This window comes from Dipodomys spectabilis, unplaced genomic scaffold (genome assembly GCF_019054845.1).
Source record: "Dipodomys spectabilis isolate Male_0828 unplaced genomic scaffold, ASM1905484v1 ptg000030l, whole genome shotgun sequence".
Taxonomy (NCBI): domain Eukaryota; kingdom Metazoa; phylum Chordata; class Mammalia; order Rodentia; family Heteromyidae; genus Dipodomys; species Dipodomys spectabilis.
The window spans coordinates 6,683,539-6,754,928 of record NW_024870707.1 but is presented as its reverse complement, the minus strand read 5'-3'; the positions used below and the strand labels follow the sequence as shown (position 1 = coordinate 6,754,928).

Here is a 71,390-nt window from a genome sequence, read left to right as displayed (position 1 = left end):
AATGAATGGGTTTTTAGTAAGTTAGAAGAGGCTAATATGCAGGTCATTTATAGTGTAGATTCTATGAATGTTGATGAACTAGAGTTTATGAACACACGAATGGTTGATTATCTTAAGGGATAGAAAAATACATAAATTTCATTTCAAAAGTTTAATAAAAAACTACAAGAATATTTTAATAATAAATAGAAAATAGAAAAATAAGTAATTGCGGGGGAGAGGGGTTTGAACTCTGGGCCTGAATGCTGTCCCTCAGCTCTTCAGCTCAAGGCTAGCAGCACCACTTCCAGTTTTCTGGTGGTTTATTGGAGGTAAGAGTTTCATAAGCTGGGCGCCAGTGGCTCATGCCTGTAATCCTAGCTACTGAGGAAGCTGAGATCTGAGGATCATGGTTCAAAGCCAGCCCGGGCAGGAAAGTCTGTGAAACTCTTATCTCCAATAAACCACCAGAAAACCAGAAGTGGCTCTGTGGCTCAAGCAGTAGAGCACTCGCCTTGAGCTGAAAAGCACAGGGACAGCACCCAAGCCCAGAGCTCAAGCCCCACCACCGACAAAAAAAAAAAGTTTCATGGCCTTTCTTGTCCAGGCTGGCTTTGAACCACAATATTCAGATTTCAGCCTCCAGAGTAGCTAGGATTACAGGTGTGAGCCACTGGCACCTGGAGTAAGTAAAACTTTAAATCATAATTTAATAGTAAAATAATAAGTAAATTTAAAAATAGTATATTAAAATTAAAATTAGAATTTTAAATGTCTAAAATTTAAAACAGTTAAACCTTTAACACATTATCCCAAGACAAACAAAAATAGGAAAGAGAAAACATAGGAGAGCTTTAGTTGGCAAATTCAGAATGTAAATTAAGTATAAAATATGAAGTTTTCGACAGAGGAAAATAAAATTTATAAACTGGACTATATTCAAACCAAGAACCTATTTAAGTATTGCATAGTTTCTATTGTTCTGTAAATCTGAAAGTGAGCAAGTTTAGAGATTTAGTAGCAGCCCAGAGTTTTAATTCTTCTCTCTTGTTACAGCAGAATTTTAAGAATGGGAGAAAAGGATATGATGATCAACTTCTGAAAGTTACAATGAATTTTCTATACCTAGTAATTGTAATTCTAGTGATAGCTTTACTAAACACACACTGCGGTTTCAGCATCCTTCCAAGGGCTTTCTATGTTCAATTCCCTCTCAAACAATCACCATGGCCTGTTGAACTGGATTTAATACCACCAGTATTGTGTGGGTCTTAGAAGGATCAAGTGACTTTCTTGAGATCTATTTGATTCATGAGATATCAATTACCAGAAATGCATTTAATTTAGCTCTCTAGTTTTATTGTTTTGAGTTGCTTTCTTTATGCATTTTGCTATGGCAAGGTTCTCTTATTCAATGTTGCCTTTAAATATATAAATACACACATTTATTATTTGTGCATTGGATATAATGATTTTTCTTATGCTGTATTGAAATTTTATGTTTGTAATAGTTTTTAATGATATTGTTGAATGTTTACAGTATGAATTATATTCATATTAAAATGAAAATTACTGGAGCCATTTTGCTGAAAAATTTTTCATGCAGAAATATTTTGTTTAAAGTACTGTGTTTAATATAATGTAATTGTCTACATCCTTACATCGATATTAATGAGGAGCCTAGTGTTTAATAACTTATTAATAACTAAATTAATAAACTAAATTAATAACTAAATGCTCCTAGACTAGTGATCTTCTACTATATAATGAAAAATACAGTTCTTCTTATTTCATCAGTCAAATTTAATTCAATAGTAACTTCAAGCTTATTAAATGTATTATCAATACTTTAGTACGATTAGCAATTATGTGATATTTTCTTCAATTTTATTCATTTCATAAGTTATACTATTTCAATATTTAAAGTATTTAGACTTTTTATTAATCAGGTTTCCATCACTGTCACAATCAAGATAATATACTTATATTAACAAAAAGGTTCTTTTGGCTGACAGTTTGGGAACTTTGCATTCCTAGTTCAATTGAGTCCACTGTTGTGGGCTATGACAAAGTATTAAGCAGCGTATAACTGCGTATCTCATGGCTGTGTACACTCAAAGAAAGGTAAGGGGAAAAAAGGTGCGGCCCCACTATCTTATTCTGGAAAGTTAAACCTGTCAATGTTTTCACCATCTCCCAATTGCACTACGCTGTGGATGAAGTCTTTAGTACATGAGCCTTCAAGAGCTCTCATGATCCCCAAATTAGCACATTTGAAGAACCACTCCACATGTTCACGACTTATTCCTGATCACATGACAGATGATTTCATCTGTTATCATTTTTTCCAAGGGTGGTTTAATTTACACAAATCATCTATCTTGAAATTTAGAAATGGATTGAAGCAATTTCATTAGCTCAGTCACTGCGATACTCAAATCAAATTTGGAAAGCAAAGTAAGAAACCTGGAGCATTCAATGGTATAAAGAAGTGGGTTGGTTCAAGTGACATGAGCCATTTTAGCTCAACAGAAAATCATGTTCAAGTTGATGGAATAAAACTTACTATATCCCAGTAATCAGTTAATAAAGACTTTAAATTTTCCTTTGGAATTATTTTCTTTACAACTTTTAAGAAGCCCATTTTAGTTTCTTTTCCCATGCAAATGCCATATTCAACTATGTACCAGATTAACAATATGTTGGCTCAAAAGTTTATCTTTCAGTGCTCTCAGACAATTTATTATATATCATTGTGATTAGGCATACTTTGAATAATTCAACTAATTATGCCATGGGTTCATATGGCACAATTGTGTTACTCTCAGAAAAGGAAAACTATTTTAGCTAACTTTTGTTTCCTTTAATATAACAGATCTAGCTAGGCCTGGTGGTTCGTGCCTGTAATCCTAGCTACTCAAGAGGCTGAGATCTGAGGATTGTGGTCCAAAGCCAGCCCAAGCAAGAAAGTCTGTGAGACTCTTATCTCCAATTAACCACCTGAAAACCAGAAGTGGTGCTGTAGTTCAAGTGGTAAAGCATTAGCCTGAACTGAAGAGCTCAGGGACAGGGCCCAGGCTGAGTTTAAGCCTCACAACAGACACCCACCCATACACACACACACACACAAAGATAACAGATCTGTTTCACATATCTAGCTCTTTGAAGTGAGTTTTAGTAAGTTATGCTTTCAAATAGTTATTTAAAGATTTTTTAACCTGATATTTTCCCATTATTATTAGTTTATGATTTCCGGATCTTTGTCACTTTCAGCAGGAATAAAAACCACAAATTGTCTGGTGAGTTCTATTTCATTTTATTTTCTATTTATATCAAGAAGAATGATGTATGAATTCTGCCATGATGTAAAATAGATTTTTTTTTAATTTTTAAGAGATCAAGGAGATTGTGTGCTTTACTTAGAAGGATCTCTGTTTCCAAAATTGTAGGAAAGCAATAAGTTGATGATAGGGTTCCTGTCCTGGGGCCAAATACTGTGCTTAGAGAAACTTTGTGCAGGTATGGAAAATTGTGTAGAAAAATACCAGGCAGAGTCAATGAAAAAAACCTTGATGCTTGAGACCCAGTCTGTGGCAATGACACTGAGCATTAGAATGCCATATGCTTACTGGTGAATTGATGACAAGGTGTATGAAATGAAAATAGGTGTTAATGAATGAGTTGTAATAAATTATCTATTACTTTGGAAGGAGCCAACTTATGATACATCGTGTGAGTATATCTGTCCCAAAGCTGATTAAACAAAATAAAAGCCAAGATGTCAATAAATATTGCACCAGCTAAAATAATATTTCTGTTTTTCTTGCATAAAAAGTGAACTTGGTTTCATAATCACAATGGCCATTCCAAATCCACCTTCCAATCCTCTTCTCTAATGTCTTCCCTAGTGACAGTTATTAAAAATATACCTATTGCTTCATCTCCACTAAATATCTCATGCTTCTTGAAATTTTATTTCTTATACAAAGCTTGCAAAACTTCACCATGAGAAGAGAATTTGCAGAAAGGCATTCAGGATAGAGACAAATTATGCAAAAAGAGTTGAAGCACGCATTCATTGCAAGTAGAATTTTAAAAAAAACACTGAGTGTTCACATATCTGCAGTAGAGTGTGGTAAGAGATAGGCACAGATGTCCAACTACAGTGTCAAGGACTTTGAAATCCCTGCTAGGAGATCATGAGTCTAACCCTTATTCCATAAAAACCATCTGAAGGATTTAATCTTGGGAATGACAAAAAATCACGTTTTTGTTTGAGCAGGAGATTAGACTTGAAACTGTAAGAGACAAACCAGGGGTCTATTTAAATAAGATAGAGAGGATGAAATCTGTTAATAAAGCCAAAACCCAATAAATAAGCATCAGGAAATGATAGGGTGGGGCTGAGGGGAGAGGGGTAAATGAATGTAGAGGAGAAGCGGGGGAGGAGGAAATGCAATCAAGAATTCAATGTCTAGCCTAGAAAATTAAGAAAAGTAAGGGGAAGGGTGGCGTGGGATGGGTAAGAAGGTTGAAAGGGGTGTCCCTGATCAAGATGCATTGTATTCATTCACTGCCTTGTTAAATGGTAGCTTCTTTGTACAACTACTTAAAGAGTAGTTGCAAGTTTAAAATAATCTTTAAAAGAAGATGAATAGAACGTCTTTAAAAGATCAATATATCTGAAGATGTTGCTGGGTTCATGGATTCTTTTACTCCTTTCTAGATCCAAAGCAGTCTGGTCATGAACATCATCAGCTCTGTGTTAGCTGCAGGAGGAATCTTTATCAACTTTTTCAGCCTCTTCATACAGTCAGCTTCTTACCATCAAAGGCATCCCCAAAATAAGTCCTTGACTAGATTCATTTTCATGGTGAGTCTTCCTTCTTTCCATGGGAGGCTATAGAGGAGGCAAGCGAGTCGAGCATTAGCTGTGGGGAGTAACAACCCTGTACATTTTTCTAACTGCTGGATCACTTGGAGAAGTTGGAAGAGATGGGGTAGAACCACCTTTTTTCAAGGAAGACAGCTTCTTAGCATACATTGATTGTAGAAGGCAGCGTTCCTTAGAACCCTTCCACATATGCCTACTGATCAGTCTCTCGCCCATCACTGTCCCTCACCCACCCCCTGACCTTTCCTAGAACAATCTTAATAGGTTTCATTGTTCTATTTTCACACATACATAATCAGTACATCAATTACGTTTGTCTTCATTTGTCCTTCCCATTTGCTCTTCCTCCTTATGCTGGCACATGCCCTTCCACACAAGAGTGTTTTACTTTCCCATCATCCATTGAGTTAATGTATAATAATCGTATCAGAGGGTTTCATCAAGGTATTTTGCAAATTATCTATCTGTCTACCATCTATCTATCTATCTATCTGTCTGTCTGTCTGTCTGTCTGTCTGTATCTATCTATCTATCTATCTATCTATCTATCTATCTATCTATCTATCTATCTATCTATCTATCTACCTACCTACCTACCTACCTAGCTAAGCTCTTTTGTAAAAGGCTAGCACGTTAACACTTGAACCACAGCTACACTTCCAGCTTTTTTGATAGTTTCTTCCAGATAAGAGTTTCAGACTTTCTAGCCTGTGCTGGCTTGAAACTGCAATCCTCAGATCTCACCCTCCTGAGTAGCCAGGATTATAGGGTGACTCACCAGTGTCTGGCTTTCAGTCAGATTCTTTATATTCTTTATATTTTCCCATGCCAACATAATATATTTTGATATTATGTACCATCCTTTAGCCTCTCTCCTTCTCTCCAAAACAATCCACAGTGGAAATCATATAGAAAACCACCATTTATGACTCAGGAGCACATTCCATTTCTCTTTGTTCTTCTATGATGAGAAGTTAATAGCCAGAGAACACTTACTCTTTAGTAGTTACTATATCATATTTTCTATTCTATTTTTAAACATTCATTGGCAAATTAATCATTCCCTTCAAGGTTTAAAATAATTTTTTGGGAAATCGATTTTAATTTTGCCAGTCATTTTGATAGTTAATTGGAAATGAGATGGATTGTCCTGCCTGGTTTGGGTTAGAATTGCAGTCCTCAGAATGCAAATAAATAATATTAGCATACTTCCAAGGTCACACGGAATTAGTGTGACCTTTCTTGCTTCTAACCCCTTTTCTACTTAGGATTTTTTTTCTATGCAGTTATCCTGAATAAGAGACTTGCTTTCTGTTTCTGAAAATCTGTTCACTTATGGAATTTAAGAGTGTGATGATATGGTTGAAACTTGAATTAGTCAGTGTCAAATAGCCTTCGTAGACCTGGGTTCTTTGATCTTTATAGTTATAAGGGCCCTGTCCTGCTATGTCAGTTGTGAAAATATCAGCAGTAACTTTAAATATGAAAGCTTATAAATGATCTATATGGATCTCCACTCAATCACCCTCTGCCCCAAACCCTCATAGATGAAGACCTTCCTTCAAGGACATCTTAAGCCTTTGTTTTTGTTTTTGTTTTTGTTGGTCTTGGGGTCTGAACTCTGGGCCTGGGCTCTGTCCCTCAGCTCTTCAGCTGAAGGCTAGCACTCTACCACTTGAGCCACAGCATTGCTTCGGGTTTTCTGGTAGTTAATTGGGCATAAGAGTCTCACAGACTTTCCTGCCTGGGCTGCCTTTGAACTGTGATTCTCAGATCTCAGCCTCCTGAGTAGCTAGGAAGACAGGTGTGAGCCGCCGGTGCCCAGCGACATCCTAAGTTTTAAAGTATCAGTCTCTTGAATCAGTACATACAGGAGCCCAATGTTATGTAAAAATCTTAGGGTTGGCATTCTAGGAGACATCAGAAAGGAGAACAACTCCCTGACCTCAAGAAGCTCCCGTCCTCTTTGGACACATATATATTACAAGATTACAATAATTAGAAGAGGTTGGAAAGGTGAGCGCTCTTTATAGCAAAGAGCAAGCAGCCAGTAGAGATCATAAAACTTGGAAATAATCAGATATAATTGATTCAGAAAGTTTTATGTGGCTTAAACTAATATGTTCTGTATGCTTCTACCTGTGAGATATTCTTATATAGATGTATGTTATTTTGTCAGAAGTAGAGTCTGTGCTCATTTTTATAAACATAGTTACATACTGGGTGAGGTTGTTTTCATATTATTGGGGCAGCAGAGTTGAATATTTGAATCAGAAGCTATATGACCTACAAACCTCTATGACCTACAAATACATACTATCTGGTCGTTTGCGGTAACTTTGCTAACTCCTGGTCTGTCCTTTTAAACAGTCAGCTTGTGGACTCTAGGGAAATTGTCTGTTCTGTTTGCTGAATTATGTCTGCACATCAAGGATACCTAAAATATAGATACTACTGAGCCTGTAGGACATATACGTATACAAAGAAATGATGAGCATATATTTCTCAGGGTCCACTGGCTCTGATTCACTTATGTGCTGGGCTTTTGATCTACTGACTTCCACAGAAGAGAGACTGTCTTTATCCAAGGAGAGAAAAAATATACACACTATTTAAATCAAGGAATCTCTGGCATCAATTCAGATAAGAATTTTAGGAATAGTTGTGCTGCTCCTATTTCTCAAATGTGATATACCTAAATTCAACTTTCCTTTGGGTTGAATTAAAGATCAACTAAGTTTATATTTGATGTTGCAGCACCTTTTTATGTTTGCTATTAAAAATGCCACTCATTTAGTAGAGAATTAAAATTTATTTTCTTTGAGCTTGGACAGCCAGCATTCAAAATGATTCTCACTTGGTTAAAATAAAAACAAATGTTGATATCATTTTCCTGTCTTAGTATTCCAGAAGGAATATAGAAATCAATTTCTTTTTGCTTTATCTATTTTCTAGTAGGTGCCTTAATTCTTTAATTTATCACACTCTTATCTTCAAATTGAATATTGTGGAATCATCCATTTGACCCTTCTGCATTCTGCTCTCACTTTTCTAGAAGGTCTCAATGACTTCAGAGCAACCTGATCACTCATACAACATTAATACACAACATTAACTCATCAGCAAGCTGGTCTCCCTTTACTAAGCAACTGGAGATATATGTGTTTGTATATGTGTGTATGTGTATATATGCACATACAGACATACACGCATGCATATACACATTATGCATACATGCATACACACATATATGGTACACATCTGTGTACAATAACTAAAATATAGGATTGCATTATTGGGTCAACCACTGAAATTTCTAGTGCTCAGAAGGCATACAGTAACCATTATCTAGCCAGCCCCCCATGGTTCCACTTCTACTTTTTTCATGCAAAATGCTATTTATTATGTATTACCTAAAATTAAATTAAAAATTAAAATTTATCTCTAAATTTTACCTAAAATTAAATTAATAAATTAAAACTTATCTTTCTCCTCCCCCTTATCCCACAGACAGTCTCTCAATTGGTCATATATATGTGTACATGTATGTTTATGTGTATGTATGTGCGCCTATCGATACTTATTCTATTTTATACACATATGACCCTGAACCTGCCTGTGAGAGGAAGTATGCATTCTTGGTCCTCTGATCATGACTTATTTCACCTACCATAATAATTCTTAGCTCTTTTCATTTCCCTGCAAATGCCATACTTTTAAAAGCACGTCCCAATTCTATTTCAGTAATAACAGTAAATACTAGAGGACTGGGTGCGGGAGACCTATGATGATTTTTACCAGTGACAAATGAAGCTCAAGAAGTGACATTTTGTAGGCCAAGAATTGGCCAAGATTAGGCTGTATTTGAAGCATGGTTTCCAGCCTCCTAGCCAGTGCGCTTGCTCTGTCAGCATGATACTCAGTAGTAAATGTTTGGAACTTGTGATTTTGGGTTTCTCACATTCCTGTGTTATAAATTTGTTTTTAGAGCATGGATGGTATTCTACTTCTTTTCAGCTTGCTGGAATTCTGCATTTCTGTGTCCAATTCAGCATTTGGATGTAAAGTCTCATGTTGTAGCTCTAGTGAGGTGAGTATTGACCTTCACTTGAACAGGTTTGGGGGTTTTTGGTGGCATGTAATCAAGTACAAGAATGTTGGAGTCTTTTTTTGTTGTTGTTGGGGGTCCGGTCGTGGGGCCCGAACTCTGGGCCTGGACACTGTCCCTCAGCTCTTCAGCTCAAGGCTAGTGCTCTACCACTTGAGCCACAGCGCCACTTCCCGCTTTTTTCTTATGTGGTGCTGAGGACTCGAACCCAGGGCCTCATGCATGCAAGGCAAGCGCTCTACCACGGAGGCACCTTCCCAGCCCGAATGTTGGAGTCTTAGCACAAGACTTATTTATTACCTCTGAGATTCCTCAGTCAGGATTATTCTCAGTGCAGCCTGTCTGTGCTCGAGACCTTACAGGGTTGTACTCTCAGAGCTGGTTGGGGTCTGTGCTCATCAGTAGCTGCTCTTTCTTCTCATTGCTCATGGTACTGAGTGGATTGACTCTCAGGTGCAGAACTCATGGCAGTGTACTTCCCTGAAAACAGAAGACCAATGGCGCTAAGTTTTTCAAAGCTCGTTGGAAGGACTCACATAATAGGTCCCATTCACCCAGAATAACATCCCCTTTGATTTATTCAGAATCAGCGGATCAATAACCTCACAGGAGCCCTACCCATGTGATCCTGCAGTCCCACAATACTGTGTTATCTTGGAATGGTAACTTGGAGTTATCCTCCCAATGCCTAAAGAGAATGTGCCTTTCCCATTCTTCTTTCAGAAGGTATCCCCTCTGAGAGCACTCTGCAGTGCAGTGGGCTCCAGAGAATGAGATTTTTTTTTCTCCACTATTCCATTACAGCAACCTACTTTGGTTGACAGAGAAATGTCATGGATTAAGCTTCTCTGTGAGTTCTTGTCCACCTGGCCCCAGCAGATCTTTCCAGTTGCTATTTATAAAAGTCACCAAAGAGGGGGAAGTGGGAAAGAATGAGAAAAGTGAGCAAATATGAGGTTCTGTGAAGAAGATGGCAGGTGTGAAGATGGCAGATGTGTTTTCCCTGTGTTGAGGGTTCCAGAAAGAAGTGGCCAGTGAATCCCCAAACAGCTGCACTTTAGCATCGTTGAAACAAACACCCTGAAGCACGTGTACACACACACACACACACACACACACACACACACACACACACACCTACACACCCTAGAGTCAAACAATAAAATGGAATCCCAGGGTGAGGTTGTTGTGTGGTCATTTATGCCCTGTGGTGCCTCTTTAATGTCTTCCACTTCTTCCAGAAAAAAAAAAAAAATCACAGCCCATGTTCCACAGGCCCAGCCCATCAAGTAGCATTGAATGAATCCTATTCACAGTTAGGAGGCCTTAGAGGTGGGAGTTTCTCTGAAATTGAAAGAAGCACAAAATTAGTGAAGCATTCTGGTTTGAGAGTACATATTCCTAATCTGAAACCTCACATCTCAGTCTCTGAGCATCTGCTCGAGAGTAGTTATGGACTGAGAATTTACTTCCGCTACTCTTCTATGCCACCCTAAGAGAGCAGAGGTTTGAGCTGTGGCACACAAGTCTCTTTGGTTCTACTTCTGTCCTCTTGATGACTCCATGTTACATGAGTTTGTGAAAGAAGGAGCAGAATGTTCCTTATTTTCTTGACAAATCTTGCTATTCTAGAGCAGTGTGGTTTTTACAGGGCTTTATGTGTAGATCGTACATGATGACTTGGAATCAGCTGCTGTCATCGGCGATGCAAAGGTTTGGAAGAACAAACCTATATTTTCTATGCCACCTTGATTGCCCACGGAACCACTGGGTGCCATCATCATCCACAAGGAAGACTGATTCACTCTAAGACTTGGCAACCACCAAGGGGCACCTCAGGACAAGATCTCTCACCAGATATGTAGCCTAGGCCTAGGCTGTTCTAAGGAATCAAAGCCCGATAAAACGACCTGACTGATCTTAAGATTCAACTCACAGATGAAAGTTTGCCCACGGATAGTGATGAAGTTCTGTGGGTAGGAGAAGGATGTGCTGAGGGTATTTGAGTAACTCAACGACTTTCTAATTGACTTCACAGGTTGTGCTAGTTATGCCACCAGAGTCTAAGATGGCAGGAACGGCTTCTCCTGCGCTTCTTGAACAAGGTGTGATGCCACCAGCAGGTCTATATAACAATGTGCCAGAAAATTATTACTGACGTCACCGCAGGAAATACACATCAGAAGCCCTGGAATCCAGCTCTAATTTGTACGTGTGTGTGTGTGTGTCTGCATAAATTTGGAATCATGCTCTCCTATTTTTTTTCTCCAGGAACTTGACAACTCTCTGCATTAGCTCCTTATTAGAATAACAACAGTTTTAGAAATTATGAGCCGTCATCCGTATGGATTTGCACTCATAATTTCTCTGTCTTTCTCACTTCCCCCCTTCCCGTCCAGTGTTTCTCGCTGCACCATATTATCCCTTAATCAAATTTGTGTGCTATTTATATTATGCAAAACATGGCATTAACTCAAAATTTATGTCTCATATGCTTGCTTTAGAACATTAATTGATACATTTTGGAGGCTTTCTGGGCAATTAACCTTGGATTTTCATGTTGTAAAACCCAATATCTCTCCTCTCAGACTATGAGAAATAAATTTCTGACAAATTATCCAGTCTCAGGTCATTTCTTATAGTAGCACAGACCGAGACAACAGACAACTGATATTTTAAAAAAAAATAAGTATGCTAGTAGGCTACCCTGAGGTGGAAGGACAATCTCTTCAATAAATGGCACAGGGAAAAATAAATTTATGCATGCAAAGTTGAGCACTTGCCTTACATCACACACGTAAAAAATAAACTTAACACGGATAAAAGACATAAACATAGATCTTGAGATAATAAAACTTGCAGCTGGGCGCTGGTGATGCATGTCTGTAATCCTCGATACTCAGCAGGCTGAGATCTGAGGATCAAAGTTTGGAGCCAGCCTGGGTAGAAAAAGTCCCCAAGAAACTCCTATCTCCAATTAACCACTCAAAAAACTGGAAGTGGCACTGTGGTTCAAGTGGGAGAACACTATAATTGAGCACAAAGAGGCTCAGGGACCAGTGTCCAGGCCCTGAGTTCAAACCCCACAACTGACATAAACACATTTTTAAAAATAAAAATAAATAAATAAAACTTGCAGAAGAAAACACAGGGGAAAAGGTCTTTATTTGGGTAATATTTTTCTCTTGAAAATCACATCTAAAAGGCTCAGGCTACAAAAACAAAATGAATTAGCTAACTAAACATGATTATATCAAACTAAAGGTGTTCTGTACATCAAAGGCAAATATATTGACATAAGGAAAAGCAAATGTGTGGGATGGGGAAAATGATTTGAAAAGGCATGCATATAGGATAAGGGTTAATATCCAAAATTTATAATTAAACACATATAGCTTAATCATAGAAAATATGAGCAAGGTTTTAAAAAATGAGCAAACAGCTTTCTGCATTCACTTAAATACCCAATTCTTAAGTCCATAGTAGTTGATCAAACAGAAAATCCAGTGCTCTGTATCTTGTATATGCATTTTTCTAATTTGGGGAGGGGAAAGGAACTGAAACAAGGACACAGGTTGACCCACTGTAACAATGAGACATACAAAACACCATGTTGAAAAGAACTTTACAACTTGGTAGGGGGAAGGAGGGGTGGGGGAAGTAGGAAGGGGAGGGATAGTAGGGGGGAAAAAGGAGGGAATAGGAAACATTTCCTATTGAGCATTGTTACCTTACTCATGTAACTGTAACCCCTCTGTACAGTATCTTTGCAATAAAAATATTTTTTTAATAAAGAAAAAAATGAGCAAAGAACATGAATAGACATTTCTCAAAATAAGATACACAAATTTCTGACAAGTGCGTGAAAAATGTCACAAGTTATCAGAGAAATTTCAAGTAAAAACATAGAATAAATACTATGGTGGTAAAGACACATATAACATCTGGCCATTGTGTGAACAAGAGTAAAAAACGTGACTATTATGTTCTCAAGCAAGTTTGCACGGAATAGTTTTGGCCTCTGCTCAATTTGCCAATATGTTTCCTATTCTCAGTCTACCTTTATTAAATATCCATCCAATCTTTCAAGTCAAAAGTGAATGGCAGAAACTTTCCTGTAGTAAATTCTTAATTGATCCTAATTATAGGTCAATATTTATTATTTGTATGGGAATTAGCCTGCACTTATGTCATGTTCATCTAACATGGTTTAAAGCATTTACACAATATCTCCAGAGAACTCAGATAATGAGTCAAGATATGATTTTTCAGAGAGTTATAACCTGTCAAACCTGCTGTTTCCTTATTAACTGACCTACATTATAATTTGAACAGAGGTGTTTCTAGGTAGTTCTCAGATATAGGTTATTAAAGGAAAAAATAGATGTGATTCATAAATAGAAAGCAATTGACCTGACACTATTACTTAGATATATAAAATAATTGTAATCCTTCTGTACATCACCTTAAAAATAACAAAGTAATTTTTTAATTCAGGTTTTCTTCATTGTAAGCAATTACTCTGCTACTAAGCTATGTCTCCAAGAATAAGTATTAAAATTTCATGCAAAGAGAAGTCTGGCACATTGTTTTTAACTTGATTCATAGAACAAATATATTCATTGGTAAACTTCATTATAAAGTGGAAAATTGCAACTTTCCAATGTTAACAGAGTAAATTCTAGTCTACTTTGCAAAATACAAGTGTTTGTCTAAGCAACATATATCACCTTCAGATATTATGCTTTCATTCATGAATTAATTTTGAAATACTAACCGTGACAAAATAAAATTATTGCTAGAGCATAAATATACTTCAAGGATATATCCAAATGAACTTGATAAATCAAGTTTCATTTTAAAAAATAAGGTGTTTTATCCTGGCTGGAATCACTCAAATAAAATCCTATAAATAATGCAATAAACACAGCTAGAAACTTGTTTCTAGCTGTTAGTGTTTCCTATTCACAGTGAGCTTGGGCATGTTTTCTTAATTCTCAGTACTAGCTTAATTCCTTTTCTTTCTTTCTGTCTCACTTCCCTCTTCCTCTCTGTTATGGGAAGAAACTACCCATTTATGCTCAAGAAGTTTCCATCTGTTTTATGAAATAGCTTATGCTGAACTCTAGCCCTCCCTTCTTGAAATCAGCTGAATGTTGAAGTTGGAGTTTTAACCACAAACTTCCTGTTGCCAAAGGGTAATGTAGCCACTAACATTTCGAGCAAGGATAAAATTATTGCCAAATAAAATGTGTTTTATCTTCTCTAGTGGTAGAGCGAGCGCTCTGCCACTTGAGCTACAGCGCCATTTCTAGTTTTCTCATGGTTTATCGGAGATCAGAGTTTCATGGACTTTCTTGCCCAGGCTGGCTTTGAACGGCGATCCTCAGATCTCAACCTCCTGAGTAGCTAGAATTACAGGTGTGAGCCACCAGGCCTGCCTACATAAATATTTATCTTTTTTTGGGGGGGGGGTCCAGTCATGGGGCCTGAACTCTGGGCCTGGGTGCTGTCCCTCAGCTCTTCAGCTCAAGGCTAGCGTTCTACCACTGAGCTACCTTCCCAGCCCTCAATATTTATCTTTACAGTTACTTTATAGTTTGTATTTCTTTCATATTTATAATTTTACATTTAACTATATATTTACTCTGCATTTGTTACTTATATGCTTATATTTATCATTCATACTTATACATATTTGTATTTATTATATTTATTATTATAGCTTACATTAATTATATTATGAAATGTTATTATTCACCAATGTTACTTCACTGACAATATTATTAGTAGAGTGCTTCTAAAAGACCTTTCTGAAACATGTCTCGCCTCTTCACAACAATTCTTGCTGTTGTTTTGTACTTAACTTATAGAAACATAAGTTTGGCTAATGGCAGGAAGCTAGCATGTGTTAGTGGGGTAATTCACTTGTGTAAAACTCCATGATTCCCTCACTCTCTGAGCACTAGTTATTGGTGGGGTTTTTTTTTTTCAGTGATTTTTTTTTCTGAAGTTACTAAAGGTTTAGAAAAAAAAGGAAGTGTGGGCATATTTCTCAAATCCACGGGTCTGTTAAGCCTCACATCCTGTGCCTCAGCAACCCAGAACAAGGGAAGGACTGGCCACATTCAGAAGACCGCAAGTAAAACCTGCTCATCAGACTTGGAGAAGACAGAGTTACAGCCTGCGGCGGGGGCTTCTGGGAACTCAGCAGGGACCGGCCGGAAGGTCTACAGGCCAGGTAGGCAATGTAGAGCACCTTTCTCTGCTCACCTCTCCTTCTGAGATGAGGAGGTAGGGGATTCTTCCCAAGTGCCTTCAATGCGATGAACACCCTAGCATTTCAGAATTAGAATGGGCAAAAGCAAGTAACATCTGATTATAACTATTCTGCTGTTTTTTCCTTTCTTATTTATTTTGGATTTGGCATACATGTGTTGCATGAGGAGGTTTTATTGTGATATTTCCATACATCATGCACACTGTGTACTTTGAACAACTTCATCCCTTCCACCATATTTGTATTCCCTCCTTCCCTCTTCCCATATATGATTTGATAGATGCCATGTGCCATCTTCATATATATACATATATTTACATACATCCATATATAGAGAGACAAATACATGTACCTACAAAGATACATATACATATATACATACATGTAATTTCCTCTTTTTATCCCACCATTTACAAAGTAGTACATAATGTTGGTGAATTCCTTTGCTATGGCTATGGGACAAATGGGAACACAGCTCTTATCTCTTTAAATTCTCTCTGGCCGTTTGGCAACTGGACAGACCATGAGCTGAGAAATGAGAACCACGCTGAGCTCAGCAACTGATTCCTTGGGCAACTTAGTTCTTATGGCTCAAAAGTAGAGTCCTCAAACCTAGGGTCATGACTCTTAGACTTCTCATGTTACCATATGCAGCTGTTTCTCCAGACTGGCTAGACCCAGGTTCAGACTGATACTGGCAGGCAAGAAAGCAATAAAAAACAAAATTAACTTTTCTAGAGAATTGTGCAAGGGCTCCAGATTCTACCTGGAGTTCGGAACCCAAGAGAGTGGTCATGGCTGACCAGGGATCACAACTTGAACTGTTTCTTCAGTCTTTTACAAAGTGGATGCCATTTCCATTTGCTTCCGAATTTCCTTAAAACGAAGATACGTTTTACTAGCTAATTTGTTAACGTTGAGGATTGACGCAAGGCTTAAAAGTACCAGAATGAAAGGTGAGAAAAGTCTCTGGGATTAATGAACATAAGTGTTACCATTAGACAAAAAAAAAAAAAAATCTTGTGCAGATCACGTGAGTAGTAGCGAAGTTGGAAAGGAGAAGAATGAACGTTGAATTTTCATCCTTTCTCCTTAGAGCAATGCACTGCTGTCAGGATAAATGGGAGAAAGAGAGATGGCTACACATTCCAAATTCTGCAGCGTCCTTTGCCAATAAACATTGGGGATCTCGTGAGATGCATGGCAGGGCCTTCCTTTGAGGGGTTCATTATCTATAGTCAGTAGACTATGTCAAACCTGGAGAAATCATCATAAAAGCGTATCTTTGTGGTTCTCACCTCTCAGTACTCAGAACTGAATTTCCTCTCTTTTGGCATGGGCAGCACCATCATGATACCACAAGAGGTGACCAGAGAGACTGTTACAGTGATCAGATCCAATGGAACCAATGTTGCTGAACTAGGGCAGCCTCAACCCACCTACCAGATGGACTATAGCCTGAAGAAACACCTCAGGGCAGAAATCAAAGTTGTTGCGGTAAATCCAATTCAGAACACGTTGGGATGGGATGAAGGGCAGGGGGGAGAATGTCTATGTCTTATGTGATCTCTTGTGGGTGTGGAGGCCCTTTGGTTTTGCTAGGACAAACAAACTGCTCTTCAGGCCAGTGGAATACACTCGGGAGGGCTGTTTAAATCTTCTGCAGGACTTTGTTCCACAAACGAAAAAATGTTTATGTCCCCCTTATTCTGAATTTGAGTGATTAAGTTTTGATTGTTTTATTATTTGGGGAGGAGGGACTTTTTTGTACAATATACTGCTTTATATTTTCTCTTATGAAATTAATGATAAAGAATTACATCCTGTTCACCTGTTGCATGGCAGTCATCTGTGTTGATTTTTCAAAGAAAAAGACTTCCTTTATTATAAATGATAGGAAAACGTAAACCTTTGTCTTCTTCTCTCCTTTTTGGGGGGAAAGTACTGGGGATATTTACCTTTGGTTGATCTCAGTCTTCTCAGACAGAGTTTATTAAAGTAGCTCTATTGGATCCAAGCCAAGATTGATTGGCTCAAGGTCTAGGAGGAAAACATTTCTCAAAACATTTCCTGGCTTTGAGAGCCATCACTTGTTAGGCTCTGGTGGCACAGGCTTGAAAAACATTGCTTGATATATGTCAAAAGAACCGTGCCCCTGAGCTGAAAGTGGGTGTGAAAACCTTCCCACTTGAGGGTCCTCAGGAAAGGGGTATGCATGGAAGAGCCCATGGATCCTGAACAGGAACCAAGGTGCCATGTTATATATAGGACAAGAGAGATATGGGAAATGGCTTCCATATCTCCTGTGCTGATGAGATCATGATAATTTTCGGATGTCCCTTGTTTCCATAAAAGGTAGAAATGAGGTTTTCAAGAGAGCCCAGCATTGGGATGAACTGAGGTACACTGGACATGAACAGCCCAGGGCTTGAGAGGCAGAAAGGTCTGAAGGTTTGTGAAGCACTCACCTGGCAGCCTCACGCAGTGGTTTTCTGTGGCAGAACAGCCTTGCCTTCAAACCAAAGGCTCACTTTTCTTACTTGGCAGTCTTTGTCGTGTCTGTGGTCTCACCAGAATCTTCTAGAAGGTGATAACCTATCAACTTCTGGGAGAGGTGGAGAGGCAATGTCTTCACACCTAAAGGTTTTAACTTTCACCCTCTTTCTCTCCCAACAGGCGATCCAGATCCTGTGTGGAGTGATGGTGTTTAGTTTGGGAGTCATTTTGGCATGTTCTCCCTTCTCCCCATATTTTACCCCAGTGTTTACTTCCCTGATAAAATCAGGCTACCCATTCATTGGATCCATGTGTGTAAGTAGAATTCTGCCAGACTGAGAGATGAGGATCCAGAGGGAGAAAGGATCGATACTATAGATTCTTCTGCTTCATGGCAGCATTTCTGCTTGGGGCTTTGGTAGGGCTTGCAGCCTATGAGTTCTCAGGGGAAGGAAGTACACAGGAGGATAGGGAGAATATGGTTTTAGGTATGTTCCTCAGCTGACTTAATAACCATTCCCTTTGAACATCATCTTATTTCTTTTCCCCTCTTATCTTGAGCTAGGATGATCTTAGAGGCTTCATTCTGGGCTCAGCCAAATACTCATGAAGTAGGACTCAGGGGAGGAAGGAATTTCTATATAGCAACTTTCTGATACCAAAGTCAGACAAGGATTCTACCAGAAAAGAAAACTACAAGCCAACATCCTAAGAACACAGATGTAACACTCTTTAGCAGAACACCAGCCTCAGAGGTCAACAACACACCAGACATATCATTCAATAAGATCAAGTGGAATTTATCTCAGGGATAAAGGCATATGTAAATATGCCTTAATGTATCAGTAGATACATTATATTAATTAAAGGAAGGATGCATATTATACCACCATCTCCCATTCTTTTCTCTTCCTAGATCTTTGGTTTACCTTCTTCCCTAAAGACTATCTGACTCCAAAATTTCTTCCCTCATTCACAGAAATCTACTTACCGGCTTCTTTTAAGATCTCCATTTTGTGTATTGAAGCCTATTTCTGCTCAGATATGACATTTCTCTTGCTTTCTGAATGCTACTTTGGAGAAAGGGGGCAAATGTATGAACTTAAATAAGACCTTACATCATGGATCATTTGTTCTGTTGGGGGGGGGGAGGTTGTTGTTGTTTTTATAAATACAATGATGGGAACATTGTAGCTATCTTGTACAAGAAATGGTCTTGACAATATTTCCTTTCTTTGCTGAGTAGTTCATCGCTTCTGGATGTCTATCAATCATCACAGATAAGATGTCAAGTAAACGTTTGGTAAGTATAAGAGCCATAGCCCTCTAGCTGGGAGTCAAAATGAAATAGGATTCATTAGGGTCAGGGTCTCCATTGAAAAGCTGGAATCTAAACTGCAGAGCAACTAGTTGGAGTACTTCAAAAATGACTTGGGACCCTTCACAACCCTGCCCAGATGGGGGAAATTGTGGGCTCCAAATCAAAGTCTGTGTTTAGGGTATTGTGACACACCATGGACCAGTGCAAAAAAAAAATCCTTCTTACTTATGGTGATATTTAGCAGGTAATAGACTTTCAAATTTAGCTCTGTACTGATGCACAGGCTCATAATATTTTTAAAAGGTGTATTTGTTGTGGGTACAATGTCAAAAACTCCTTCAGCAAACCAAGATGAGGTTCTTTCTGTGATTTTGAAAGTCTTACATAGTCTGTGGACCAGAGGTTCACTCCCGCTAAATGGCTGTTGAGTGTGCCCTGGGACATACTTTTCTATAGACATGGTTTTGAGCATCCTCGTAAGCGTAGCTCTCCTCTCCTGTGAGTTGGAGAAGAGAAACTGCTTTTTCTTTCTTTCATTATCTCTAAGTAGTTGTAAAATGGAGGTGTCGTTTAAGTTTATGGATATGATGAATCTGTGTCTCCCCCTACAACAATTTCAACCCCCTTCAACCTACTCCTTCCCTTACTTTTTTTAGTTTTGTGGTAGATGCAATGAATTCTTGACTGCATTCTTTCCCCCTTCCCCACATTATCTAAATCCATTCGTCCTTCGGGGCTGATTGCGTATTTTGTTTCTAGTGAATAGTGCTGCAGTTGTAACTGCAAACTACTGAGATCTATTTATGCCCCTCCCTTCCGAAATACGGAAATAAGACCTAAAGCTGGGAAATGAAACTGAAGAACTTAGCACTCAAGGAAACAGATTGCTGGCACAACTCTTAACTTCCTGATCTCACTTTCCCGAGATCATTCAAGTCCTGGCCTCTAATCATACCATCTTTGCATCTGTATCTCCCATACAGATGGCCCTGGACATAGCCAGTGATTTGCCGGTCTACATTGCAGGGCCTTCCTGAGACAGAGAACCATGCCCACTTTCATCTATGGGTGGATATGATTTTGTGAGAAGCAGCATATGAGGAAGAGTGAACTACTTTTCTTGCCTTGTCTGTAAATCTGAAACTCCCATAATGTGTGTGTATGGAGGGGGGGCTGTTGGTCATGTCTGTATTGTTCAGGGTTACGTTATTGTAACAAATACCTGGGCTACATCAACATAAATAGAGGAAATGCTTATTTTGATCCACGTTTTGTAATCTTTGGTACATGGTTGGGTGTGTCTGCTGCTTTGGGGCCTGTGGTGAAGCAGTGGTAACATGGTAGTAATCATGTGGGCCAACCCCTTGGCTGCATAGCAGCAGGGAAGCAAAGAGAGAGTAAGAAGTCTTTGTCCCAATCATCCCTATCAAGGGCATTCTGATACTTACGGCCTCCCATCAGGTCTCTTGTCCTAAAGGTTTGACTTGCCTGGCCCCAGCATTGACTTTAGGATTAAGACATGGGCTTGGTTCACTGGGGATATGTACCGTCTCAAACTACAGCACTGACTGAGGGAAATGGAGATAATTATGTTCTAGCCCAAAGGGGGATTTGTAGGCAAGACCTCATGGGACTCTGCTGTCAGTCTCCAGGGTGAAGAACTTAGAAGGAGAATCTTGTCTGCCACTTCTTTGAAGTTGTGTCTGTGGGGAGAGGCATTTCATGTAGGCATTTCTCCCACTCACAACCTGACCTAGGTTCTGATTTTTTTCTAGCTTATTAGAAATAAATCATGAATACGGAAGTAAATAATGAATCTAGACCTCTTAAGACAGACCAGCAAAAGTATTTTCCCAGCAAAGAGGTAGTTAGAGATGTTTGTAGCTCATGAGAAGGATCTGTACTCTGCATTTTTCTTTCAGGTTCACAGCAGCCTCGCCATAAACATTGGGAGCTCTCTGTTTGGTCTTATGGGTTTCATTCTCCTCTCTTACAACTTGAGTGACTTGGATTCTGCCTTACAGAAGTGTGAACTGAGCCCTCACCCAACTAGCTCTTATTCCTATTATCATATAAGCAGAAACAATGCATGCTACATGGCCAAGACCAGTCTGGCTGTAAGTATTTCTATCCATTCTGTGAATTTCTTGAAGGCCATGTTTTCTTCAGAGTCTTTCTTTCTTTTAAAAATACTTCTAATTTTGGGCTGGGATGTAGCTCAGTGGCAAAATGCTTGCGTAGCAAGTGCAACGTCCTGGGTTCGATCCCCAGAACCAAAAAAGAAAAGACAAAAAAAATACAGTTAAAAACAAACAAACAAAATATACTTCTAATCTTTCATGTTGGGCATCTTTGGAGAACCAGGACTATAGAACAGAAAGGGAGCCGCAAGCATGAAATTAAAAGGTTTACATACTGAAAGGAGAAAATTGAAGAGTCAATTGCAAATAAAGTTGGTTTAAAAAAACTAAAAGTTATTGCTAGTAGAGGGTCTTAGGAATCCAAAATATCCAGTTTTCAAGGCATAAATTATGAGTTTTTCAACCTAAGGATCTTGATACATGGACTGGTGAATTGAGGTAGGCAAACACAGGAGCTGAGAATGTAGACCAGAGGGAGAATTTATGCACACTGCATGCAAATCTCTGGGTTCTTTGGTGTCCAGAGCTGAAGAAAAAGGGAGGGGGTGAGAGGACGTGATTTGATATCTAGATGAGCACTGAAAAATGGAGAACATGAGCTATAGGTTATATATATGTGTGTATATATATATATATATATATATATATATCACATACACACATAACACACAGTATTCAGGAACCCCAATTATATACTTTGTTTTATCACAACCTAAAGAGATAGAATTTGTTAAGTTAGGAGATAAGGAATATAGGTATATGGAGAATGGTAATGGAAATGTTTATAAGAAAATTCTATCTTATTGGAAGAAGGAAAGCAATGAAAGTTGATGAAAAAAATACTACACCTTTTGACCATTAGTTTTTAGTTTTTATATATACGATCATAGGTAAGTAGTACCAGGAGGTTCCATTTGGACACATCTAGGACATATGTTCACTGTATCTTGATCATGACCCTTTACTCTGTCATTCTCCCTCTTCAGCTCACCCTGTAACCAAGCTCTGTAAGCTTCATTGATCCACTATCACACTTGACCACATTGTGTTTCTCCATCCCATTACATTAGTACCTGGAGGGGCTTGTGTATGTTGTGCTACATAAGAATAGAGAGGCCACAAATTATTTATCATTCTACCATCTTGAGAGTCAGAGAAATTAAAGACAGCGGGAAGGTGGCTGAAGAGGGAGGTTGCTGTTTTTTTTTCCCCCTCATCTCCATTACTTGTAGAGCTGGCCTTAGGCCATTATCCTTCAGTTCACAAAATCATAATGCGGAAAAAAATGTGTGAAACTAAGGCTGAGGGTTGCTGGTATAAATTAATATCTGACTCCACTACATCTGGTGTGGGGAAAGAGGAGGAAAAATTTGTGCAGTAGATCAACTAGGAATGCATAATGGAATGGTTGAATTTGTATGTCAGAGAACCAAGTTGGCTGTGATAATGTCTTAGTAATGTAGGGGAATTTTCTCTCCTCTTTAAGTGAACTAGAGATGGATGTAAGCACCATATCTCTGTTTTCTGTCAAGTGGCCTATTATCCAGGATAGAAATGGTATTGCCCAAGCTGTATGGAGACTTGCTTGAGTTGATTTGGAGTGTTAGAAACTACCATTTTGATATTTTTCTACCTACCTCTTACATCCACTTTAAAAAAGGCCAAAGAAACACCCTAAGTATTTAATTTCCATATGTCTACCATATACATTTTCATATATATATATATATATATATATATATATATATATATATATGTGTCAGCTCATTGATCCTCACAAATCTCTGAGAAGGAAATACTATTTTGCACAGTTTATAGATGGATAAGTCCATAGAAGCTAGAGACACAGAGACATGCTAGAGACACAGAGACACTAGTCTAGGCCCGCACTGAGCAGTACAGTTGAGGTTAGAATGGGAAACTGTTCACCCTCAATCCTGAAAGTGAGCCTAGCATTCAGCTCCTTTACTGACTGAATAATGCAACCAAGGTTGCCTCTCTCTGAGGAGTAAGAGGAAATGTCTTTGTTGATTTAGCTACTCCTCCTCCTCACTCTCCTCTCAATGGAATTAAGAAATAGATTGCTTTTGATCGGTCGCTAGACTTGTGCACATCTCAGTTTCCTTCCTTGTGAAGTCTTTACTCTCTGATGATGGAGGCGATCTTTGTCTCCTCAATCCCCTCCCAGCCAGGCATGAAGACTCAGATGACTCAGTAACTCCCAATGCCTCTTCTCCTTGACTTCAGGGTACCCTGGGTTTGATGCTAGTCTGTACGCTGGTGGAGGTGGGCCTGGCTGTCCTGTCTGCTGTGCTGTGGTGGAAGCAGTCTAAGGATAATTTCCCTGAGGTGAGTATACTTCTGGCCTCCCCGAATCTTTCCTGGTACTTCTTTGAGGATGTGTTGAGTTTGGACACCAAGAAAGAGGGACAGAAGGAACAATGTGTCGGCCTGGTATGTCCAAGGGAGGTGGCTTTGATGGTGAGGCAGGGAGGCAAGGACAGATGGCCAGCGAATGCTTGGGAGCATGTGTCGATTGTTGAGCTTGAGAAATCATCTGGTCCCTCCCATGTTGCAAATGAAGAAACAGGCACCAGGAGATTAAGCATCTATCCTAGCATTATGCTGTGAGCTTGTTCCTTTGTTTGGAACACAAGAACCTGCTGGCTTCCGCTTAAGTAGAAGGACTCCCTGGCATGGCAACTGGTGTCATGAGCAGTTCTTGACCCAGGAAAAGGGCTTTGCACGTGACTGTGTTCACTCATCTGCTTATGCCCTTCTTTCCCTTCCTTTTGACCTTAAATTTCCTTTGTGTCCCCCGAAGTTATTAAAGAACTCACCTCTGTGAGCTCGTGGCTTCATTGAATGGAATTAAAAAGCCTTGCTTTACTTGAAATTTTAATTGTAGAGAGCAGAAAAAAAGACCAGATGTTGAACATCAGTTATTCAGGGAGCTTAATGCTGCATTATACTCATCTTGGAGACAGCTAGGGAATCCATGTTAGATAAAAAAGGAAGGAAATTATCTATCTATACCTAAATATAGATATACATATATACTTATAAATGTATCTATATACATATATATGTGTATATATATATATATATATACTCAGTGGATCTAAGTGAAGTCTGAAACCAAATTTATTTTCTTTGTTTTAGAGTGTGCATTTTGTGTCCCAGAATGTATACGATAGACTCAACTTCAACCAGGAGTCATCTCAAACTGCATACCAGGAACTACTGAGGAATTAAGAACAAAAAAGGGGGGAAATATTGAGCAGAACATTCATGTAGACTGTCTAACCACCATGGAAGCAATTCTTGACTTCTGTAAAATGTAAGTCATTTGTATAGTGAATATTAAAAAAAATGGTTGAATGTATATATTCAGTGATATTCCCTCCAGCCCAGGCAGCTGAGCTGGCTTCTGTGGCTGGAAGCCAAGAGCCCAGCTGGATATGGCCTCCACCCACTGAACCACAGGCATGTGTGGCCTCTGCTAGGAAGAGGTGATCTTTAGGATGTGCTGGAGATGATCCTCAATTCCAGGATGGCTAGACTTAGGGGGTGAGGGTGTGGCTCAGGGACAGCTCTTGACTAGCATGCAGGAGGCCTCAGGGTGCATCTTCAGCAACAATAAACCACAGCACAGAGCAGAGCTCTCCTATCTTATCTCCCTACCCGCCTGCCAAGCCCCTCAGACAGGCCTGGGTACTGGGTGCTGGTTGGTGTTTTGTTACCAAATTCTTCCTACACCCTTTCTTACTTACCTTAATGGCAGGTTATATATTGGTATTTTGCAATTCAACAAAGCAGTTTATGTGTACAGTGCGTCTTGATCTGTGTCACCACTTCAATATCTTCATCCCCGCTTCGACCCACCCTTCCCTTATAGTTCTCAATTCTGTGGTCTATGAATTCTTGCTTGAATTCTCCTCACTTTCTCCTTCATTCTTCTACTCTTCTCCCCATGATCCTACCCTCCCCTCTTTCAAGTACTTATTTTGTTGGGCTTTGACCTTTTTAAAGAATTATACTATTTGCACTCTCCATAAAGTCTATTGCACTTTAGTTAATTCATTTGTAATTCCTTGCTTACCACTCTGTGCATTTATTGTAGATTTGTAGGCACATTCTAGCTCCCACAAATGAGGCACACCATGCAGCCTCTGTTTCTATGGGTCTGGGTCACTTTGCTTAATATCATTTTTTTCCAAGTCTTTCCAACAAATGGTACAATGTCATTCTTTCTGATGGATGACTAGAATTCCATTGGATATATATATATATATATATATATGCTATATTTTCATTCATCTGTTGAGAGGCATCTGGGCTGATTCTATATCTTGGCTATCGTAAACACTAAAGTTACCAGCACAACCATGTTCATTGCAGGATTATCTATTATAAATATATTCTTAAGTGAAATTTTAATTAGATAGTTTTATATTAAAAAATTATAAAACCTTTGGGACAGCAGTAGGATGGCATAAGAGAAAATCTTTGTTTCCAGAATAATATGTAAGCCATAAAAGGTAACATTTATGACCCAGTAATGAGTAAAGTGAGGTTGAGAGATGTAAACTATTTAAGGTAAGCTGTTATTAGCTTAAAATTTGTTGTTCTTATAACTATAAGGTGTTTATAATCTCCATGGTAACAGTGAAGAAAATCATCACAGAAAACACATGGAGGGCTGGGAAGGTGGCTCAGTGGTAGAGCACTCGCCTTGCATGCTTGAGGCCCTGTGTTCGATTCCTAAGCACCACATAAGCAGAAAAAAGCCAGAGAGGCACCGTGGCTCAAGTGGTAGAGTGCTAGCCTTGAGCTGAAGAACTGAGGGACAACACCCAGGCTCAGAGTTCAGGCTCCACGACCGGACCCAAAAAAAAACAAAAAACAAAAAACAAAAAAACACATGGAGGACAATGAAAAAGGATCATAGCATTGGCAACATACAGCTTAGTGAACTCGAGGACATCCCTAGTACAATCGGAGATACTAACTCAGATGCACAGAACCTCCTGGTATATAATCAGTAAAGATAGTGTTGAACTCAAAACATTGTTAGCCAACTAGATATGATCATATGTTGCTTCATCCAGGAAGAACAAAACATCTTTCTTTCAAGCTTCTCTTTGTTGAAATACTCATTAAGATAAGCCACATTCTGGATCATACAAGAAAGCCTAACAGAATTGAATGCACAGAAATCATGCAGTGTCTCCTCTCAGACCACAACAGAATTGGCCAGAAACCAAATCTAGAAACCTAATGACCCCAAACTGTGGAGTGTGGAGATTAAACAGTACACTTCTGTGTGTGTGTGTGTGTGTGTGTGTGTGTGTGCGCGCGCGCGCGTGTATGTGTGTGCTGGTCCTGGGGCTTGAACTCAGGGCCTGGTGCTGTCCTTGAGCTTTCTTTATCTTTTTCTCAAAGTCATACTCTCCCAATTGAGCCACATGTCCACTTCTGGCTTTTTTTTTAGTGGTTAAGTGAAATAGTCACATGGACTTTCCTGCCTAGGCTAGCTTCAAATCAAACTTCTCAGATCTCAGCCTCCTGAATAGTTAAATTAAAAGCTTGAGCCATCAGTACCCAGATGAACAATATACTTTTAAATTGCACATGTCAAAGAATTCATCTATAAGAAATATGTCTCAATTTGTCTTTATTGTTAGTTGTGACTTAATATATATTGATAATATAAAGGGGTTTCCTTGTGATATTCCTATATATGTACTCAGTGTACTTTGAACAAATTCACTTCCTCCATCATATTCCTATTCCTTCCTTCTTCCCATCCCTGTGTCAAACAGCATTTGGTGGGCTTCATTATGCTTTCTGCATGAGACTACACAGAAAAAGAGGAAATACTTTCATATAACATAGCAAATAATTTAGAGTCAGAAACAATTATGAAGATGTGATTCATGATCCAGCTTCCTCTCAGCTTTAACTTAAAGTTCATTAACAAAAGATGGGACCGTATTATTCCTCTAGACTGTTTTCTTCTGTCTCTGGCATCACTTAGAAGTTGTCTCACTTGAAAAAGGGTTAGTGGAATTCAGAAAACTAATCTGGTCCTTGGCATTATTTAATTGATGCTGGATTCCCAATTATCTTTAATCACTCCTTCAGCCTCATATGTAAACGCAAACACAAACAAAAAAATCAAGTTAGAGAATTCCAATTTATTACATAAATACTCATATAATAGTTGAGGACACAAACTACAAAGCCAGGAATAATTATAATATAATGTGTCACAGGATAAAGTGGTTGTGGACAAAATAGTAGATGAATAGATTTGCATTATATGGTTCTTATAGAGAAGACAACTTTTAAGTGGAAATTTAGAAAGATAACTCCAAGCAACAAAGAAGAATGCTGGTGTTATGTTCTGTGTATGCCTGAAAATGAGTATGGAAGAAGGGACTGAAACTTACAAATTAATTTTTTCAGTGTCTCATGGACCTTTTCTTCCTAGCCTAAAATATTAACTATATCTTGTTTTAAAAATATGAACAGCAGTGAAAGTAGTTTGCTTGGCTAACTTTTTTTTTTTTTTTTTTTTTGTCGGTGTGGGGCCTGAACTCTGGGCCTGGGCGCTGTCCCTCAGCTCTTCAGCTCAAGGCTAGCGCTCTACCACTTGAGCCACAGTGCCACTTCCAGCTTTTTCTGCTTATGTGGTGCTGAGAAATTGAACCCAGGGCCTCATGCATGCAAGGCAAGCGCTCTACCACTGAGCCACCTTCCCAGCGCCACTGGCTTACTTTTTGTTCACTTTCCTCTACTTAAAATATTCTGTATTAGCCAGGCACCGGTGAGTGGCTCATGCTTGTAATCCTAGCTACTCAGAAGGCTGAGATCTGAGAATCATGGTTCAAAGCCAGCCTGGGCAGGAACATCCATGAGACTCTTATATCCAATAAACCACTCAGAAAACCGGAAGTGGCTCTGTGGCTCTAGTGGTGGAGCACTAGCCTTGAGCTGAAGAACTCAAGGACAGTGCTCAGCTCCATGACCAACAAAAAAAAAAAAAAAAAACACAAAAAAACAAAAAACTGTATTATTGCTCACATTCCCCCAACTCTCTCTTTGAAATGTGCTTACTGTCTGCTCCGCCTAAATAATGTACAAGTAGGGGCTGGGAAGGTGGCTCAGTGGTAGAGCACTTGCCTTGCATGCCTGAGGCCCTGGGTTCGATTCCTCAGCACCACATAAGCAAAAAGAAAAAAGCCGGAAGTGGCGCTGTGGCTCAAGTGGTAGAGTGCTACCCTTGAGCTGAAGAGCTGAGGGACAGTGCCCAGGCCCAGAGTTCAGGCCCCATGACCAGACCCAAAAAATAAAAATAACAAAAAATAATGTACAAGTATTTTGTTCATGGATTCAAACCCCTATATGAAATCCCTCTCCATCTTTTGCATTCATTAATTGCTGCTATTGTCTCTTCTCCATGTCCACATATTATGTGGATTAGATTTATCACTGTAGATTTTTCTCCTATCCAAGCCAATGGTCATTCCTGGTTATTTTCTCTTTCTTTGATCTTTCTCTACTTTGATCTACTTACTGTCCAATATTTTTGCCATGTATTTCTCTAATTCTTAACATTGTGTGGGTTTTATAGTTACTTTGCCCTGCAATTATTGGCATGTGAAGCTTCCCTTGGCTTTACTTCTATTTCAAAATAGTTATCTTAGTAAGCTCCAGGTAGAGATAAGTATCATTTATTTGCAGTGCTCCCTTGTCTGCAGTTTCAATTCAACAGCTCCTGATCAACTAAATCTATTCTCCTGCATCCTTTCCATTATAGAAAGTTCAAAAACAAATCATATCCAATACAGAAATTGTTAGATACATCTAAAAAATTCGTTTAAAAATCACTCATTTGATAGAAACTCCTTAAACTTTTTCCTGAACAGACCTAATATTCAAAAAGTTCATGTGAAGAAGAGGAATTTGTTTTAGGAAATAAGCACCTTTTAAATTTCATGAGTTTAGAAAAGTAAACACTTGGGCTGGGAAGGTGGCTCAGTGGTAGAGCGCTTGCCTTGCATGCATGAGGCCCTGGGTTCGATTCCTCAGCACCACATAAGCAGAAAAAAAAAGCCGGAAGTGGCGCTGTGGCTCAAGTGGTAGAGTGCTAGCCTTGAGCTGAAGAGCTGAGGGACAGCGCCCAGGCCCGAGTTCAGGCCCTATGACCGGACCCAAAAAAAAAAGAAAAGAAAAGAAAAGTAAACACTCTACTGAGCCTCTCATGGACAGGATTTCCTGGTTAATGTTTTCAAAGGAATATTTTCCAAACTTACGAGAATCCTGAGAAGACAGTAAAATTTCTGGCATTTTATTTAGAACAAAATAGGAAATCTATTATGTACATCTATTTACCTTTGTATGAGCTAATAAAAAGTATATACCAAAAAAAGAATAACTACCTTTGAATTTTAACGTTCTTAATTTAATAATGACCTTTCTTAACCCTTGGCCATCAACTTGTTTCATTACTACAACTCTGGGCTTGATAGCATCAGGCCCTGTTCAACACTGTCTTCATCTCCTCAAAATCAAATCCTAAAATTGAGTCTAATGATGGTATATTCTCCACATTCACATTTCTGAAGGTCTACAGTTTTTTCAGTATTACTAGATATTTTCCTTTGATCTTAGATACAAACACATATTAGTAAAATAATCGCTTGTTTTTTTAGTTAGTTTTTTTTTTAAAAGAAACTACCAGTTTCCTGTGGTGAATATTTTTCTACATGTTTTATGCAATCAGTCTTCTTCATTCCTATTGAATTTATTCAACTCAAGTCTTCATAATTTATTCATTTTTCATCACATGTCTTAATAAATGGTATCTTCCATTTTTACCTATCCATCCCACCAGCTTCTGAGTTACTTAGTAGTAAAATTTCCCTCTACCAATCTGCAAGACTCTGCTGTCAGTGAATGTACTAATGCAGCAGAGATTTTTGTGAAGTGTTACTTCGTGAACCAGGTGCCAGTGGTTCATGCCTATCATCCTAGCTTCACAGAAGACTGAGGTCTGAGAATCAATGTTTGAAGCCAGCCTGGAAAGATAAATTATCAAGATTCTTATATTTAATTAAACAAAGGAAAGCTGGAACTGGAGACACAACGTAAGCTGTAAGACACTAGCCATGAAGAGAAAAAGCTGAGCAATGCCCAGGCTTCAAACCTTAATATAGGCATGTACACACACACACACACACACACACACACACACACACACACACACCATAAAAACTAACACACACACCATAAAAACTATTTTTAAAATATGCCTGTTTTGGGGAGGGAGTAGTTGGGGAGGTGGGAAGGAAGGGATGGTAGTGGAAAATAAAGGAGGAGGCAACAATGCTCAGTAGGATATGTACTCATTACCTTACTCATGTAACTATAACCCCTCTGTACAGTATTTTTACAATAAAAATGTATTTTAAGAAACTTTGTAATGGGCAGGAGTAACGTAAATTTCCTCCACAAGCCCAAAGTTTTACTCATGAACCTAGAACTTATCTATCCCTCCTACTCAGAATCAGTATTTTGAATTTCTGCAATGTTCTTTTACTTCCAATGATGGCATACTTCTCTTAAAAATTAAACTTGTAATAGACCCAAAAAGCTTGTTTTCGGGGGGGAGGATGGGAAGGGATGGGAAGGGGAAACAAAGGAGGAGGCTACAATGCTTGATAAGAAATGTACTCATTATCTTGCCCATGTAATTGTAACCCCTCTGTATAGTATTTTCACAATAAAAAAAATAAAAAATAAAAAAGCCTGTTTTCATTAAAGAAATGTAAAATATTTATATGAAGAAAATTTTATGTCATGTAAAGAATGTGTGTATATATGTGGCATGTGGGTATAAATTGATTGGTACAACTATATGTGTTGGGAACTCTAAAAGTAACTAACAACCAAATGTTATCTAACAGCCTCAATTTAGTCTGACTCTCAGCTGGCATTAACTGCTTATCTTCTCTATTTACACAGTTGTGGAGATGCAAAAAATTCCATGTGGGCTTCCCACAGGAATGTGTATAAGATTATAATACAAAACAAGAAACTTACTGCCTAAGTTTCTATATACCTATACATAAGAGGGGAAATAGGAGATTAGAATCCACAAAACTAAAGTATTGCCATTCTGGAGAATAAATGTAATACAATTTTGGCAGACTCTGAAGAGAATAGACATTTTGACAGCAGCCTCTTAAAGGTTATTGAAAGACCTGGGCTCTCTAACCTCTTCACTGTGAATCAAAATGTCCTTGAAAGATGATTCTTAGGAGTCAATTGGAGAAGATGTTTCCCCTTTCTCTTCCAACTCACTGTAAATCGGTGAATAAATGTTTAATTCTTCATAAAGACGATCATCTGGAACCTGATAATGAAAAAGATCATGCTGTATAAAGCACCAAGAACTTTCTGGAAGCTTTGTTCTACAAGCTTACATGCTCTCCTTCTGTCTTTCTCTTCCACATCCCTGTTCCTTACACTCTATATCCCCTACATCTCCAGAACAAAAACACACCAGAGTTCCCATACAACTGGGTTCAGATGAAATCCTATCAGTCAATGACATGGTAGTGAGATTTTTCTGTGTCTGAATAATTTTCTGGGGAAGGAAAAAGTATTCGAGAAAATCTAGCCCATCATTTTTAAGTTCAAATCCTTTAGATCACCATTTACAATTCATGCCGTGCTTACCTTATTTCCATTGACTTCTTCCCCAATCCCATAGATGGTGAGGGACACAGCACTACAAAACCCCAGGATGGTAAGAAACAGCATCATTGTCACAATTTCCTATTGAACAGCAACCAATCACAATCAAAAAGTCAGTCCTGTGGTAGGTATCCCCAGAAATATATTCCTTTATAGTAAGTCCTAATTTTACCCTTCCTCCCCCACCATTTGCTCACATAAAGTGACACACACAGGGAGAAAACCAGGAGGTGGTCAATTGGGGAAGACAACTCCAACCTTGGAGTGGAGACAGGGGGCGGTCATTATGTTCTTGGTCTGCATTATAAGATGGGTCTCCAAAAAGTGATGGCATGTACATGGGAAAAGGAAACAAGGATTCTCGCTTCAACTAGACGCTAGAGACCACTTTCTCGTAAGAGATACCTACAATGGTAAAAGAAGCCACAAAGCAGGTGTCGTCTTCATGAAGGCCTTCGCATTGGCTGATGTAAGCTGAGCTGTAGCTTAGGTTGAGGATCAGGATGACAATTCCGATTCCTGCAGCAATGCTGCTCACGGCGTTTGCTCCCAGGCTGCCTCTGGCCTGGTGATAAAGAAGAAGGCTCAATCCTGCTTCTTCTCCTTCCAGCACATTCCATCATTGGATAGACATTTCAGAGATGGTCACATCTAGCAAACTACATTGATTATATTGTTTGTTCCAAAATGAACTTTGGCACCAAAATGGAGGGGCGCAGGGTGAACAAATGCAGCAGTGGTACTCAGTAGACACTATGTTAAAATGAACTATACAATTCGTGGGCAGGGACAGGAGGGAAAAACTGGGAGAGACCGAGGGAAAGGGTGACATTGTCAACTTATGAAATGGTAACCCCTCTGAACATCACCTTTATAATATCAATAAAAGTATTTAATAATAAAAAACTTATAAAAATATACTTATTGCTCACTAGGCACCTATTACTTTCTTGCTGGGACTACATCAAGACTGGGGCTGCAGCTCAGTGGTAGAACAGGTGCTTAAACCAGGCACAAAGCCCTGGGTTCAATATCCAGCACCAAAACAAGTAAACAAATCTAAACAAACATGATGGTCAGCAGGTGTTATTAACTGATGCCTAGCTACTTAGGAAACAAGATATCAGGATCACAGTTCAAAGCCAGCCTGAGTAGATAAATTCAAGAGTCTCTTATCTCCAATGATTCAGTAAGGATCAGGAAGTAGATGTGTGGTTCAAGTGCTAGATTGTTATCCTTGAGCAAAAGCAAAGCAAGAACAAAAGGCCCTGAGTTCAAATGACAGTACTGGCATATGCACATGCAAGTGTGCGCATGCGTACACATCCACCTCCCCCCCCACACACACACACAATGGTCTGGATGGTTTCCTTATCTGGAAATTATGTACTTGACTACGTGACTATACTTAACTACTTAAAAGAACAATGACCATGTGGGAATTGTTCAAATTGGTATCAAAGAATTCAAACATTACTTGTGTTAAACGATCCAACTGATATTTCTAATGATTATATCTAAGTGTTATTACAAAAACAACTTCCAGCACAAAAGAGATTTAAAAAAAGATCACATAGCCACAGCTACTGCAATTCAGTATGGAAAACAGGTGTCCCTGAAGGCTGCTAACGTGATGCCATTCTTACCTTTTAAGGATAACAAAGACAGAACTGCAACCTACCAGATTCACTGCCTTTTTCTCTTCGGATATGATTGACAACAATCCAGAAATAGCAAACTGGCCAGAAGGAAAAAGGAATAAGACATAGTAAGTATCTAATCTCCACGATGCTCCTTCTCCTCCATCCTCCAATATAAAGTAAAAGTTGGAGTTACTCCATAAAGCTATCTATTGGTGTTTCCCATGGGAATAGTATATATATTTGGTGATGCTGAGGACCAAACGTAGGCCTTGTAGATGCTCTACCACTGAGTTACATTCCCAGCTACATTCCCAGCCCAGATAAACATTGCTTTTATTCTTATTTCGTATAAAGTACCTCTCCAAAGCAAAAGTATCCACAAATTATGTGAAAATCTTTATAAAATGCTGCATGTAGGCCAGGCACTGGTGGCTTACACCTGTAATCCTAACTATTCAGGAGGCTGAGATCTAAGGATCACGGGGCAAAGCCAGTCCAGGCAGGAAAAGCCCATGAGACTCTTACTCCAATAAACCACCAGAAAACCGGAAGTGGCACTGTGGCTCAAGTGATAGAGCATGCGCCTTGAGCTGAAGAGCTGAGGGACAGAGCCCAGGCCCAGAGTTCAAGCCCAATGACCAGCAACAACAATAACAACAAAAATGCCACACGTTACTCATCGGGCCTCTGTGGGTGGTGAATTCTTCATTTTATGCCTGGCTCTAGGTAAGGTTGGCTTTGAAAGCCCCTGGATCACTCCTAGAGTGGCGAGGGCAGGCAGCAACTGGTGCATAACACTGGTGTTTCAACACTGCTATTGCTTCACTGTAATTATTTGTGTGTGTGTCCTCTGGATTATATAGTCACCTGATCTGGAGATGTACATCCCCAGAGCCCAATACGTATCAGACTACGATAACCATCATAGAATGCTCACAACAGTATTATTGAATATGATTACAGGTGACTCGTACCTGTAATTTTAGCTACTAAGGAGAATAATGTATATAAATCTAAGGAGATAAATAATTGGTTATACTGGAGTAAAAGAAAATCTATGTTTAGTTTTGTTTCGGAAACAATCACTAAAGCTGGGTACCAGTGGCTCACGCCTGTGATCCCAGATACTCAAGAGGGCTGAGATCTGAGGATCTCGGTTTGGAGCCAGCCCAGGCAGGTAAGTACATAAGACTCTTATCTTTAACTAAGTATACCAAAATAAGCGATGGTATGAAAATTGTGGCTCAAGTGACAGAGCTCTAGCCTTGAGCACAGGGACAGTGCTCAGGCCCTGAGTTCAAGCCCCAGAACCAGCAATCAGAAGAAAAAGAAAGAAAGACTTAGAGAGAAAGAGAGATTAAAAAAAGAGAAAGAGAGAGAGACAAAAAAGAAAGAGAAAAAGAGAGAGAGGGAAAGACAGAGGTAGGGGTACAGATACATACTCACCAATATGGCTCCCCAGAATGGATAGCCTGCTCTAAATGATGAAAATATTCTTTTTTCAAAATCCGAAATATCAAGTACAGCACAGACAGTTATGCCTAAACAAAGGCATATCAAGCCAATCAGAATTTGTGTCACCTGTGGGGGAAAACATATAAAATTTGTAAAGAATCCATTTTCCTAACATCACATTAATTTCCTCATCATTGAAACCAAATGTAAGCAACTGCTTTGATATTTTAGACTGTTCAGACCACTACAAAAACTGAATCGATGCCAGCAAGATCTGGTGCACTGATGGCCAAGACACAGCTCATAGGCCCTTATTTATGAGTGAAGGAGGCATCAGTGATTTTTCTTCCCATCTAAGTAATCAGAGGCTAGGAATACTTTGCCCTGTTCTACCATTTGTGTCCCATTAATTTGGAGTCTACCTGAACAACACGTCTCTCTCCTTCCAAAAAGACTCAACTGATAGCAAGTGCTAATTAACTGGGAACTGCAGAGGGCCTTTTCCCTGCTTATGAACCCAAGAGAATCAGTTCCTAGAAACAAATACCTTTCCTGGAGCCAACCCTTATCTGCAGTCGAGGCTGGAAGACATAACTCACCCCCAGGAACTGCAACTCTTCCTTCAAAAATGTCAGCCATGTCTTCGGTGGTTGGGGTGAGATGGGTTTCTCCGGCAGTGGCTTTTCCCTAGGAGATGCTTCCAAGATTTCGATTTCAGATTCACTGTGAAATTTACCAGGAATTCAGTCAGAAGGAAATTATTTCTCTTCCTATTAAAATAAAACTTGTTCACTGTCCAAAAGGGGAGTTTTACTGGCTCAGTTTAGAAAAAAAAAAAGCAAAATAAAACAGTCCTGCAATTGAAAGCTTCAGGGTCCTGACTGAGACACTAAGGCTTAGCAAGTCGAAATCGTTGGCCAAAAAGACTTAAACACTGTCCAAGGAATTAAATGGAATAAGACAGAGCAAACAAAACTCGTGCCAATCATTTTTATTCGTGTTTTGGTTTGGTTTTTTCGTGCTCTGTATGTCTTTTATTATTATCTTTAGGTCATTGTACAAAGGGGCTTCAATTCAACATGTCAGACACTCACTCATTGGTGAGCACAATGCATCTTGATCGCGGCCACTCCTATCATTCTCCCCAATCTCTCCCAATGCCAGAAATATTCTTCTTCTTAATTCACATCCCTTTCATCTATGTTGATAAGGAAAATCAAGAATAGACTGTGGATTTCACAGTCGCTTCTAATATAATCTCGTTATTAGTAAGGTGTTGTAGAGAAGGGTAACCATGTCATAAGTAATTAGTACAGGTAATTCGTCAATTTCTTCTTTTGGACAATATTCCCCTTCTTCCTTCACTTTCCCCCACTTTCCTTGCTCACAAGTTGCGTATTTATTTTCCGCATAGTGTATACTGAACACCATGATTGCATTTGCTCACTCTTCCTCTCTCTCTTTCTGCACCCTTCCTTGGCTCTCCCCCCACCCCGAAAAAAATGCAAAGAAAGCAAAAACAAATGCTGCCAGCACCACTAACAGCAACAACAAAACACACACAAAAAATCCAAATAGGCTTCCATTTCCTGGAGTTGGTTTGAAGAAATCTTTTTTTAAACGTTCAGAAGAGTTACACTTTGGGGTTCCTTCCTTAACAGTATCCTCTTTTAGTCTAATTTCACAGTCATTCTTAACATAAAAATGTTTCTGAGTCGGGCTGGGAAGGTGGCTCAGTGGTAGAGCGCTTGCCTTGCATGCTCAAGGCCCTGGGTTCGATTTCTCAGCACCACATAAACAAAAAGAAAAAAGCTGGAAGTGGCTCTGTGGCTCAAGTGGTAGAGCGCTAGCCTTGAGCTGAAGAGCTGAGGGACAGCGCTCAGGCCCAGAGTTCAGGCCCCGTGACTGGACCCAAAAAAAAAAAAAAAAAAATGTTTCTGAGTGTGTGTCGTCAATGGTCCACATGTCTTCATGTGCACCAGAGGCCCATGAAGGAATGGCTTTTGAGGAATCAGTTGGACTTGAATTCCCATTTTCATCTTCAGAGTGATATCTCACAGCTAAGCTTTGTGAAGACCAGGGAGGTAGGAGATCACTTTAGGAACGGTTCTGACTCCTCAGCTCACATCAGGTCCAGGGGTTAAGGAGCCAAATGAGTTGTATAATCTCTTATTTCATACCCCAAATATAGGCCTCTAGTCTCAGAAAACTTATGTCCAGTTCACAAGCCAAGTGAAAATCTTCCCGCCAGTAAGAGAGGAAAGTACAGCAAATAGTTTCCTTTGTTAACCAAAGTAGATGAGTTAATCTACAAATCTTTCACAAATTTGGCATCTGTCTGTGACTTTCTCTGGCCTGATTAATGCTAGCGTAGAAACAAAAGTGATGGCGTTTGCTTACCTGGAAGGCCCTTGTGGGTTTGGAAGAGTGAGCTCTGCTCTGCTCCTATGTTCTGTGCTCATGTTTCCAGGCTCTCCAGGAAGGGACACAGTTGTTACACAGCAGCTCAGTGGGCTCCACTCACAGGCTGCTCCCGACAGACAGCTAAAATGGCTTGATTCATGATGCAGATGATTATCTACATCAGCCATTTGTCATATGCTTCCTTGCTGATTAAGATCAGTAATGTCATGTTTTTAACTTGATAGAATGAATAGGCAAAGCAAGTGGTCTACTACAGAGTAGAGAATATTATAAGATGAGGAAATTGGAGAGTTCTCCTTGGCACCAAACAGGATTTAGGAAAGTTAAGCTGGAAACATCTTAGTAGGAATCTGGAAGGTAGAAAACAATCTTAGACCAGAAAAAGTTGTACTTCTGAAGTTTTCTATACTTGTTCCCACATCCTAAGTTCTCCAGTTGCACCTCAGAATGAAAAGCGTTGTTTCCCCCCAATCTCCAGTTGCATGTAAGAACAAAAAGCCCTGTCTCCCCCCAGGAAAGGAATACTTGGCTTCATACATAGGATCAAGGCTGCAGCCTCTCTGTGGACATTAGTGTCATTCTCTGTACCTGTCTCACTACATGTTCTATTATGTCTTTCTCTCCCTGTCTTTTAGCATGTGAAGACTAAGAAATGTGTACAGAAAGGTCTCCAGCTAGGTGCTGCTGGCTCATACCTGGAATCCTAGCTACTCAGGAGGCTGAGATCTGAGGATCACAGTTCAAAGTCAGCCAGTAGGAAAGTCTGTGGACTCTTCTTTCCAACTAACCAGGAAAAAAGCCCTCAGAAGCAGAGGTGGAGCTCAAGTGGTAGAACACCAGCCTTGAACAAAAAAATCCAAGCAAGAGGACAAGACCCTGAGTTCAAGCCCCAATACCATCATACACACACACACACACACACACACACACACACACACACACACACACACACACACACACACACACACAAAGACCTCACGACCTGCTCTAACATTAGAAGAACTCTACAGCTTAGATCTCTGTGATGCTAAGAATGGGAAAATGGAAACACCGATGGACATGAACTTGATGGAAATAAAAGTCCCATGAGACATTTGGAAGAGTTTGGGATTGAGCCATGTGCTGAAACCAAAGTGTTTCGTCCAATAGCAAAAGGAGTAAGGGGTAATTCACAGGTCTGCACTGCTTATATTTCAGCATAATTATAAACATAACCTTGAGTGGTCCTTCAATAAACTGCTCTAGGCCCACCTTCATTCACGTTGCCTCATTCTGAGATGTGTATCACCTTCAGTGCCCACACTTTGGATGCCTGCAGCCATGTCTGGTTACCTTTCGCAATAGTGGATACTGAAACATCAGGGGAAATGATCAAGATGAGTTTTAACCGTACCTCTTCCTTCCAGGCAGATAGTGAAACACCACTGCTCGCATATCTTTCCTACTCTGGCACGCACAGCCTTCGCATAGGCCTTTCACTCACTCTTCATCTCTAGCTTCCTCTTTTGACAAGCCATATTTCTTCTCTCAGTTATACCCCTAGGTAGCAGATCTACTCAAACTCAAAAAGGTAACAGTTTGTAACCTTTTTTGTAGCCAGCTGTCACTGAGAAGCATTTTTTTCCTGTGTTGAAAAGCAACTCTGGGGGCTGGGAAGGTGGCTCAGTGGTAGAGCGCTTGCCTTGCATGCCTGAGGCCCTGGGTTTGATTCCTCAGCCCCACATAAGCAAAAAGAAAAAAAAGCCGGAAGTGGCGCTGTGGCTCAAGTGGTAGAGCACTAGCCTTGAGCTGAAGAGCTGAGGGACAGTGCCCAGGCCCAGAGTTCAGGCCCCATTACCGGACCAAAACAAAAAAAAGAAAAGCAACTCTGACTCATCTTCCTTCCCACTGGGTGGTTAGGAATTGTATTTTAGGGAGAATCCATCAGATATGGATTATATTCACTACCATCCTTCTTCAAACTGCATAAAGCAATGGAGTTGGAGAAGAAAAAGGAACAGAGAACCAATCTCCACCTATAACATTGGAATTATAAGTCACAGAAGACACAAACCCAAGAATGTCGAAGGACAAATCTTTATTCATCTACGTTCAGAACATATACATGGAATTGACTTATAGTCAGGGCCGAAAGGATTGATTGAGTCAAAGGCTCAGGCTTCTCATGAGTAGGGCCATGATCAAGGACTGGGTTCCATCAGCCCATGTCCTCTTGAGTGCTAGGATGAGGTTCTGGGTCATTGGAGACTGGAGGCTGAGTGTTCACGTCCTCAGCATTACTTTCATCAGGAGGTATTTGTGAATCCACGGGATTCGGGGGTGAGTAAATTTCCTGGAACAGAAAGCAATGTGTTTATTTCAAGAACAAGATCATCTTCCCTCTCTCCTGTTACTACTGTGATTGTCACCAATAATACTCATTCACTGTCGTTACTGCACTAAACACTGTCTGTGGGTTCCCTGCATAGTCTTCATATATATAGATAATAAACTCATTATTTTTACTTTGGAGTTAGGATACATAAAATCTAGCACGAATGTGTGATTTTCTTGAGTCCTATGGCTGAAAATAACACATCATAAGGAACTAACTAAAACCAATTTTAGTTGCATTTTCTAAAGTTTTGTTCTCTTATATATTAAATACACTTTTCCACCAGGTGCTGGTGGCTCATACTTGTAATCCTAACTATTCAGGAGGCTGAGATCTGAGAATTGCAGTTCAAAGCCAGCCTGGATAGGAAAGTCTGTGAGACTCTTATCTCCAATTAACCACCAGAAAACCAGAAGTGGAGTTGTGGCTCAAAGTGGTAGCATGGCTGGGCACTGCTGGCTCACACCTGTAATCTACTCAGGCTACTCAGGAAGCTGAGATCTGAGGATCACGGTTCAAACTAGCCCAGGCAGGAAAGTTCCTAAGATTCTTATCTCCAATAAACTACCAGAAAAACTCAGTGGTAGAGTGCTTGCCTTGAGCTGAAGAGCTCAGGGACAGCACCCAGGCCCAGAATTCAAACCTCACGACCAACAACAGTAACAACAAAAAAGTGGTAGCATCCTAGTCTTGAGCAAAAGAGCACAGGGACAGTGCCCGGGCCCTGAGTTCAAGCCCTACCACTGACAAATAAATAAATAAGAACTTTCCTTTTGTGTTTTCTTTTTTACCTTATCTGGCATATTTAGCCATTTATTTTTTATTCACTTTTTTGTTGATAGATACGGATAGGAAGTCTGATTCTGAACAGTGTGAGGTAGATTATTTTTCTTTTTTTTCTTTAAGTAGTTGTATAGAAAAGGTTTCAATTCAACATGTCAGATTATGAATACAATTGATCCTTCATGTTTTCATATTTGAATCCTTTTCAAGCCTTCTTTCTATCTCAAACATTGATGCAATCTCTTCTTCCAATATCCATGCAAATCATTTAACCCACAAAAGTTTCTTTCCAATTCCAAGAGTAAGAAACAATTGCAAACAGAACAGGAAGTCTGAAGATCACATGACTTGCTAACTTTCTAACCAAACCCACCTCTCTCGAATCACAGAAGCTCCCTTGGCACCACATGACTGACATCGAGATAGTAATGCCCAGTTCCAGCAAAGTCAGGATCAGCATCAGAGACACCAGGCCCTGGGAGAGACAACGCTTCATATCAAATCCAGAAGAAGCACCCCAAAGAAGAAAAATGTCAACAGCAGACCTCTCCTTCCCACCAGATGGAATAAAATGAACCATACATGGAAGATGTAGACACATAAATGCTGGGATCCAATCTTAATTAAAAAAAAAAAAAAAAAAAAACAGGCCAGGAGCCAGTGGCTCATGCCTGTAATCCTAGCTACTCAGGAGGCTGAGATCTGAGGATTGCAATTCAAAGCCAGCCCAGGCAGAAACATCCATGAGACTCTTATCTCAAATTAACCACCAGAACACCGGAAGTGGTGCTGTGGCTCAAGTGGTAGAGGGCTCACCTTGAGCTGAAGGGCTCAGGGACAATGCCCAGGCCCAGAGGTCAAGACCATGACTGTCAAACAAACAAACAAAAGATGTGTATTATATCTATAATAAACTATGTGAACTATTCAAGAGGGAAAAATTGTACAAGAAAAAATCTGACACAATCAGACTTGTCAATATGAATAGTAGTACACTAAAGACATGAGTAGAAATTTTAATAAAGTAGGCAAAATGACCCCTTGACTATTTCTCCAACAATATTTCTCAGAACATGAGGCATGTGTATCAGCCCTAAAAACTATAAAGCTGATACAAATACACAATAAATTATTGTGGCACCAGTAATTCTTCTGTTATCGCTGAAACACCTAGGAGAAACACAAAATCGAAATTTCTTTGTAGAAGCTATCTGATAGTGACTCGGGTGGCTCATGCTTGTAATCCTAGTTACTCAAGAGGCTAAGACGTTGAGGAATGTAATTCAAAACAAGGCTGGGCAGAAAAGTCATCAAAATTTCACCTGTAGTTAACTTTCAAAACTTTGGGCTGGAAACATGGCACAAGTGGTAGAATGCAGCCATGAGCAAAGAAGCTCAGAGAGAGCTCAAGAAAGAAAGAAAGAAAAAGAGAAAGAAAGCAAAAAAGAAAGAGAAAGAAAGGAAGGAAGGAAGGAAGAAAGAAAGAGAAAGAAAGAAAGAAAGGAGGGAGAGAGGGAGGGAGGGAGGGAAGGGAGGGAGGGGAGGGGAGGAAGTCAAGAATCAAATAATTGATTAAGATGCATTGTACTCATAATCTGAAATTCCTTTGTACAACTACTTGAAATAAGATTAAAAAAAAAAGAACTGGTAAAGAATCAAGTCTTGAGCTGGGTGCTAGTGACCCACACCTATAATCTTAGCTATTCAGGAGGTTTGTAATCTGAGGCTCATGGTTCAAAGCTAGCCTGGGAGACAAATTAGAGAGACTCAAGTCCTATTAAGCACCAAAAATCCAGAAGTGGAGGTGTGGTTCAAGTGGTAGAGCCAGCTGTAAAAGAAAGTGAGAGTACCCTGAGTTCAAGCCGTGAACACACACACACACACACATGTGCACACGCACACATGCACACATGCACACACACACATGTGCACACACGCACACATGCACACATACAATGGCAGCATGATACAAGATGTTGTTTTCATACATTTTACATCATTTAAAATATTTTATAAATGAACATATGTTTAGAAACATACATTTGAGGTGGAACCCACGTAGATGCATAAGTCTGGAGACTGCGAAGACTGACAAACCTTGAAAGACTGGCTATTCAGTGCTAAATGTACTGACAGGAAAGCAGTCCCAACCAAGGCTATTGTAGCACTTGCAATATTCATCCCAAAACTGTTTTGCATCTGCAAAAGAAAAGAAGACTTTTCCATCCGTTTATGTTGAACACTCCTTGGACTCAATCCACTTGCGCAAATACTCATAGAATACAATTTACAGACCCACCTATATTCTAGACAAACTTCCATCAACAACTGCCCAATGCCCGTGGAGCTTACATTCTAAGCAATAAAGACAAAGAAAACAACAAATGTATTGATGGACCTCTGTCTCTCTGCGCCTGACTTACTTCACTGAATGATTTGCAGATCTTCCCATGTCTTTACAAATGATACAATATCATTCTTGCTAATGGATGAGTAAAATCCCATTGTGTATATAGACCAGTGTTAGTAAAAATTTTATTTCAACTCCTCTGGTCATAGAAAAGGAAGAATTTCCACTTACCAGCATTCTTGTAGGGTTTCTCCCTGCTGCAACAGACAAGGATCCTGAACCAATAAACTGTTTGAAAATAGGAGGATACGCAGATTAAGAAATATTAAGACTCAGCCATTTTTCGTCTTGGCTCTCCCTCGAGTAAACGATGTCTAAAAATAGCTACACAAATGTCATTTTAAAAAAAATTCACAACCTAGCAGACAAAATCATACTTGATGTTGCTCATTATTTTATAGGACTAAAATCTACAAATAATTTAAATTCTAAGTAAATTTATACTCCTTTCCCTTTGTTTTATAGCTAGCTTTTAGTGGGTTTATCGGAGTCTGGATTCTTTGAAAGCATATGTACATATAGTTAATATAATATTATAGTTATTATATTTATGTTCATGTAAATGATATTCATTTCTATATACCCATATGTTTGTGTGTCTATAAATCTAATTTTCATATTCCTGCTCAAGCTTCAGCCATCTGATTTATTCCTCCCAAACATCTTTTAAATCTTGCTATGTACCAGCTAGACTTTTTTATTTCAGTGTGCTCTTAGCCCCTTGACTAATATAAATTAAATTCTCTCTACATTTACAATGGTTTGAAAACCTTCCTTCTGTCTTTCACTAACAGGAGTCTCACAACTCTTCACCAGGACACCACACCTGAGGACTAAAGGAAAAGTTAGCAAAATCATGGCTAGCAGGCTACTTAAAATTCACTTCTAAAGTCTAGCTGAACGCAAAAGTATAAGCTTTCATTATCACATCAACTAAAGAGGGTGTCATGGGGACTCCCGAGTCACTGTTGCTTTGTATACAGCAAATCCCTATGCTTCAACCCCCGCTTCCTCTCATATTCATCCTGGAACCTTGACCTTGGCCTTGGCCGGTGGCTAGGCCCCTCTTCACCTCAGTTTCTTTTCCATATAAATGGTGATGTGTGTACTCTCATAGTAATATTGCCTACCTGTCAGCTATGTTGGGATGAAAGGAAATCATACCGAAGAGGGGGATTACATGCAGAAAATAGTTAAGTTATAAATAATATCTGGTTAATAATTTTATTTCAAATTGAAATCCATACATTGAAAAAGTATCCATTTAACTTTGGCGATCCCAAGAGACCTTTCTCAAACTTTTTCTGTCATTCTGGTGCACAAGCAGAAGAGCCAGTGCTCATATACTTTTTTTCTCCTGTGATGTTGTTGATAAAGAATCAGTACAAGCTGGATGCTGGTGGCTCACACTTGTAATCCTAGCGACTCAGGAGGCTGAGATCTGAAGATCTCGGTTCAAAGCCAGTCCAGGCAGGAAAGTCCGTGAGACTCTTATCTCCAATGAACCACCAGAAAACCGGAAGTGACGCTGTGGCTGAAGTGGTAGAACACTCGCCTTGAGCTGAAGAGCTGAGGGACAGTGCCAAGACCCACAGTTCAAGCCCCACAATCAACAACAACAACAGCAAAGAATCAGTAGGAAGGGATGAACAGACAGCAAGGACCACGTCATGGTCAGTATGCAGCAAGGCCTGACTCCCAGAAGATGGCAAGGCGAGTGTGGACAGCAGAGAAGGCATGCCACAGACCTAAGCTGCTGCCTGCAGGTGCCTCAGGGACAGAGCGAGACTTCTAGCAGCAAGCACCAATGGCCAATTTGAGCTTTGGTGGTAATAGTGCTAAAGGGAGCAATATTCTGATCATAGTTCTTTGTATTTTCCTTCCTTCTTTCCTTTCTTGCTTTTCTCTTCTTCTTTATTTTGACAATCTGATCTCACTTTCTGGAGGGAAAAAATCTATATCTTTTTTTAAACATGGCATGGAAATTCTTAAGACTCAGTATGCAGAGCAAATATGCAGCCTGGATTTCTAAGAAAAATTCAGTTTAACTATGATGATGATGATGATGATGATGATGTTAACTATCCAACAATTTCAGGGATAGGACACTCAAATTACAAGTTTCAAACTGGATCTGAAAAGGTATGCAGACTATGAGATCTAATTTGTGTCAGGAGTTTTTAGACTTAAGAATAATATCATTGTGCCGGGCACCGGTGGCTCCTAGCTACTGAGTAGGCTGAGATCTGAGGATCATGGTTCAAAGCCAGCCTGTACAGAAAAGTCCGTGAGACCCTTATCTCCAATTAACCACCAGAAAACCGGAAGTGGTGCTGTGGCTCAAGCAGTAGAGTGCTCGCCTTGAGCTGAAGAGCGCAGGGACAGTGTCCAAGCCCAGAGTTCAAGCCCCATGACCAACCCCCAAAAAAAAAAAAAGAATACTATCATTGTAAAGAACATTGAAGGGTAATAATTAAAAATTTATAAATTGGAGCCCAAGACTTGTTATAATTTTAATTCACTTTCCAATAACATATTCTGTTCAGCATTGTCAGCTATGTGCTCCCATCTTAATAGCTCCTTTTTGTTTTTCAGTGTTCAGCTCAGAACTGAACATTTGTACATTTTCAAGGATAGAGACCACATAAGAAAATAACAATGGCTAATTAACAAATCATTTCTATTCTCCACCTTAAAAAAAACAACCTATGCAGTAAGTAAAAATCAAGTGGCAAGGCTCATGAACAAGTTTTAAAGATTGTCCAGCCTCTGATTAGATTTTTACTGACATCTTCTGATTTTCAGACAATAATCAGAAGACCAATTATTTCAGTCTCTCAAGTTGAAACTCTTGGCTATTAATTCACATATATATATATTTATTTGTCCAAATTTTTAGTATCTATAATATTTAACAGAAATATTAAGAAGTTAATGTTAGGGTCTTAACGTATACCCCAGAAATGGGATATTATTTAGTCAGAAAGGGGTTTTACCTTACTTGTAGCAGAAGTTATAAGTCAAAACGACAGTATGTGACTTTCAAACAAACTACGAACACTTTCATAATGGAGCGCACTTGTGGCAGTGCCATGTGAGGGCCAGCCTATGGCCAGGGAAACGAGGAATACTCACAAACACAGGGCCCCATAGCGGATAGCCTGTGTAAAAGGTGAAGAAGAAGAAATGCCTGAAGAGGTGAGACAGGTACTGTAAGGACGCCAGCCAGATGCCCAGAGCCAGAATCATTGCTCCATTCAGGATCTGGATGGCCTGCAGAAAGAAGAAAATCAAAGACAAAAGGCCAGTTAAGTTTCCTCAGAAAGGAGATTGCGTGATGTTAAAGAGTCAAGCCGAAATTAACTGGGCAACACCTGAGCTTAGAGCTTCCATTCCACTCTCTGACCCTGTCATTCTATTTCCAGCCGTTCTCACGGACTCCCCAAGTGAAAAGAACATGATGTTTGGTGAAATACTCTGTTTTCCCAGCATGCTTTGGGGGCCAGGAGAAGATAAAAATCAGACAGATGTTAAACTTTGTTCTCCTTGGCCTTTCCCCTACCACAGTGTGTGTGTGTGTGTGTGTGTGTGTGTGTGTGTGTGTGTGTGTGTGTGTGTGTGTGTGTGTGTGTGTGTGTGTGTGTGTGTGTGTGTGTGTGTGTGTGTGTGTGTGTGTGTGTGTGTGTGTGTGTGTGTGTGTGTGTGTGTGTGTGTGTGTACATACTGCTCCTCGGGTTTGAACTCAGGGCCTAGGCTCTCTTTCCCTCCAGGTTGGCCCTCCAGCACTTAAGCCATAGCTCTACTTCTGGCTTTTTGGCCGTCGGTTGGAGATGAGTCTCATAGATTTTCCTGCCAAAGCTGGCTTTAAACCATGATCCTCAGACTGCTGAGTAGCTAGGATTATAGGCGTAAGCCATTAGCACCCGGCTCCACCACAATTTTTAACTGAAACTACAGGACAGGAACTTTGTATTGCTCAACCACCAGAATGGGAGGTCACAGGAAAAACCTTTGGGGATCTTACATTCCATTCTTTAGGGTGTGGAGAACTGTTCTCAGCTGTGAGGGAACACCTATCTATTTCTGCTCTTGAGGTCCAGAGCATACAATACTGTCTTAAGTACAATACTGCCTTAGTGAGAAAGAATTCAAAATTTTCTCTTCTGGGTACACACAATGGTTTCTACATGACTTTATTTTTCCTTTCTTTTTAAACCAATTTGCTTCGAAGAACTCCAACTTACCCCAAGGGCTTGTAATGTTCCTTCTTGATAATGTTGTGATTCCTTCAAGGACCGGTAAACAGAAATATTCGCCCCATCGGATGCCACCTGGCTGCCTGGAATACCACCTCCACCCGTCTCCAGCCCTGCAGTATCTGCTTCTTGGGAGGCCATGTTGGGGTGCTTTGTGGCTGACATGGAAAAAGAAATCCAAAGGTCCCGTCATTTTTCTTTTGTTACAATCTAGTTGTATTTTTCAGCGTCCTAGAGGGCTTCATTCTGTCCACGTTGCGGCATGAAGTGGCAAGGGAGGGAAGGGCAGAGCAAAGAGAGTCTGTGCGATGCTCAGGTCCATTCTGTTCATGTCAGGACTGCCCCTTTCTTCCAGCAGCACGTCCCTACAGCTTCACCCTGGTCTTCCTGGCAATTCTACAGGCTCAATCCCAGCCCCCAGGACGTACTTTCTGGATGCTGTTTTAGAGTTCTGGCCAAATGGGAAAGATGAATCCTTTCATATAAAAGCTAGGTGTGGGGCTGGGAAGGTGGCTCAGTGGTAGAGTGCTTGCCTTGCATGTATGAGGCCCTGGGTTTGATTCCTCAGCACCACATAAGCAGAAAAAGCTGGAAGTAGCACAGTGGCTCAAATGGTAGAGTGCTAGCCTTGAGCTGAAGAGCTGAGGGACAGCGTCCAGGCCCAGAGTTCAAGCCCCATGACTGACATATACAAAAAAGCAGGTGTGGTCCTTGTTAGACACTATGTTAAAAATGAACTACACACATTGTGGGTAGGGATGGAAGGGAAATACTGGGAGAGAGCAAGGGAAGGGGTGACATTGTCCAAAAAGAAATGTACTCTTTACCTGACTTACATAACAGTAAACCCTCTGTACGTCACCTTTATAACAATAAAAATAATTTCTTTCTGGTTATTCCCAGAGTTCCTTCGACTTCCCTTCTCATAATCCCTAGGCAGTCTGAGCTCCAGTTTCCAGAGTGATTTATCCATATTTCACCATCTTCTCATCACTGTGACTCCCGGATCTCCCTCAGCATCTGTCACATGCATGAGTCTCAGCTAATACATATTACACAATTACTTTAAAAGCACTTTAGGCTGGACACCAATGCCTCACACCTGTAATCCTAACTACACAGGAGGCTGAGATCTGAGGATCATGGTTCAACAGGCTGGCTTCAACTCTTATCTGCAATGAACCAGTAGAAAATTGGAAGGGCTACTGTAGCTCAAGTGGCAGAGTTCTAGCCTTGAGCAAAAGAGCTCAGGGACAGCGCCCAGGCCCTGAGTTTAAGCCCCACAACTTATTTTTTAAGCACTATAGGTCCATCCTCACATAGCCCTGCTTTATGGATGATAAGGGAAAATATGTCTGCAAACACTAGATTCTCTCATGCCAGGAAACCACAGAGCAGCTTTAGGGGAAGAAATCTATTATAACCAAATAAGTTGACTTTTAGAAAAACATCAGGAAGGAGAATTTTTCAAAGTCCTTGGGTAAAAGGAGCTATGTTCTATAAAATTTAGTCAATTCAGCATTTTAAAAAATCAGCAAAATCCATTTGTCTGTGATCTTAGCAATTAAGTTCAGCTATCTACCTCTGAGTACGTAGTCGAAGTCCTTGTAAGTATCTTTCTTATCTTAACTAGCTTATTTTTCTCAACTCACTTTGGAATGTCTCCTTCTATTTTTCTGATGAAGAAGTTGAGGAACAGAGGAGGGGGCCTACAACTTGAAAGCCAAGGATCAGAAGCTGGTAGCCTGTGCGTAGTCATCATGATAATATACTGACCTTCCAAGCTTATGTTGAACTGTACTTCCCAAATTCTACATAGATCTCACAATGTTCAGGCAACATAACTCAGGTACAGCTATTTGGAGGGGTGGGGGGAGGGAGAGAGGGAGAGAGGAGAGAGGAGAGAGGAGAGGAGAGGAGAGGAGAAGAGAGGAGAGGAAAGAGGAGAGGAGAGAGAGGAGAGGAGAGGAGAGGGGAGGGGAAGGGAGGGGAGGGGAGAGGGAGGGAGAGAGACAGAGACAGACACAGAGACAGAGACAGAGACAGAGAGACAGAGAGAGAATATGACTCCAGGGCTAGGATGTAGCTCAGTGGCAAAGAGCTTGCCTAGAAAGTGCAACATCCTGGGTTCCATTCCCAGTACCAAAAAGAAAAGGCCAAAAACATTAACTCCACTTTTTCCAAACACTATCTAACATTGTTCTAATGGAAGCAGAATAACATTCATCTTCTAAGGTAAGCTAACTTCACACCGAAATACTCCATATCTCTACATTGCAACCAAACAGAAAACTCTGCAAACATCTCCAGTGAGCCAACCTAAAAAACCAGATGGACGCTATGCAGAGGGAGCTGCTGTGCTTACCTTGGAGGCTCAGGCTTGGACCATCTTCCTTCCCCCCAAGCCCATCCTGTCACAGAGTAGGAGAAACTCAGTAACGATCAGCAATTCAAGAAAAGCGAATCCTCTTCTCCCTGGGGGTTAGCCAATCTTTCCCTTGTGCAATGCTTTCGTGGAGCCAATGGAGAGGGCCGGCTGGATGTCTGGAAGGTATGATAACCGCATTTGCACTACAGGCCTCTCACCACCAGCTTCCCCAAGGCTCCGTGATAAGTAGGGAACTGGCGTGAAGAATAACGGTTTCTGGCTCAGAGTCATTGCTTCACACACCGTTGGAACAGAAAAAGAAAAAAGAAAACACAAGCAGAACATACCGGTAGGTTAATGGGGAGGTGTTATAGAATGAAGAGTAGAGTTAGCTGTGAACTAAGAAGAGATGAAGCCAGACACTAAGCGTCAGGTTGAGAGAGAAGACTGTGGCCACTAAAATACTCAATGTAAGTAATGTGCCAGTGAGGATGTGAGGGACTGTACGTGCACAATTGTGCTCATTCCTCACAGGCTTCGAGAGGCTGTTTCTTTGGTCCCATAACATGGATCCATAATGCTAATTATCGCTTAAGTACCTTACATGCCATGTACAAGTCACTATTCAAAACAAGGGGATGAACAAGAACATGAACAGTGCAAGTCTACTTAATGCCACTCATCTGAACACTTAAAAGAATCAAGATGGCAAATCTTGTAGACCACGATCTTTTGCACCACAATAGAAAACAGAAACAACTGTCCCTTAAATGTCCACTTGGCCTGAAGTATTTCTCTTCCAGCAAAATTGTTATGCTCTGACCTCTGCAGAGAGGAGAGTTATCTCCTGAAAAGTGTGAATAACCCTTTCAAGGGAACATTGTCTCAATGGCTATTACCACCCAGGGTCTCAGAATAAGGCCAAATAAACAGCCACAGATCTTCCTCTGGGCAGACCTGCAGCTCTGTATGACCAGGAAACAGGAAGTGGTGGCTGGTTTAACTGATTTTGTATTCATGCTATGCATACTTTCTTACTTGGAACAGCCTCTGGAGATGGTGTATCACACTGTTTAGCACCTAAGGCCGTAGGCTCCCCTGATTACCAGAACACCAAAGCTCATTTGACAATTGTTTGCAAAGAGACTTAACACCATCTAGAAAGTTCAAGTGGCACACAATACTTCCAGGAAATACTAAACAGTAGAAAACCATTTCTACTCATGTTCAGATGTCATCAGCTTCTAATAAATGTATAGAAGAAAACAACAGGCTACAATTTCTGTAATCCGTACTGAAGTTATGTCAGCATTTCAATCTGCAGAACTTGGCGACCCAGTATTTCTTTTTAGTTATCATTTGCTTTTATTTGCTAAAACAATAACCCAAATATACTGTCTCAAAATCCACTGTCTTGTCTAGAAAAATTCAGACCCTTGGGAAGCAGTCTTGTTCCTCTGCTACTACAATCTGTGTTAGAGTTGGGCTTCCTGCAGTTTATAAGAGACTATTCAGTACGCCTGGATTTGTGACAAAGTTCCTTCCTTTCAGAGGATGGGTTAGCTCCACTATTCTGAAACCTGTGATCATGTATGCCTTTCAACCATACCCACTAATGCAATGATGACAAGGTTTAACCAGTATTTAAGCCCCATGTTCCATCAGCATGTGATGTTTCACTCAGAAGCATGTGCTGGCAAGGGGCAGAAAAAAATTATCGATGGATTTTAATATATAGGAGCATGAAAAGTTTATTGCTATGTTTTTAGATTCCATATTACAACTAACTTGGAAGAAGCTACCCTTTGTTGAATTTTGCTGTAGAATCAAAGATTAGCCATAACACTGAAAAGGCTATTAAAATACGCTTCTCCTTCCCATCTACCTGTGTGAGCGTTTTCTTATAACTTTTAACCAAAGTGACGTGTGATAAAGACTGAATATGCTGGGCTGGGAAGGTGGCTCAGTGGTAGAGCGCTTGCCTTGCATGCTTGAGGCCCTGGGTTCGATTCCTCAGCACCACATAAGCAGAAAAAAAAGCCAGAAGTGGTGCTGTGGCTCAAGTGGTAGAGAGCCAGCCTTGAGGTGAGGTGAAGAGCTGAGGGACAGCACACAGGCCCAGAGTTCAGGCCCATGACCTGACCCCCCCCCCTAAAAAAAAGACTGAATATGCAGAAACACATATGAAAATATAGCTTTTTTTTCTAGGAATGAAGAACCAAGGCATAAGATAATGTTTTATGCTCCAAACGACCAGTTTTCCTCATGGAAGAGACTGGCCTTCCTTTTTTGAGCCAAGATCATTTGAATGTATACCTCTTGCACGTATCAGCGTCCCTTGGAATGACGTTTGTTCACCGGTACCCATACATGGTATATTCAATGCAAGATTTCACTTCCAGAGATATTGTTGGTAACTTAAATTCAAGGAAGAACTAGAAACCATTTCTTGGCCTGAAATCCAATTGGTGATGAGCAGGAATTTAGTTTTGAGTACTTTTGGATTGGGGAAGTAGCATGCAGTCTACCAAAACCACAGTGAATTGTCATCCAGGAGCAGTTTTATCATGAACTTGTCTTTGCATACAATTTCACTCGAACTTAAACACATTGAAAAAGTGCAAATATCACATGATAGTTGTATACCATGTGACATCCCAGAAGACATTTAAACAGATAAATTCATGTCACTGTTCTTCTTGGGACAGGCAGAATTACAGCCTCTCTGAAACCGAGTTCCACAAATACATGTACCCCTTGCTCTGCACCTCAGGGATGAAGGGAAGTCTGCACACAGCCACTACTGGCCCAATGATTCATGGGAATTTGGTCCTATGGGAAAAGGGATAAAACAGTTAAAATTTCCTCACATATAACTCTTAACCTAACAACTTGTTCAAGGAACTCAAAAATACAGTATTAAAAAAACCCTCAAATTTCAAGCATTACTCAACTATATCAAATATTTAATTATGATACTAAAAGGGACTGTCATCTAAATACTAGCTAGATCACCACTTTTCTGAGACTTGTCCCATCAACTTTTAATGTCACATACCTTCACTTCAGGGGGATCCTTCTAACAATGCTCATTTGCTTATGAAATGTCACCTTCAGGGCACCGATCTTGTGCGTAAGTTTTATGGTATCCTTGATCTCAGAAAGCACTAATTAGATGTAGGAAATGCCTCAACTGTTTTTTAGCCTTGTTAACCTACTTTCCTGCATTATTCATGTTAAAAATTAAAAAAACAAAGCTGGTGCTAGTCGCTCATGCTTAGAATCCAAACTATTCAGGAGATTGAGATCTGAGGATCACAGTTCAAAGCCATCCCAGGCAGGAAAGCCCATAAGAAAAAAAAAGCCAGAAGTGGAGTTGTGGCTCAAGTATTAGAATGCTAGAATTAAGCACAAAAGCTCAGACAGCACATAGGCCCTGAGTTCAAGCCCTAGGACTGGCACGCGCGCGCGCACACACACACACACACACACAAATTGTGTGTGTACACACTTGTGCATGTGTGATTTTGCTTCTGGTGCTAGTATGAAATTGGAGACCTATTTTAAGCCAACGATGACAACCATTTCACCTTGTCAGAGGTGAAATTAAACAATTTAATGGTGGCTTGTGCCTGTAATCCTAGCTACTCAGAAGGCGGAGATCTAAGGATTGTGATCTTCAATCAGCAGAGGCAAGAAAGTCCATGAGCCTCTATCTCCACTTAACTACCAAAACTCCAGAAGTAGTGTTGGGCTCAAGTGTCAGAACACTAGCCTTGAATGAAAAAGATAAGAAAAAATGCTCAGGCCCTGAGTTCAAGCCCCAGTACTGGCACAGAGGAAAAAGAAGGAAGGAAGGAAAGAGGAAGGAAGGGAGAGAAATAAAGAGAAAGAAGAAAGTGAGAAAGAAAAACTACATGACTTACAGCCCTGTGTGGTCTACAACGAACATGCACATTAAAAGTTGAGAAATCTGGGGCTGGGAAGGTGACTCAGTGGTAGAGTGCTTGCCTTCCATGCATGAGGCCCTGGGTTCAATTCCTCAGCACCACATAAGCAGAAAAAGCAGGAAGTGGCGCTGTGGCTCAAGTGGTAGAGTGTTCGCCTTGAGCTGAAGAGCTGAGGGACAGCACCCAGGCCCAGAGTTCAGGCCCCATGACCGACAAAAAAAAAAGTTAAGAAATCTGGGCATATAGTATTCATATATGGATTTGTAGTATTCCTTTGTTAGAACTGTACCCAAATTACTATTCATCCTGAAGGGGGTAAACTATTCTTATTTTTTTTTTGGGTCCGGTCATGGGGCCTGAACTCTGGGCCTGGGCGCTGTCCCTCAGCTCTTCAGCTCAAGGCTAGCACTCTACCACTTGAGCCACAGCGCCACTTCCGGCTTTTTTCTTATGTGGTGCTGAGGAATCGAACCCAGGGCCTCATGCATTACAAACCAAGCGCTCTACTACTGAGCCACCTTCCCAGCCCGGGGTAAACGATTCTTACCTGATCAAAACTAGCTTCACACACTTGACTCTGTGAGGAGCCCACGGGCTGTTGTCCTTCTTTTGTTCCTTGAAAGTCACTCATGATGGGAGATGCACCTCATACCCATCCATGCCAAAAGGCAACAGCCGTGAGTCCCTAAACCTAATAAAACAAAGAAGACATATAAAGTACCATATTGATAGTTGTGCAGACATGTTGTGGGGAAAAATAAAAGCCTGATTAGTCCATTTATAAGTACCAAAAACCTGAATAAATTGACTGGGGGGAAGCAAATTCGTTCTGTAAATATTAACCAAAAAGAAATCCCTAGCAGCCTGGAACCTGTGCCTCATGCCTATAATCCCAGCTGCTAGGAGACTGAGATCTGAGGATCACAGTTTGAAGCCAGCCCTGGGAGGCAAGTCTGTGAGACCCTACTCTTCCATTAGCCGGCAAAAAGCCATAAATTGAGCTGTGTCTCAAGAGGTAGAGCACCAGACTGGAGTGGGGAAAAAAAAGCCAAGGGATAGCATCTAAACCCTGAGTTCAAGCTCTAGTATCAACACGTGCACAGATTTTAAATTGTGGGAAAAGACTCTACCACCAAATACTCATGATTAAAACTCAGCACTTAGACGCCATCGCCTCTGACTTTCAACCCACCAGCATCCTGTTTCAGGAGTTACAGTGTCCCCATCCCTGCTCTCATTTCTTTCCTCCCACAGCCAATAGGGCAGCAGTTCCAGAAAAGTTCCAAGAGCTTAAGTGAAAGGAGACAAAAACCTCCTTCATTCTATTTCTCTTCGCAAATAGTCTTTGGCTTATTTGATCTAGGAGAAAAATGAACCATAAGTGGGTTAAAAGGTATTAACTCTTCATTTGCTGTTGAAATAATATATCCTCTTCTTGAAAGCTTAGTGGATACCTGTGAAGGAGCAGTGATTAATCTTGCCAAGATCCCTCTGAAGTAGTGGCTCACACCTGTAATCCTAGCTACTCAGGAGGCTGAGATCTGAGGATCACAGTTCAAATGCAGCCTGGGCAGAAAAGTCTGTGACACTCATGTCCAATTAACCAACAGAAAACCAGAAGTGGAGCTGTGGCTCAAAGCGGTCGAGCACTAGCCTTGAGCAAAAAAGTTCAGGGACAGTGCCCAGGCAACCAAGTTCAAGCCCCTCAACCAAAAACAAACAAACAAAAACCAGCTAGCACATAACAATAAAGAATCAAATCTACACATCACAGACCCATTTAGGAAGTCATATAGTGAGGAGGAGGCATTTAGAGCCACTATGGAGAAGATGTCCATTCCTGCTTGCGTTGTCTAAGTGAGACCTATAATCATCTGAATTAACAGCATTTTCTATTTCTGTCTTTAAGTCAGGAGACAGTACTGGGGTTTGAACTCTGGGTATTCCATTTGGTAGGCAAGTACTCTACCACTTGCACCATGCTTCCAACCCTTTCTGCTTTAGTTTTGTTTGTAAGTAGTGGTTCTTTTTCTGTTAAGAAGCATCCAGTTTGTTGTAAAACAAAAACATGGTGTCCTCAAATAGTGGGATGAGGGGAAATGACCCGTTTATATGTACAACACATCTTGACCTGAGTTCCTCCCCCATCGTTCTTCTCCATCCCATCTACCCCTTCTCCACCCGCCTCATCAAGTTGCCTCGCTCCATTTTCATGTACATATTAACTGTTATGATCGAATATTATTCAAAAGTAAATAGACGCTGGTGGCTCACGCCTGTAGTCCTAGCAACTCAGGAGGCTGAGATCTGAGGATCGTGGTTCAAAGCCAGCCCAGGCAGGAAACTTCATGAGACTCTTATCTCCAATAAAACCACTAGAAAACCGGAAGTGGCACTGTGTCTCAAGTAATAGAGCACTTGAGCTGAAGAGCTGAGGGACAGCACCCAAGCCCAGAGTTCAAGCCCCAGGATCAACCAAAAAAAAAAGTAAATAGAAATGAACTATCAGGTTTCAGAAGTACATGTGGGAGCCCTAAAGGTATATTACCAGTGAAGGAAGCCTATCTATAAAAGGTTTCAAAATGGAGCTAGGAAGGTGGCTCAGTGGTAGAGCGCTTGCCTTGCATACATGAGGCCCTGGGTTCGATTCTTCAGCACCACATAAGCAAAAAGAAAAAAAGCCGGAAGTGGCGCTGTGTCTCAAGTCATAGAGCACTTACCTTGAGCTGAAGAGCTGAGGGACAGCACCCAGGCCGAGTTCAAGCCCCACGACCGGACCCAAAAAAGAAAAAATAAAAAAATAAGAGGTTTCAAAATGTACGATTCTAACCACATGGTACTTTTTTAGTTTTTTAGTTAAATAGCTGTACAAATGGGTTTCAGCACCATAGGTCAAGTTCGTGAGTCTAATCAGTAGAGTTTTCTGCCTTTTGACCCTGAGATGCCTTCTTCAGCTAAGGATGCTCCTGTCTCTACCTCCTGAGTAGCTAGGTTTACAGGAGTGTACTAGCACATCCGGCTTGACATTTCCCTGTCTTAATACCATGTGTTTACACTAGTAGACCCAGAAAAGGAGAGTAAAGGGTAGATTTTTAAGACCACAGAAAGAGCTGATCTCTACAAATTGACTTAAAAGTCTCAGACCCCAACTATCTAGAACTAGAGGAAAGGAAAGAAAGAAAATGGTCACATAGAAATTCTAACATTAAGTTAAACTCCACTGGGACTTCACAAAGCAATGACTAGAGAATGATCTCGCTGTGATCCTACTAAGCAGTGGAAAAGACTTTCACATTGTACAGTTAAAGGCAGTGACTATATGGAGAAAAGTTAAGTTATGATTAAGTAGTAACTGACCAAAATACCAACTGCAAGAAGGCAACTAGACCTCTTACACTTGTCTTCATCTATATTACATAAAGACAAATAGAATAAAAAAATACTTAAGACTTGAAGAAATGCTAAAGTTCAGAGCCAAATCAGATAAGTGTAAATTGTTTCTGGTTCACTATTAACTATTGTCCAGTTAAAAACTGTTTATTCCCATTATGTAACAGGACTTTAATTTTTTTAATGCTCTTATTTTGCATGGGGCAACATGCTACCACTAGCCCAAGCTGTCCTTGAGCATTTGAAAAGTATCTGTAACCCCTCCCCCAAAGTATAACCCCTGTTTTCACTGTATTTGATGTCGGTATAATTTGTGGAGGGGAAGGGGAAAAACAAATCATTTAAGTAGGGATACAGGTGGACCCATTGCACCAATGAGATGTACAAGTCGTTATGTCAAAAATGAACTTCACAACTTTGGTGCTAAGACTTTAGAGGTAACTGCTAAAATCTAAAGAACACTGGATTTTTTTTCTGTCTGTTTCAAATAAGTTCTAGCAAGTTTTGTCTGACTTTTTCCACTCATTGAAAAAATATGAAAACTATAGTAACAATTCATTAATTTAACTGGACTAAAATAATACATCTAAGTATGAAACCATTCATTCCTCCTTTGGCTCTAGTCCTTCAACCTCCGTAGCCCAAGTTCTACAACCAGAGGGGGAGATTAGGAACCACTTTAGACTCAGTATTATTTTTTTCTTTTTCAAATTATTTCCCATTTGCACAGAACCATGCACCACTCTGACACATGTAGACATAGGAAAATGGAAACAACTTCCATTGGACTCTGGATTTTATCAACATTCCCCATCTGTGTGAGAACTGATCATCCAACTGTCACAAATGTGATTGGTATGTTTAAGAACACAGGCTGGGTTGTAGCTCAGTAATCCAGACTCTGTAGAGCAAATGCAGTGTTCTAGGTTCCATCCCCAGAATGGAGACAGGAAGCGAAAGGTGGGAGGGGCCTTTCAGGGGGAGGAGCCATGACAAGGGGGAGGGGCCATGTAGAGGTGGGAGGAGGAGAAGAAACGATGAAATGCACACTATCCGAAAGAGAGGATATAAGACTATAATTATCGCATAAAACAGAATTACAATGTATCGGATTATAGTGTAATGTCATCAAAGTATATGACGAAATGCAATATATGTTAGTCTATATCACCATCTGAGTCAGGACTTACGTTCTTCTCCAATAATAAAGACAGCCACTAAGACTTACAAAACTTTATTTAAAATGCAATCATTACAAATTTAAAATCTCCCCACCAAAAGTGTTCATGAGCATGGACCATAGGGCCAATTCTTTCAAAACAGAATATTTAAATAGGTGACAGGTGGTTTCCATAGGACTTAATGCATTAGGCTGACCTCCAATGTAATGCACTCTTCAGGCAGCCAAACAAGGAGGCTGACTTTCAATCTGGAATTGAGACCTTAATTCTGTAGTTAATTTGGAGGAATAAGATGTACCTGGCTTCTCAGTAAGGTCAATCCTGAAAGGGGAAAGAAATCATGGCATATTACTGACCAGAAACTTAGGTGGCTACAGGCTTTGAGTCTAAACAAAGTGGGAGTGTGGAATGGAGGGAAGCATCACTTTTGAACCTAAAATCCACTAAAATATCTCAATGATTGGAGTATAATTGAAATGTCATTTATATATACAGGTATTATAAGTTTATAAGTTTTTCACACCTTTCTTCCCAGCACTAGCGTTTGGACTCAGAGCTTCCCTTTATAATTCAGTTTCTTTTTTTCTTTTCTTTCTTTCTTTGCTCATGGCTGGTGCTCTACCACTTGAGCCATGCCTCCTATCCAGGATTTTGTTAGCTAATTGGAAATGGTGTCTCTCAGACTTTTTCCTGTTTGGTCTAGCTTTGAACTATGATTCTCCATGGCTCAGCCCCCTGAGTAGCCAGACTTACAGATATGAGCATTTATAAATTTTTTGAAAGAGCAATTTTTTTAGTTAAGAGCACCAATTTGATATATGATAAGAAATAAAGAATCAATTCCATCTGGGATGTCAAAGTCCATTTTTACAGCTCAACCAAAAAAAAACAAAACACTGACGTTACAGTTAGAATTCACACCAATTACCATATTATGCAAAAATTCTTAACCATTCATACAGTTCTTACAGTCTCAAAGAGTTTTCTCTGGCTAGGGTGATATTGATAAAACAAAATATCTATTGGAGGTACAATCATAGACTGTTTTAATAAAGAGGATAATAATATAAGAAAAAATGCCTAGGCCAATTACATCCCTAATCACCATAAGAATTTGTGATAATTATTTATTCAAAATAATTGGGATCAATTTCTATATCATGAGCTAGTATATCAAAGATATAACACGTTTACATCATTGCAACACTATTTACAATGACCAATGTGTGAAAGTAACTCAATATCCACTGCTAAATGGATAAAGAGAATATAATGTATAGATGCAAATGACATAGAGACATACAAACATATTCACATTCATATACACACAATAGAATATCATTCAACCTTTAAAATAAAAAGGAAATTTGCTAAGTATAAATGTCTCATGCCTGTAATCCTAGCTACTTAGGAGGCTGAGATCTGAGGACTGTGGTTCAAAGCCAGCCTGGGCAAGAAAATCTGAGATATTCTTATCTCCAATTACTTACCAATAAAAAGTCAGAAGTAGAGCTGTGGCTCAAGTGATAGAGCACTAGCCTTGAGCAACAGGCTCCGAGTTCAAGACCCAGGATCAGCACAAAAACAAAACAAAAAAAAGAGGAGGAGGAAAAGAAGAGGAGGAAATTCTGAAAATGTGAAGTATTAGACTAAATGAAAGAAGACAAAATACTGCACAATTCAACTTCAATAAATATCTTAAAATAGATTTATGAAATCCTAGCCTAGGAGAATGGTGGGTTCTGGGAGTTGCCGGTATTAAGGTTCAGTGAAGTAAAATGAATAAAAATTCTAGGGGTCTCCTAGGCATCCCTATAGTCAATGACAATGTATTACATACTGAAATTTTTTCTCAAAATAAGCTTTTAAATTGAATAAGTACTAGTTCATGGTTACAGTGCTCCTGTGCTGGAACTAAATGGGTACCTGGGGGAATCATTTGTTGTTTATGTCACCAACTTAATTGAAACTCTGCCTTTTGCACAGATTAGGAAATATTTATAGGGCTGAGTCAAAATACATACAGAGGCGCAGACTTTTGCCCTTGTTGAGATGAGGTTCTTTGTCTTTTAGAACTTCTGGGTTTTTTGCCACTGCTATCATCCTGTATTGGCTTTGTCATAAAGGAGAATGTTGCCCGGCTGAAAGAGAAAACAGTATTAGATATACACGTGAAATGTATGCCTGTACCATTTCAGGCAAAGAGTGAAGGGCTTGGGGCCCGGTATGGTTGGTACATGCTTTTAATCTCAGCTCCCTGGAAAGCAAAGATCAGGAGGATCACAATTCTCAACCAGACCGGACGAAAAGCTAGGCGTAGTGATACATGCCTGTTTATCTAGGAATGCAGAAAGGCATAAGTAGGAGCATAGGCTAACATTGGGGGGAAGGGAGGTAAGCACGGCCCTAACCTGAAAAATAACGAAAGCAACTCAGGTGGAGGTGTGTGGCTCAATTGATGGAATGATTGCCTAGCAAGAACTAGGTCTTCAAATCAATCTTCAGAACTGCCACACACACAAAAAAAAGTGCTAATGGGAAAGAAATCAAACTCCACATATCTCTTTAGTATAGGTGATCGAATTCAAATCAACTATCTTGGAAGAAATTTTTCTTCCACAGGAGAATTATTATTTTTTGTTGGTCATGGGGCTTGAACTCAGAGTCTGGGCACTGTCCTAGATGAAGGGAATACACAGACAATACCAAAATTTGTACATCAAATAAAGCCCAAACAGCTTAGTTTGTTTTTTTAATCCACTGACTTTGAGTCTTTTTTTTTTATCTTGGCCTCTTCAAATTCATTTTGTCTGACCTATCCATCCAAGAATTGCCAGCACATTTGATATATTTATAAAGATAACTTAGGGCAGATCTGAAGAAATGGGATCTAGCACAAGAAAGCTGGCTTCTTTTGTATTCTTTTTTTTTTTTCTGTTGGTCGTGGGGCCTGAACTCTGGGCCTGGGTGCTATCCCTCAGCTCTTCAGCTCAAGGCTAGTGCTCTACCACTTGAACCACAGAGCCACTTCCAGCTTTTTTTGCTTATGTGGTGCTGAGGAACCGAACCCAGGGCCTCATGCATGCAAGGCAAGCGCTCTACCACTGAGCCACCTTCCTAGCCCTCTTTTGTATTCTTTTATAGAGGACATTCATTGTACAAAGGCATTCCACAGTGATACGTGCATATAACACACTCTGATCAAATCCACATCCTCTATTACTTCCTTATTCCTCCTCCTCCTTCTCTCCACTTATTAAAGTTTTAATGGGTTTCACTACACTATTTTCAGACACATGTAATGTACTTTGATCATACTCCCCCTTCTTCATTTCCCCTCTCCGTCCCCCATTCCTGCTTCCACTGGTTTCCCTCCAACGGTCCACAGTTCACCATCCTATCATGTCTTTTTTGTATGCATTTTACATATGAGCGGAAACATGGGATGTCTGCCTTTCTGAGAAACCTGATGTCTGACTCAGGCTTACAGTAAGCAGCCACTAGACTCTTACAGGGGTGAGCTCCAACTCCTGTGGACAACACATTGACCAAAGCACCTGCATGGTTTTCAGATCCATTCACCTGGCTAGGGAGAACTTTTCAAACTGGGCCCAATGCTCAGCCTTCAAATACTGGCAGGCAGCATTACTCTGGGAATACTCAGCTAAGTCAGTGTCTGAGAATCTTCATCTCAGTGCTCTGTGATGCTCACCTTTCAATGAAGCATGATACTGGTAAGATGCCACGCACATTGGAGTGTGCTGGTTCATAAAAGATTGAAGTCTCAACAAGAATACCACAGAGGCATAGCTATGGAAGGGAAAGGCATAAAGTGGTTATTCTGTCATTGTATGTGAAGGGATACCATATAAATCCTCAGTTTCACGTTTGCAAAATTAGATTCAAAGAGAAGGTTAGAAGTGGAAGATCTACAGAGTTCAGTAATAAGAAGTGGTTTTTAGCCAGGCACAAATGGGAACATATTAGCCACACATCTATAACATTCCTCAGGTAAGCAGACAGTAGAACTGCCTAGATAAAATAATTCCATCTAATTGTCACATACTGGTTTCTCTCTCAATCTCTCGCCCCACCCCCCACTCCCCCACCCCCCTATCCCCCCACCCCCACTCCAGTTCTTATATCTTTTCCTGTCTCTGGACTTGTCTTTTGTCTAGGCAGTTACTTTGCCTATGGCTTGCAAAAGACCTTAGAAGTAATTCAGGAGGAAAAAAATGAACTTTACAACTTTGGCTGGAGGCAAGGCAAGTGGGGGTGGGGGGTGAGGGAGGGGGATGGAGACAGGGGAGGGGGGGAAGGGAGGGTAAGGGGAAACAAAGGAGGAGGCAACAATGCTTGATAAGAAATGTACTCATTACCTTGCCCAGGTAATTGTAACCCCTCTGTACAGTGTTTTCACAATAAAGAAAACTTATTAATAAAAAAAAAAAAAAAACCAGATCCTCTTGCTCAGGAAATCCTGCACACATCTCAGAAAGAGGCCAGAAGATGGAGCCCTATTATCTGAACTGACAGCCATTTGCTCCATAAATATTTATCCTTGCCTACATGCTCCCAGAATGGCTGCCACCCGCAAGACCAACGGACGCCAAGCGACGTCAGGACTTAAGCACTGACTCTTATTCGAGTTCACATGCTCCACTGACTGTGGGAGACACTGAATTCTATCTCAATGTCTTCATCCTTCAGATGGACATTGCAGCACCTAGTGACCAAGGTACAATGATCTACTGTGGTAGATCACCAGGCATTAAGTGAGATCTATTCATTACATACAGAAAACCTGCTCTCGACATTATACAAGTCAAAACAACAGAGGCCTAGCAAAGGCGCGGCAGCACAAATGGTACTTCCTCTCACACTTGCCACAAATCCCATCTCCCTTCTTCTCTCCGCCATCTTACTCCTCTCTTTCTTCACCGTCCATTTTATTTCTGTGAGTTAATGCATTTCAAGTTTTCTGGCTTCACAGACATTGTTTCCATAGTCTACTGGTGGCTCCTAGCAGTCATTGAGGATCACAGTTCAAAGCCAGCCTGGGCAGGAAATTTCGTGAGACACTTAACTGCAATTAACCACCCAACAGCAGTGTCTGTTGTGGCTCAAGAGTAAAAGTGCTGCTAACCTTGAGTGCAAAAGTTCAGGGAAAACGTCCAGTCCCAGGACCAGCACACACAGAAAATTACATATACATATCTTTTAACTATACATAAGCTATGTAACTTGGTAACGTTACATGTATTCTTTTGGATAGAGTTTTTAGAGCATGGAATGGGGAGATTTTCAGAGCATTTCAATACAAAATATTTCCCTCAAGCTAGATTTTTGCCACAGAACATATAAAACTTGCCCATCCGAGTCAAGAGAGATATGTTATCAAAGTTAAAGGAATACACAACATTTCAAGTCTCACGTTGTACTTGATATCTCTTCAAATGTGAAGGGATCCAAAAGCCTGAGCTCCACAGTAGTCAATATCAGACAAACTATAACATTAAGTTAATGATTTTTGTTTTGTGGATGGTGGGGTTTGAACTCAGTGCCTGGGCTAGCGCTCTACCACTTGAGCCACAGTGCCACTTCCAGTTTTTGAGTGATTAATTGGAAGTAAGAGTCTCAGGGGGCCTTTCTGCCTTGGCTGGCTTTGAACCACGATCCTCAGATCTCAGCCTCCTGAGTAGTTAGGCTTACAGGTGTGAGCCACCAGTGCCCAGCATCTTAATAATGTTTTTTTTTTTTTAATTCAGTAACACAATTTCCATAACCATTTGCAATATTAGGACAAGGAATACCAGTTATTTAATTAAGATGTTTTCTTACTTTCATACTGATCCCACAAGAATAAACAGGGTATTTGAACTCAAAATAGCCGTCCAGTTCTTGGTTCACAACACAGCCAGTTCCTAGAGTCAGTTCTGAAGCCAAAGGTAAACGGTCATGCAAATAAGGCCTTTGTTTGACTTGGACCTTAAGCTCTAGAACACTGCACGCTATGAACACTGATAAAACAAAAAAAGTGGAAATGTCACATACCATATCGGTCACAAAACAAGAAGTTCACAAAACTTTTACCCCCTTAAACAACCTGAATCTCCACTGCTTGCGTCTGAATTTCCCACGAAGTGATCGTACACAAGTTATCTCAACATGGTTCAATTTCCTTATCTGAGTATAGGGAAAGATATCACAGGATCCCTGAATCCAAATATCTATCAGTTGCCTTTGAGAATTTATTTTATTTTTTAAATTTCACTTAGGGCTGGTTGCTGGTGCTTCATGCCTGTAATCCTAGCTACTCAGGAGCCTGAGATCTGAGGATCACGGTTCAAAGCCAGCCCAGGCAGGAAAGTCTGAGACTCTTTATCTCCAATGAAAACTACCAGAAAACTAGAAGTGGTGCTGTGGCTTAAAGTGGCAGAGCACTAGCCTTGAGCAAAAGAGCTCAGGGACAGAGCCCTATGAGTTCAAGGTCATGACTGACAAAAAAAATCATTTACAAATTTCAAAAATACACCTCCAAATACTTCCAAACACAACTGATGTGGATCTGAATCAGGGATGAAAACATCTTAATGCTTACAGACAAATAAAAAAAAAATCAACAGCTGCTACTATTTTATTGTTAGAGCCAATTAATACTGTCTCCGTGGGCTATGTGAAACTAGAGACTTCTATTGAGATAAAAATAATATTGCAACCATATGAATTTGATGGAGATTTTATTTCTTGCTCACCTTGCTTCCTTTCCCTTATATCTGCATGCGGTCAATTCTATTATTCCACACTTACAGGTGAGTAAGAAGGTCTTTTGGCTCATAAGTGGCCGAACAGGATTCACACATGGGCAGAATCTGCTCAGAATCGTCTCCCCTGCTAGATACTTCGGCCTCACCTCCTCCTCCATCCACTGCACTGAAGATTATACAAAGTGACCTATCTCCAGACAAGCCAAAGGAAGATTCTCCAACACTTGCCAAATAGAAGGAAAACAGAAGGAAGTCACCTTATCACAGACTTCCGGGAAAGAACAATGGAGAAGATGCTGAGGTAAAAGTGCAGCTGACTGAGTGGAAGCTGGTGAGTGAGGAGTGCTCAGAATGCGAATGACGCCATATCCTAAAATACAAACTCCCAAGACCCTGGGTTTGTTAGGAAACATGCTTCTGCCTGAAATTCCACCTCCCAACATTCCCTTTGTCTTACCATCCTCGTCACTGTGAACAAACATAAAGGCCATAAAGAGTCCAACCAAAAGGCCAGTGAGCTGCATCCTTTCAGATCTTGATCCAAGGCACCATGGGAAACAGGAAATCGGGTGGGGTGGGTCTCAGGTGTTTATAGAACAGGAGTGTCCTCAGCTGGCCAAGATGATCCATCATTGGAGAAGCACTGACAAAAGCCAAGCTGGCCTCCAGGGTCTCACCTGTAATCCTAGCTACTCAGGAGGCTGAGATCAGAGGACTGCAGTTGGAAGCCAGCCAGAGAAGGAAAGTCCGTGAGACTGTTATCTCCAATAAACTACACCCTACCCCATCTCCCACCTCCCACCCCCCAAATAAAGGCTAGAAGTGGAGCTCTGGCCCAAGTAATAGAGCACTAGCCTTGAGCACAAACGCTCAGGGACAGTGCCCTGAGTTCAAGCGTTAGGACAGTTACAAAAAAAAAAAAGATTGACAAAACCCTGGCACAATTGGCTTTTTCTCTTCCAGACTACAATTACTATAATGATAATGATTCACAAAATCAAGAAGAGCGAGAACTGTGTGTGTGTGTGTGTGTGTGTGTGTGTGTGTGTGTGTGTGTGTATTATAGAGGAAGATGTTAAGATTATATTCCCCTAAATTATTACTTCCCAAGCATATGGATGTATCTGAAATTGTATCTTTTGTAACATTTGATATGCAGCTCCTGGACTACAGAGCGCAGGGGCTCGCAACATGATCTGATTATCTACATGTGAGAGCTACAAAAATCATTTATGATTAGACTGATGATAGTATGCATTACAACCACTGCGGGTTCCTGTCCGAAAACACCAGTTATACTAATCTAGTAAAGCTGGGTTGAAAACCACTTACGTTTCCTTCTACAAGCTCCAGGAGATTCTGGCTCAAACACACAGAAAGGTGATCTAGAATTTAGGAAAACACTGCTTTCTTGTTTGTTTGCCTAGAAAGCTTTTTATCATGAATGATTCCATCTATAAGGAACTGAAGAGAATCCTGCCACAGGCAAGTTTCTTCAAATAAAATCTAGTCATGTTAAATCTTAAAAAGAGGGATTATAATGAGCAAACGATTGATTTGGCATCATACTTTGATGCCATTATCAACCTTTTTTAAATCCTCTTCACTCAAGCAAGGACTTTAGGGGCATGAGATGTGGATCAGCAATAGAGTGCCTGTCTTGTAAACAGAAGGACCATCAAATCCCAGGACCACTAAAAGAAGAAGGAGAAAGATATGGAAAAGAAGGAAGAGGGGGAGGAGGAGGACATGGAGAAGGACGAGGAGGGGGAGGAGGAAGAGGGTGTGGAGGAGGAAGAGGAAGTGGAGGAGAAGTTGAAGTTGCTATCTCTGACATTATATGCCTCCTATATTGCCTCAGTTTCACAGTTCAGAACAATTGGCTGTCATCAAGCAGATACAGAAATCTCCAGGTTTTTATAACTATATGTTGCAAATAAATAAAACAATGTATAACTGCGATCATTAGAAAACTCAATGGAGGGCTGGGAAGATAGCTCAGTGGTAGAGTGCTTGCCTTGCATGCATGAGGCCCTGCGTTTGATTCTCCAGCACCATATAAACAGAAAAATCCAGAAGTGGCTCTGTGACTGAAGTAGAGATCTAGCCTTGAGCTGAAGAGCTGAGGGGCAATGCCCAGGCCCTGAATTCAAGCCCCAGGACTGGCAAACAAAAAAAAAAGAAAGAAAACTCAATGGAAATAATCTAACTACTAAATACATCCATTACATTTTATGACATTTTAATCAACCAATTCCTATTTTAGAATTTCAATTCTTTACATTCTAATTGGACGTGACAATTTGGTAGACAACGATCTCATTTTAAGTATAACCTGGCTCACCTGAACCACTAACTTGCTGTGATTTCCAGGGACAGAAACCTTACTCCGATCTGAAAACCAAACATGTAATCATTTGTCAAAGGTGTATCTTACAAATTCATTTTTAGATGAAAGAAATTGAGCAAGATGCATTGTACCCATAAACTGACATGTTGAATGGTAACCCCTTCGTACAACTACTTATAAGAAAAACATAATTTAAAATTCATTTTCCTCACTGCTGCGGCTCGTCCTTGTATCCATATAACCCCACCCATTTCTTCTGCAGAATAATTGGGGAGGGGAGAAATGTTGAAGATTGAACCCAGGACCTTGTACGTTCTAGGCAACAAGCTCTACTGAGCTACCCCCCATTCTGTCCTTTGAGAGAGTGTGTGTTCTCGTGGGCCTGAAGCAACCTGAGGAATCTTTGCTCTGGGTTTGCAAAGACTATTAAATAGTATTAGCCATATTCACATAGTATGTTACACTCAAAATTTCAGTGGCTTGCCATTTTCGAAGCGTTTTAAGTTTTATTCGTGGTTCAGAGTGATACAGCTAAGGGGCTCTGCTCCAAGAAATCACTCAGGGCCTGATTGAAGGCTCTGCCTTTCTGCTTAAGTCAGGAAGCATCTCACAGCATCCGGTCCCAGCTCATTGGCCGGCAGTGGCATCAGCATCCCCACATAAAGGGGTACTGGTAGATCACTTGCATATATAGTGGTCAGCAAATAGCTTTGTCGCTGAGAATTATTCAAATAATTAGAATAATTAGAAATGTTCTGATGGTCACTTAATTATTGTACATCACTTTTTGTGTGTGTTTTGGTCGGTTGTGGGGCTTGAACTCAGGGCCTGGGCACTGTCCCTGAGCTTTTCTACTCAAGGCTAGCACTCTGCCACTTTGAACCACCACACCACTTCTGGTTTTCTGGTGGTTCATTGGAGATAAGAGTCTCAGGGACTTTCCTGCCTGGGGCTGGCTTTGAATCATGAGCCTCAGATCTCAGACTCGTGACTAGCTAGGATTACAGGTGTGAGCCACCAACACCTGGCTCATTAAACTTTACTAAAGTATAAAGTATAGCCAATAAATTAATACATATGGGAATCGGACCCACCTGAACTTCCATACAGTGGGCTGAAATCTACGCTGAAAGGGGATTTCCTGGTCTTTCCATTGTACAGTGAGTTTATTTTACATTTACCACATTTACCTCCTCTATTACTTTCTCTTATTCCTCTTTTTACATTTTTGGGGGGTTTTAACCATCAGTATTGGAATAGAAACTTAGGGCCTCAAGCTTGCCAGGCAGATGTTCTACTGTTACACCATTGCCTCCAGCCTATTTTTGAACTTCTTTTTGAAATCAGCAAGATCCTCACGTTTTACCCAAGGCCTGCACCTGGACCACGACTGCTTCCATTTTTCTCCTTCCCACTATAGCTGAGATGCCACCACGTTCAGATTCTTCTGTTGAAATAAATGGAGTCTCAGACTTTTCTGCCCAGGCTCACCTAGAACCATAGTATTCCTGACCATCACCTATTGTAGCTGGGATGACAAGCAAGAGCCACTGGTGCCTGGCCTTTCAAAGGAAATATAACCACCCAAGAAGAAAAATATTTATTGAATTTGACTTTATTATCATTTTTTAAATCTGTCCTCTTAAAAGGAGTGATAAAAGAAATAGCCATTTATTAAAATTGCAGACTGATAAAATCTTCTAAAATCCTCCGGCTTCAGTAAAACATTTTTCACCTGCAGAAGGTTGCTACAGTGTTAGGCATTTTGCTTCTCAGCTTTCAGGCGGCTGCAGTTGCTCCATATGCCTCATTATATAACCCATTTCCATTTCCCATTGAAGAGAAAATGGGGCATGGGATAAACAATGGTCTATAGGCACTTTCTGTTTAAAAAAAAGAAGAAGAAGAGTAAATAAGCAGTTATGTATTACAATGAGGGATTATCTACCTGAATTTTTTATCTTTTGGGATGGAATGGAATTGATTTGGACACAAGACTAATCCTACAGCAATTATGTTAAATTCTATAAATGACTAAACTTTGGGTCTTTTACATCTTTATGAGTACAATGTATTAATTCCTTACAGTAAATGGCTTCCTCTCAAATCCTAATTTTAAAAGTAATCTCTTTAGGACCAAAAAAATCCCATTTTTTTCCCAGCATACCCAAATATATTAACTCAATAAAATTTTTATAACTTCTTTCACTGCTTATCCATAAACAAGAGACATATTGCTCTTCAGGCAGGGATTTATTTTGAAGAAACGGGACTTCTCTCTAAGACAACAGTCAAGTTTATTCTTCTATGGATTTATTAGTAAGCAATGGAGAGCCTTGTTCTTACATCAGCATTTCTCACTACTATATAAATCTCCACAAACATGGAATTGATAACTGCTTTATACATTAGTACGGAGATTATAGGCATGCTTTAGAAATCCCTCAGTAGGAAGACCTACCTGAAGGCTGATGGAGGAAACCATATCCTCAAGACCTATTCATTGGTAACTATGGCAGTGCATTAAGTGCTCCGTTTTTGAGTTCTGGTAAGTGCATGCTGGGTCAACCAGTACTTAGGACGTTTTTGTTTTGTTTTTAAAATCTTGCTGTCTTCAATCCCAGAACATTGAATAAAATGAAGAAACTGATGTTCCAAGTGCCTTGATGTTTATCACTCTTGATGGAGAGAGAAGGAAGTATTGTAGCCTCTGTGAATCAAGGTAGCCGTGCCAAACATAGCGTTGTAGAACTCTAAGTATAAAGGTGAAGCCATGTGGTAAAGCCGACTGAAGGGAAACAAAGACAAAACCAAGCTAAGAATAAGACAAAATAGGTGTTGATCATTTACAGAGGTTCCAGTATTATACTGAAATCCAATATGACTGTTTTCTACTTTAACACTAGGATTTGTTATTTTTTGTTCTTCACATTTTAAATGAGAAGGTTACTTAAAATTCAGCCACTAGAATGAGATTATAATCCTTGGCGTAAGATTTGACACAAAACCTTTATAGCTAAGTCAAGAGTTCTCTTCCTTAGGCACCTGAGGCATTCTATAACTTGACTAAAATCGTGGTTCATAAATAAGAGTTTGATGTAAAACTAGATCTACTGGAAAATGTTTCCAGTAGTACCAAATGCTCAGTTTTATCTTAGGATCCTGAAGGCCTAAGAAAGAAATATCCTTAGAAAAGAGAATTAGCCTTTAACTTTGTACACTGCTTAAAGATAATGAAAATATAATATATAAAAAAGGAACTCTGCCAGGTGCCAGTGGCTCATGCCTATAATCCTAGCTACTTTGGAGGCCAAGACCTGAGGATCATGGTTCAAAGCTAACCAGGGCTGGAAAGTCCATGAGACTCTGATCTCCAATAAACTCATCAGAAAAAGCTAGAAGTGGCACTGTTGCTCAAGGGGTGGAGCTCTAGCCTTTAGAAGAAGAGTCTCAGAAACAACGCTCAGGCCCTCAGTTCAAGCAAAAAGGAATTCATCCTTTACAATATTTTTTTTAGTTATGTTAAGAGAAGCCAAGCTCAGAGAGACAGAAGGCACACGAAGGGCAGGTGAATACACAGTCATAATATTCAATAGACATCTGTGAAAATGGAAGTAGGTAACGAGGGGATGGATGAGGTTGGGCGAGATGAGATACTGATAGAAGGGTAATACTGACTGAGATGTGTTGTATTCACAGATGTGTTGAACTGAAAGCCCTTTATCTACTTAGAGATAATTAAAAGTTTTAATTAAAAAACGTTTTCCTTCTTCTTGCTGATACAGTTGCAAGCACTAATAAGCCTGTGTGATCTTTGCTATAAAAAAAATAAGATGGAGGGGCTGAGAAGGTGGCTCAGTGGTAGAGAGCTTGCCTTGCATGCATGAGGCCCTGGGTTCGATTCCTCAGCACCACATAAGCAGGGGGAAAAAAGCCAGAAGTGGCGCTGTGGCTCAAGTGGTAGAGTGCTAGCCTTGAGCTGAAGAGCTGAGGGACAGCGCCCAGGCCCAGAGTTCAGGCCCCACGACCAGACCCAAAAAAAAAGATGGAGAA

General features: G+C 40.2%; 4 protein-coding genes across 6 annotated transcripts in view; 2 read left to right on the top strand and 2 right to left on the bottom strand.

Annotated features, from left to right (window-relative positions):
• LOC122105226 (membrane-spanning 4-domains subfamily A member 4A-like) overlaps positions 1-11,598 on the top strand; it is an 18,232-nt gene extending 6,634 nt beyond the window's left edge. For both annotated transcript variants that reach the window (XM_042676376.1, XM_042676375.1), the window contains 4 exons: positions 3,222-3,278; positions 4,706-4,852; positions 8,862-8,963; positions 11,020-11,598. In XM_042676376.1, coding sequence (XP_042532310.1) covers positions 3,222-3,278; positions 4,706-4,852; positions 8,862-8,963; positions 11,020-11,139 — 426 coding nt within the window. In that variant the 3' untranslated portion in view covers positions 11,140-11,598. The remainder of the gene's footprint in view (positions 1-3,221; positions 3,279-4,705; positions 4,853-8,861; positions 8,964-11,019) is intronic.
• A 3,429-nt stretch (positions 11,599-15,027) lies between these two features.
• LOC122105227 (membrane-spanning 4-domains subfamily A member 6D-like) lies at positions 15,028-24,604 on the top strand. Its single transcript, XM_042676377.1, has 7 exons — positions 15,028-15,222; positions 16,605-16,758; positions 17,938-18,072; positions 19,004-19,060; positions 21,001-21,195; positions 23,467-23,568; positions 24,382-24,604. The coding sequence occupies exons 2-7, from the start codon at positions 16,612-16,614 to the stop codon at positions 24,472-24,474; spliced, it is 729 nt and encodes a 242-aa protein (XP_042532311.1). The 5' UTR covers positions 15,028-15,222; positions 16,605-16,611; the 3' UTR covers positions 24,475-24,604.
• Positions 24,605-31,302: 6,698 nt separating this feature from the next.
• On the bottom strand, positions 31,303-37,675 carry Ms4a2 (membrane spanning 4-domains A2). Its single transcript, XM_042675747.1, has 7 exons — positions 37,485-37,675; positions 35,684-35,807; positions 35,076-35,210; positions 33,668-33,724; positions 32,396-32,551; positions 31,969-32,067; positions 31,303-31,642 (listed from the first exon to the last, which is right to left on the bottom strand). Exons 1-7 carry the CDS (start codon positions 37,673-37,675, stop codon positions 31,544-31,546), a joined length of 861 nt encoding a protein of 286 aa, XP_042531681.1. The 3' UTR covers positions 31,303-31,543.
• Positions 37,676-39,570: 1,895 nt separating this feature from the next.
• On the bottom strand, positions 39,571-49,905 carry Ms4a3 (membrane spanning 4-domains A3). Of its 2 annotated transcripts, XM_042676292.1 has the most exons (7): positions 49,697-49,905; positions 47,320-47,489; positions 46,211-46,348; positions 43,247-43,303; positions 42,706-42,864; positions 41,039-41,140; positions 39,571-39,840 (listed from the first exon to the last, which is right to left on the bottom strand). In XM_042676292.1, exons 2-7 carry the CDS (start codon positions 47,470-47,472, stop codon positions 39,706-39,708), a joined length of 744 nt encoding a protein of 247 aa, XP_042532226.1. In that variant the 5' UTR covers positions 47,473-47,489; positions 49,697-49,905; the 3' UTR covers positions 39,571-39,705. The 2 variants fall into 2 exon arrangements, with proteins under 2 accessions (XP_042532226.1, XP_042532227.1); XM_042676293.1 differs by lacking the exon at positions 49,697-49,905 and having other exon boundaries at positions 46,287-46,348; positions 47,320-47,485.
• Positions 49,906-71,390: the final 21,485 nt, after the last annotated feature.

What these genes read in the sequence shown, in the direction of transcription:
- LOC122105227 (XM_042676377.1), top strand. Translation starts at nt 16,612, where the DNA reads ATGATACCACAAGAGGTGACCAGAGAGACTGTTACAGTGATCAGATCC. An exon ending in CAGAAATCAAAGTTGTTGCG is followed by an intron (nt 16,759 to 17,937) that starts GTAAATCCAATT and finishes CTCTCCCAACAG; the next exon opens with GCGATCCAGATCCTGTGTGG. An exon ending in AGATGTCAAGTAAACGTTTG is followed by an intron (nt 19,061 to 21,000) that starts GTAAGTATAAGA and finishes TTTTTCTTTCAG; the next exon opens with GTTCACAGCAGCCTCGCCAT.
- Ms4a2 (XM_042675747.1), bottom strand. Translation starts at nt 37,675, where the DNA reads ATGGCTGATGTAGATAATCATCTGCATCATGAATCAAGCCATTTTAGC. An exon ending in AACCCACAAGGGCCTTCCAG is followed by an intron (nt 35,808 to 37,484) that starts GTAAGCAAACGC and finishes TAAATTTCACAG; the next exon opens with TGAATCTGAAATCGAAATCT. An exon ending in AAGAGTTGCAGTTCCTGGGG is followed by an intron (nt 35,211 to 35,683) that starts GTGAGTTATGTC and finishes TTTCCCCCACAG; the next exon opens with GTGACACAAATTCTGATTGG.
- Ms4a3 (XM_042676292.1), bottom strand. Translation starts at nt 47,472, where the DNA reads ATGGCCTCCCAAGAAGCAGATACTGCAGGGCTGGAGACGGGTGGAGGT. An exon ending in CGCTATGGGGCCCTGTGTTT is followed by an intron (nt 43,304 to 46,210) that starts GTGAGTATTCCT and finishes ATTTTCAAACAG; the next exon opens with TTTATTGGTTCAGGATCCTT. An exon ending in ACGTGGGTTCCACCTCAAAT is followed by an intron (nt 41,141 to 42,705) that starts GTATGTTTCTAA and finishes TGTCTCTCCCAG; the next exon opens with GGCCTGGTGTCTCTGATGCT.